Below are 72,089 nucleotides of genomic sequence, written 5' to 3'. Positions count from 1 at the left end.
TTTAACTAGTGGAACATTTTCTATTCACATTGTTTATCTGGTCACAGTGCTGTTATCGAGCTTATTAATAAGTTTCTGAATTTATAGTTTTACAATTATATCCTAAATAAGACTAAAGTTCTACTCAGTCAAGTGTAGTCGTTACATTGTAACACTTTTCCGCGTTTTGCCCTTTAAGATATATGCTTGCATTTGACTTTTATACTGTGGGGATTATTATAATGCGGGATTTTGTTACTTTAAATGTAACGACAGTTACAATATATATTTGTTTGCATAGGGATACCGCTATTCAGTACTTTGATATATTACTCTTTTTAGAATAGGTGTTTTTGTTTTAACAATCCTTTATATGTATATGATTGTCTAGAATGTATCGTCTTTATTGATTATGTAAACTAACTTGTTTGTGATTAGTTGAGACGTAGGTGGAAACTCTGTATGCCGATTGGCTATTCACCTTTGTTACCTGTAATTTAACAGCTGTCTGTAACACCTTTTCCCCAGCTCTGATGAACCGCTTGTAAAGCGGGAAACGCGTCAGCGGGTTTGTTTTGCTGTGCCTTGTATGATATACATGTTTGAGATGTATTAAACACGATTTTACTTGCAAATCTCTCACAGTCCTTCTTTACTCCTTTGCTGCGGAATCTGTTTTTCTTCTGTGACTTTTTACTAATAGGGGTTTGGAGAGCCCTAGCAGCAAAAGCAGTATATGCCTGTGAATCCGGTATCACGCTAATACCTAGGAAGGCCCTGGATTGTAACTCTCTGCACACACGGATGTTCGGTGCTAGAATGTATAAACAGAACTGCTATAAACACAGCAACTGAATATTACAGGATCATTCTACACCGAGAGGGTGCTATCTGGGTGAGTCCTTACCTTATTGTTATCCATACTTGGAAATTCTATTGTATAGGTGATGCCCGCATGAGTGGGACTCGCTGATAGAGTTGATTTCACCTGTATGCACATCACGCATAATTTGCTGTACACATTGCATTAATGCTGAGAAGTCTCACCTTGTGATTTTTACTTGATATAAAGTTCTCCGACAGAGACTATCTACAGTTTATTTTTGCTCAGAACACTTTAATTTTTCCGAGTTAACACTATAATATTATGGCTGCTGTGTCTGATACAGCTAGGAGGGAGAGATTTGCTGAATTATTTAAAGGCACAGCATTATGTGAAAGCAAAGTTGAATTAGGAACCCTATTTGCAAACAAAGAGAAAATACACATCAAAGAATTGAAACTGTGGTGGGATATAGAATTCCTGGAATGCTATCTAGAAGAAAAAAAGATACCACGAGGTTTAAGAATGAAAAAATTTCCAGCATTTCATAAGGAATTCCCTGAGTTTATGCAGGAGTGGAATCAGTCCCTTTCAGAGTGCTCCCTGATCCTTATGGAGAAACTTGTCAAATTTAAAAAAGAACAGAGAGCAACCATCTTAACAGAGATTGAGGATTTGGATAAAGAATTAGTGATCTTTAAAGAGGATGAAAGAATGTTACCTTTCCAAAAACAACTGGATGACACTCTAGAGAAATTAAGTACAGAGTTGTCAGATAACAAATACAAGAAATATGAAAGGGATTCGAAAGATTATGAGTTGGGGATAGTTTACAGCTGGAGTGCAGACAGAAAACAACGGAAAAATAGACATAAGACAAATAAGAATAAAAGTCAACGTAAAGTGACATTTTCTAGCTTTGAAAGTGCAACAGGTCACAGCGACTCCAGTAATGCATCCTCTTCTATGTCAACCACCTCAATACTAACAAGGTCTCTGCCGACAACTTCAACACCAGTGAGAACTCCAATGACCGATAGTAGTGAACTGGGAGCAAGGCCAAAAAACGGACAGTCACTAGACGAGCGCACAAAAAAGGAGAAACACACAACAGCCACCGTGGAGAAAACAGAGACCTCCAAGAGTGTACCCAGGTATCCAAGTCGAAGGACACAATGGAAAAAGAACAACAAGAACACCAAATAATTAATCTATCTTCCAAGAACTTGGGGTCACACGAGAGATCTGTGTTATCAAAGGGATTGGGTTTCTCCCCTGCACGAGACTTTAATCTATTCGATACAATACTGGACGTAAACAAATTCATACGTAAAATAGCTTTGAAAAAGCATTTTAGTGCCAATGTTGAACCTCAGGCTGTGGAAGATGAAATGAGAGACACGATTACCATTAGTGATAGCTGTAACTTTAAAGAACTATGTGATGTTGTGACTCTTTGTGATTTACAGAGTGATGGATCTTGTCCTGGAGTTGTATCGAAACAACAACCAATGTTGAAACCTAAGTCTACCACTTTCTATCCAGTACAGGCACGAAATGATGTAATTGAGTTGTTTCATTCAATTCTAGAACAAGATCTAGTAGAATTGTCTATGAAATTAAATAATGATAACAGCAAGAAAACATCTAAGTATAGCAATTTAAATAAAAAAGAAATAACTGCATTGAATCGATTGAGCACTAATTCTGATTTGATGATAGTCAATTCCGATAAGGGAGGGTCTATTGTTGTGTTAGATAAAGTTGACTACAACAAAGAGGTTTTTCGTCAGCTGGGGGATACTATAACATACAAAAAACTTACTTTTAATCCCACCAATAAATTTCAAAAGGAGCTTAAGCACCTATTGGATCTAGGGACAGAGAATGCTGTTCTTACCAACAAGATAGTGGATTCCATATATGTTGAATACCCAAGGATACCAGTGTTTAAGTATTTACCCAAAATACATAAGTCCTTGGTTAATCCCCCAGGGAGGCCAATTATTTCTGCAATTGGCTCTCTGGGGGAAAGACTGGGTCAATGGGTTGATGCACAGCTCCAGCCAATAGTTCAATCGTTACCAGGGTTCTTGAGAGATACTAAACACTTATTGAGGTCCATTAAAGATTTTGAATGGAAGGAAAGTTTTCTATTTTCCACTATAGATGCAGTTTCCCTCTATTCATGCATACCGCATGAACAGGGACTAAGTGCAACTAGAAGAATGCTCCTTAGGTACTCAGGATATGATGATATTTTAATTGAGTTTCTTATAGAAGCTATATCTTTTTTGCTACATCATAATTATTTCATGTTTAATGACGATTTCTACTTACAACTCAGAGGGACAGCGATGGGGGCAAAATTTGCCCCCTCGTATGCAAATCTATATTTAGCTGATTTTGAAACAAGGAAGATCTTTAATAATGATAACCCTTATAAAAATGAAATCTTATTATACACCAGATATATTGACGATATTTTGATAGTCTGGGGGGGTGCAATAGTAGATCTAGAGAGATTTGTTGACTATATGAATAGTAATGATAATAACCTCAGCTTCACCTATAGTGTCTCGGGGGATAGTGTATCATATCTGGATGTACTCTTAGGACATAATGAGAATTCAATTGTCACTGAAGTTTATAGAAAGGATACCTCTGGGAATACTATCTTGAGAGCTGATTCTCTACATCCTAAACATTTGAAAAAGGGAATCCCAAAAGGCCAGTATATCAGGTTAATGCGTAACTGCAGTACATTAGATGGCTATTGGAAACATGCAAATGAGTTAACTTTACGCCTAGTTGACAGAGGTTATAACCAAGATGAATTAAACAGTATTGCTAAATTGGTCTCTAGTTTTAATAGAGGTAACTTACTTAAAGATAAACCTAGAAACAGGAATGTAGCCCAAGGCAACATTGGTGTTAATTTTATAACTAAATTTAGTAACCAATATGATGCTATTTGTAAAGTCATTAAGAAAAGGCTGCCCTTATTGGAAATGGATGATGATCTCAAAGTATTATCGAGAAACTGTAAATTTATCTCCTATAGATCTGACACTATAGGGGACAAAATTAATAAGAATCGTGGTTCTGGAGCAAACAGTAATACCTCGATGAAGGAAGGCAGAACAGGTAATTGGTTATCGAAAAAAAGTGGTTTCTACAGATGTGGAGTGAGACCGTGCAAGAGCTGTGATTTTGCCCTTGTAGGGGATACGTTCCATTCAACTAATACTAATATTACTTATAATATTAGGGAACGTATCAACTGTAGCTCTACATTTGTGGTTTACCTCATAACCTGTTTACATTGCAATTTTCAATATGTAGGTCTCACCTCTAGGGGTCTTAAAGATAGGATCAGAGAACATCTTCTGTCCCTGGAGGCAGATGTACCAAAAACACCAGTGGCTAAACATTTTTTTGAACATGCTAATAAATTTAGGTATTTTCGATTCCAAGGTATTGAACAAGTGAAAATGAACTCTAGAGGTGGTGATAGATATAAGGCTTTGAGTAAGAGAGAGATCTATTGGATCTACACTTTAAAAACAGGTTCCCCCTTAGGGATCAATAAAATAAGTGATATCAAACTATTCATTGATGCCTAAAATAGTTATTGCTTATTTCATGTTCTATACATTAGTGTAAGTGCACCTTTAAATTTAAATTTAAATTTACCTTTAAATTTAGTTTTTCAATGCTGTTCTGATGATTGGATGATAATGTGAACAATGTGAGGTATCAAATTTAACTAGTGGAACATTTTCTATTCACATTGTTTATCTGGTCACAGTGCTGTTATCGAGCTTATTAATAAGTTTCTGAATTTATAGTTTTACAATTATATCCTAAATAAGACTAAAGTTCTACTCAGTCAAGTGTAGTCGTTACATTGTAACACTTTTCCGCGTTTTGCCCTTTAAGATATATGCTTGCATTTGACTTTTATACTGTGGGGATTATTATAATGCGGGATTTTGTTACTTTAAATGTAACGACAGTTACAATATATATTTGTTTGCATAGGGATACCGCTATTCAGTACTTTGATATATTACTCTTTTTAGAATAGGTGTTTTTGTTTTAACAATCCTTTATATGTATATGATTGTCTAGAATGTATCGTCTTTATTGATTATGTAAACTAACTTGTTTGTGATTAGTTGAGACGTAGGTGGAAACTCTGTATGCCGATTGGCTATTCACCTTTGTTACCTGTAATTTAACAGCTGTCTGTAACACCTTTTCCCCAGCTCTGATGAACCGCTTGTAAAGCGGGAAACGCGTCAGCGGGTTTGTTTTGCTGTGCCTTGTATGATATACATGTTTGAGATGTATTAAACACGATTTTACTTGCAAATCTCTCACAGTCCTTCTTTACTCCTTTGCTGCGGAATCTGTTTTTCTTATTTACATATGCTGCTGTGTAGGATCCCCCTTAGCCCCCAACCTCCCTGCCCCCCCAAACAGCTCTCTAAACTCCCCCTCTACCTTCTTGGCAGCCATCTTGGGTACTGGCAGCTGTCTGCCAGTACCCAGTTTACAATATATAGTATCACTTTTTTTTTTCTGTAGTGTAGCTTCCCCCCCCAAAACCAACCCCCACCCCCTCCCAGATCCCTTAGATTACTTTTTGGGGCATTTCCTTCCCCCCCTTTCTCCCACTTATACTTTATGTTTTCTGTAGTGTAGCGGTTCCCACCCGCTCCCTCCCCATGCACACGCACGCCCGCCGCCCCCCATGCAAGCGCGCAAGCCCGTGTGTGCCCCCCGACTGTCCCGCCCCCGATCCCGCCCCCCTCTCAGGCTCAGAACCCATCAATGGCCGCCCACCCACCTCCCACTGCAGCTCCCACCCATCAACTATCCATCGATGTCCGGTGTAGACAGGGCCACAGAGTGGCTCTCTCTGCACTGGAGGTGTAAAATTGTTATTGCAGGATGCCTCGATATCAAGGCATCCTGCAATAACCGGAAAGCAGCTGGAAGCGATCAGGATCGCTTCCAGCTGCTTTCCAAACTGAGGGCGTACGCCATACGTCCTCAGGCGTTAACTGTATTTTTTCTGAGGACGTATGGCGTACGTCCTCGATCATTAAGGGGTTAAACATATGCCGGTTCTCCTTGTGTATTTCGTCCTCCAAGTCACATGGCAGAGAGCTCTCATTATTTTTATGGGAGACAGCTCGCCACTTGCAGGGACAGTCCATTTTCTTTGATAATTGCACCAAGACTGCAAGTTCTCTGGCTTGTGAGATTCTATAAGAAATCTCTCCAGTACTGTGAAGCACCTGTCCTAACTCTATAATGGCAGTTTTTACATAGAGAACAGTGTGTCTCGCAATGGGGTGTTCCCTGCTTTTAAGTATGTAAAGGTGATGCATACATTACAATAGGGCTCACAAAAATCACAATTTTAAAAATCATATAAAACAAATAAATTAAGTATTGAATTAGAAGTATGCAGTAAAAAATTGTATTTTATGAATACAAATTAAAATTGGTATTCAAATTGTGCAGGAAAGAAACTATTTAAGCAGTCACGTCACTAGGGTTGGTGTCACCCGGTGCAGTAAGTTATGGTGTCATCCCCCCTCCCCCAGAAAGCAGACACACACAAACACAAAAACACAGGCACACACACATACAAATACTCAGACACACTTAAAAACACACTCAGATGCACACACAAACACTCGGAAACACACTCAGACACACACACAAAAACACACACACAAAAACACTCAGGCACACACAAAAACACTCAGGCACACACACAAACACTTAGACACACACACAAAAACACTCAGACACACACAAAAAAACACTCAGGCACACACAAAAAAACACTCAGACACACACAAACAAAAACACTCAGACACACACACACAAAAACACTCTGACACACACAAAAACACTCAGACACAAACACACACACAGAAACACTCAGATACACACACACAAAAACACTCAGACACACACACACACAAAATATGTAAACTGCACTGCATTCATTGTAAAGCTCATGCCTAGAGCTGCTTCCTGGCTCAGCAGTAGTGCTCGTATTACTAGTGGAAAGTAAAAGGTTATCACTTGAGCACTAACCCGACTAATGCAAAAAGCAGAACTTAGAATATCGCAATTGCATTAGCATACTGTCCCATTGACATCAATGAAGAGAGAAAAGTGGAAAAAACTAACCTACATATTCGATTGCTAACCCGAATCGCTATAAGACCCCTACTCTTTTAATCCCTAAACTGCCACCCCCACATCACAAAGTAAACTTCTACTCAACCCCAAAACTGCCACACACCCCACCGCAAAGTAACCCCCTAACCTAAGACCCCTTAAGTTACCCCAAAATAAACTAACCTTACCTTTACAAAAATAAACTAAATACCTTTAAAAAAAAAAACTTACCTGAAAAATTTAAAAAAATCTAACCTTACCATTACAAAAAAACAAAAAACCCTACCATTCTGTTTGATGCTAAATCAAGGGCTAGATTACGAGTGGCATTCTAAAGACTACTTGTGCACAATAAGTGGTATATCACAGTTAAAGTAAATGCGTTAGATTGAACGTATGTTGTGTTAGCACCACTTAAGAGCTCTGGTTAACTGTTACGCAAGACAAAAAAGTGGCACAAAACACATAAAAAATACATTCATATTAACACTGATGAAAAAAAATTAATATAATTTTTATTAGAATTCACAAATATATACAGTAGTACTGTAAAACAAGCTGTCACCAAATAAAGGTAGAACAATAAACAAAAAGATCAATATATAAATGAATATGAAGGACATAATATCATACATTGCATATCACATAAAATTCTTGTCTTAGATTCTTGATTTCTTAGTTTACTTTATATCAAACACAAAAATAGAAAACTATAACATGGATGTACTAACATTGAAATTAATATCCGTTTCTACCTTGTGTTGGATATGACAAATGAGAGTTATTTAGGTTCTGGTTTGTTTGTACTGTCAAATAAACATGCAGGGTCTGCCATTGTTATTAAAAAAATAAAACACAACTAAAGTGAATGCATAAACAAAAGCAAAAATGAACACAGAGGGGAAGGGAAACAAGAAAAGGAACAGATAGTAAGAGAAAAAAAAGTGGGGGGGGGGGGAGGGAATCGGAAAATATGTTGTCTCCAGTGCTTAGGGTAGTCATCAAGTGATATCAATTGGAGAAAAGAGGGAGCTATGCTTTCCTATCCTTCCAAGATTTAAGTATCGTTTGCCTGGCTATTAGATTGCAGTATTGATCAGCGGTTTGTTCTGCACACTGCTTTGTGAGAGTAAGAAGAAAATATGCGTAGGCTCTAAGATTGTTCTGGTCGGTAAAAATCTGTTTAACCAGTACTCTATTTGTTTCCAAAATTTTTGGACTTTTGGGCAGATATATAAAACATGTAATAAATCAGCGGCAGGTAGATTATATTTAGGGCAAACATTGACTCCCCTAGTGTTCCATTTAGCCATTAACTTGGGTGTAAGATATGATCTTTTCAATAGTTTGATATGTGATTCTCTCAAGGCTATAGCAGACGTATATTTCATAACTCTGGAGAAACTTTTTTGAAAAAAATCAAGAATAATACCTGGCACGTCTAAGCTCCATGTTTGGAAAAACTTGTTAACTTTATCTTCTGCGTCTTTAGAAGACAGACATCTGTAGATTGCAGTCATTGAATGTTTGTCTAAGCGAAATCTATCAATAATTAAATCAAGCAGGCCCAGTGACCAGGGATTTCCCTCGGCAAACTTATGACTGCAAATATAGTGTCTGGCTTGCAAATATGCAAAAAATATGTCTTATCTAGATTATATTCCCTGGATATAGAGTCAGATGTTCTGATGTGTAAGTGGGTCTACCAATTGTATAATATAATTAAGGTTTTTTGAAGACTATACTTTGAAGGCAGATGAGAGAAATCCTCTTTTAAAGTCTGGGTTTCCCCAGATAGGGAGGTATTTAGATATTTTATAGTTTATTCCAAGATATTTACATACTTTGTTCCGAACTAAGAGTATATTATAAACCTTATATTTTGGGGTGCAATCTTTAATAAGTTGAGGCTCATTCAAGTGTAAGAAGCTTTAAGAGAGTAAGGCACAATCATAGCTTCTTCTATCTTATAGTTTGTGACATGATCACATTCTGTAAGCCAGTCTAGATCTATTTTTGACAGGCAAGCCCAATTATAGTTTTTGAGATTGGGAATGTCAGTATATGGCCGGGTTATAATACAATTTATTTAATAATTATTCTTTAAAACAAACCCCCCATAAAATGCATATACGAAACAATTAAAATCAATATTCTATTCCTAAATTCTTTATATTAGTTAAAGTTATAAACACATTGAATTATATTTATAGGAACCAGATTATGAATCAAACTATACAAGCTTAAACTGTTACAATATTCTATACAAAGATCATAAAAATATACCTTTACAAATTACCTTATTCACAATAATCTCCCAAATCAGAGTTGCATTAAAATACCACAATGAGATACCAAGGTATGGATGGTTAACTTCCAGACAAATATAATTAAGCTACTTAGCCTACAAATGATTCTATATAACTCTAATTAAACCACCAGAAGTTATATATATTATTAATGCAAACAGCCAATTTATCTGAGCTGAAATAAATTCTTATTTATCTACAATAAGGTAAATCCTAAAATATATCTGTATAGCTGCAAAAAAAACTATAGTCTTAGAATACCTTTGTTTAAAATATTAACAATATAGAACAGGCATACATCACCACATAACCAAATGATTATTCAGTTTCCAGAATTTCTTGTGGGTCATCTATGGCGGGTTTACTCACAATATGCAAAGGTATACACCTCAAGAATTGTTACTCTTTCTTTGTTCAAGAAAGTGTCCCCAAAATGGCAGAGAATATACTTGGCACCAAAGCCTATGTATTTTTCTCTCCAACTGTTAATGCTTCTTTGAGTCTGTCTGTCTCCTTTCTCTTAGATTTTGTATATCTCTTTATCCTTAATCATTCCCACAGAATTTGATAGGCCCTCGGAGCTTGTCTTTCCATTGGCCCTAACGGAGCTTGTCTCTGATTTGCTCTGGAATCTGAAAATCTCATAGGCTATTTGGTTTGGCATATGTTATAAACAGTCAATTTGTTTGGCTGTCATACCAATTTTAATCCCCTAGGGGGCAGCAAACAACCAGAAATGCAGTCTTATCATCAATGCTGCTACAGTTTAATTATCTAATCTATAAAATGTTTATCAAATACACTATTTCTTTATATTAATAAACCTGTCTGGTCATATAGCTGTCTCATCTAATATAACTTAGCATGTATTTATAGAGGCCAAAGATGAACATATTTCCAGTATAATACTAGTAAGCAATTATACTGTAAATTATTTGGCTCTTCACAGAATCATTTCATTCAATATCCTGGCATTATATTGTATATTTCATGTTTCTAATAATTTTTGAGTATATAGATTTATGTTTATGATCAATATTTGTAGGATATCTTGTTGTCTGAAAAATAAAGAAACAGATGTTGTTATTTTAAAATAAACATTTATACATTTATTAGACAGCCATTTATCAAGCTCAGGAAATATTTATCTAATATGTTACTGTTTCAGATCGATTTATACTGTATATATACATACTGTATATATATATATATATATATATATATATATATATATATATAGATGTTTTTAATATGATCTGTGTATTTTATATTATTATGAGGATTTAGACACAATTTCTTTATCTGAAATCTAGTTTCCCATGTCATACAGAGACTTAAAATGTCAGCTTGTCTGGGAGCTTGGCAGGGGATCATTCACACCTATAGGAGATTAGCTACTTCCTTTTTTTTTTAAACTGTTTTTTTTTTCCGGAATATATTTAAGCTTCAAAGGAAAATCCAGTGAGCCATGGTGTTAAATTATCTGTTAGTGAAGGTTGGCATATGCTTCTTCCAGATCAGAATGTATATTGAGAATCTTCAAGGGGTTTCTGAGCATATTTTCCACCAAAACACAGAATATTCGGCTCCATCACCCCAGGAGTTTGTGCTGAACTAATGAGACCAATGCTCTCTTTTGAATCCTTGAGAGGTATAAGGTAGAGAGGGGGGTCTGCTGTAGTTACAGTCTCACAAATAAATGGATCTTTTCCTGCCCAAGACAAATCTATATACATTAAACTATATATATATATATATATATATATATATATATATATATATATATAAAAATAAAAAATCTAATAACACTCACAGATATCCTGACAGGAAGACCAAAACTTTGGGGTGGGTGAGTTTTGTTAGTGATATACGTGGTTTTGATTAAGCCCAAAGAAAACGGCAACAGCTAGCGATACATTTTTGAATATCTGCATTACGGACAAATAAAGGGATATTTTGTAATAAAAGAGAATTTTTGGAAATAACCAGATTTTTATCAAGGCTATTTTTGCAGACAGAGTCAGAGGTATTTTACTCCAACTTTTCAGCTCCAGAGAGCATTTTTGCCAGATGGGGATGTAATTAAGATCATACCATTCTTCTGGATTTTTGGATATAATTATCCCCAGATATTTAATACTTCTGTTTGCAAGTCTGAAAGGGTTTTCCAAAAGACTATTTTTTTAATCACCCATAGGATCTCTTATTTTGTAAGATATTTACAGAATTCAGCGATAATATTTAGGAGTGTTGGTATGTTCTTTTTATAATTCCCTATATAAAATGGAATGTCGTCTGCATACAGCAAAAGAGTGCATTTCTGCAGACCAATATTAATACCCTCAATTTATCTCAACATTTTATTGCTAATGGTTCTAAAGCTATATTAAAAAGTAGCGGGGATAAGGGACAGCCCTGTTTTGTAGCTTTATATAGAGTTATAGCCTGAGAGATAAACTATTTATATTTAAAAAGGATACCGGGTTCTGATATAACAATCTAAAATAGCTTTAAAAAGAAACCGAAGTTATTTAGGGCTGTGAATAAGTGATCCCATAGAATAGAATTAAATGCCTTTTCGGCATCTACCGTTAGTAGGGCAAAATCTTGTTGGTAATTTGATTCTGGTCTATGTGATGACAATAAAAATTAAATCAATGTCATAGCTTTTCTTATAGTCTTCTGAGCTTTTCTACCGTGAAAGAAAATGGTTTGGTCTGGATGGATTATATCTCCTATTACAGTTTTCAGACTATTAGCAATTATGCTAGCTAGGATCTTGTAATCATTGTTCAATAGGGAGATAGGTCTGTAAGAGTACATTGAACTTGGGTCCTTATCCCTTTTGAGTATGGGTGTAATGTTAGAGGCAATAAAAAATTCAGATGGTTTTGCATGCTGTATAAAGTATGCGTTAAACAGGTTAGTGAGTGTGGGGGCAATTGATTCTGTAAGGATTTTATAACATTCAGATTGCAGTTGATCAGGGCCAGGTGCTTTGCCCGAGGCTAGATCATTAATTACTTTAATTGTGTCTTCTAATGTAATCTCTTTGTTTAATAATATTGCTTAGTTGGGTAGGAATTTTGGGAGATAGATATTACCCCAGAAGCAATCTTTAGTATCTTTATTAATATCTAATACACTCTGCAATCTCACATCTCCAGACCAAAAAAAGGATTTTTTTTTTTTTTTAATAAAAATTAAAAAGACTTTATTTAGAAAAAAATTCAAATCCATGAAGCAACATGTAAAAACATGTAATACAAGTTACAGGCATGTAACGGGGTTAGAAAAAACAGCCAATTTCTTTGTTTAATAATAATGCTTGGTCAGGTAGGATTTTTGGGTGACTGAAATTACCCCAGAAGCGATCTTTAGTATCTTTATTAATATCAACATGTGAGTATATTCTTTGAAAGAATTTATGAAACTGGGTTAAGATATCTTTTGGAGCATTGTATTTAGTACCCTCTACTGTAATTGTTCCAATATAATTTATTTTTTTCCTGCTTCTAGAGAGGTTAGCAAGCATTTTGGCAGACTTCGGGGAGAACCTTCCAAATATCGCTTTATTTTTAACCTCCGCTTGCGTCCACTGCTGATCAAGAAAGATCTCTCTCTCTGTTTTTGCACTTTGATAGTTATTCCAATTATTACTATCTGGGCTTTCTATTTACCTAGCATATTTATTTTTAAGTTGGTTAGCCAGCTGAATATCCTTATTTCTGATCTTCCTTTTCCTTTTCACCATATAAGCTTTTATTTCCCCTCTGAGAAATGCTTTTGAAGCCTTCCAAAACATTTCTATCTTAGAGGAATATTCTTTATTGTAAGAGACATAGTCCCTCCATTTTTGTGTCAGCCAATTTCTAAAATTGACATTGGAGGATAAGAAAGTGGGAAATGATTGCGTGATCCGATATAATTATGTTTTAAATATCTGTAAATATGTCTGTATTTAGCAAAGCTTCACTGACTAAGAACATATCAATTCTTGAGAGAGTTTGGTGGGTTTTAGATTCACATGTAAAATATCTTTCATCAGGATGTTGTACTCTCCATATGTCTTTATATTTCAGACTTTGGGAAAAATTAGCTAGTATCTTTGCCTCTTTTTTGTATCTATAGGATCTATTTTTAGCCTGTCCAGATAGGGAACAAATACACTATTGAAATCTCCCCCAATAATCATTTGAGTATTTACCAGGCTAAGTAGCGTGGCAAATAATTTATCCCAGAAATCCGGCTGACATTCATTTGGAGCATATAAGTTACATAACGTAAAAAACGAGCCATTGGTCTCTATTTCTAAAATCTAAAATCTCAACTCTGGATCTTTATCTTGTGATATAATTTGGAAGTCTAAATTTTTGTTAAAAATGCATGCCAACCCCCTCTTTCGATTTATCGCGGCCACAGAGACCACCTCTCCAATCCAGCCCATCCTGAGTTTATCCTTCTCCTGGCAGCTCAAATGTATCTCTTATAAAAAGACAATATCGTGTTTGAATTTTCTGAGGTGATGTATTATTCTTTTTCTCTTGGCCGTTGAGGAGAATCCCCCCACATTCCAAAAGAAAAAAACCCCACATTTTTCATTTATTGATGATCTCCGTGGCCGGACACAACAACTTCAATACATAGAGAAGGGGAAGAAAGAAAAAAAAGGAGGAGGGGAATAGGAGAGAAGAGAGTAAAAATAAAAAAGGGGATACCAAGAGCCTAATTATGTCAGACATATAGTTAATCCTATTCATAGTTCTGCTATAACTTGGTGTTTTCCAAGAACTGCTTAACTTCTTCCATTTTTTCAAGTAGTATTGACTTAGTGTCATGATAAATTTAAATTTTTGCAGGATATATCATGGTAGCTTAGAAACCTGCATTAATCAATTGGGTACACCAGGGAGTAAACTTTCTTCTTTTGTTTAAAGTCTCGGCAGAGAAGTCCTGGAACAAAAGGATATGGTCCTTGTTAATTTCAAAAGGTATGTTAGCACCTTTTGTTTATCCTGAAAGTTTAAAAATGTTGCTATTATTGATCTTTTTTGGTTTATTGTGTTATTCTTCCTCTTATTTGCTCCTAACCTGTGTACCCTCTCAACCAATATAGGGGAGGCTTCTGTTGGTATCTCAAGGGCCTGTGGTAGTGTACATGTGACAAATCTCATAAGGTCAGAATATTCAGGAGTTTACCAGGAGTCCCACAATTTTGAGATTGTTTCTGTGTGTCCTGTCCTCTAGTTTGTCCAAACGTGTTTGGAGTGTCTGTATATTTTTAGTTTGTGTATTAACTATTGTTTGTTGTGATACAAATTAATAAAACAAATATTGCTTTAAAAAGTTATAAGGGCTCAAAGAGATGAGGTCTCAGATGCTAGAAAAAAAGTCTGCAAAGGGCTTTAACATAGAGATACATACATGTCTAAATATGTATATGTATGTATAAACACATTGTATATATATATATTCAGAGAAGCGCACTCACAGGAACAAACAACTAGCTCAATAACATTGTTAGCCTGCTTTTCACAGAGTATAACTTTTTCTCTGTGTGTATTCAGTCTCCCTAAGGGAAAAAGGGGCAACAAGACGTGGACTCCTTGCCCTGTGTGGTTATAGTAATTTGACTACAACTCACTGACAAGGCCCAATGAAGGCTGAAGCGGTCGTCTGGGGTTGCCGTGTTCCTTGCTCAGAGAGTAATGGCCTGATATTTCGGCACTGGACTGACCATAATAGGCGAGATCAGACTGATATACTACAGGAAAGTTCTACTCTATGAAAAGCATCACTGAGCTAAAAAGAAGCTGCACCCAGGTGGTAAATCAGCAGGCTAACCATGTTTTTAAACTAGCTATTTGTTCCTGTGAGTGCGCTTCTCTGTGTGTGTATATACACTCACTGGCCACTTTATTGGGTACACCTTGCTAGTACTGGGTTGGACCCCCTTTTGCCTTCAGAACTGCCTTAATTCTTTGTGGCATAGATTCTACAAGGTGTTGGAAACATTACTCAGAGATTTTGGTCCATATTGACATGATAGCATCACGCATTTGCTGCAGATTTGTTGGCTGCACATCCATGATGCAAATCTCCCTTTCCACCAAATCCTAAATGTGCTCTATTGCATTGAGATCTGGTGACTGTGGAGGCCATCAGGGTACAGTGAACTCATTGTCATGTTCAAGAAACCAGTTTGAGATGATTTGAGAATTGTGACATGGTGCATTATCCTGCTGGAAGTAGCCATCAGAAGATGGGTACACTGTAGTCATATAGGGATGGACATGGTCAGCAACAATACTCAGGTAGGCCATGGCATTTATACAATGCTCAATTGGTACTAAGAGGCCCCAAAGTGTGCCAGGAAAATATCCCCCACACCACCACCACCAGCCTAAACCGTTGCTACAAGGTAGGATGGATCCATGCTTTCATGTTGTTTACGCCAAATTCTGACCCTACCATCTGAATGTTGCAGGCGAAATCGAGACTCACCAGACCAGGCAACGCTTTTCCAATCTTCTATTGTCCAATTTTGGTGAGCCTCTGCGAATTGTAGCCTTGGTTTCCTGTTCTTAGCTGACAGTGTGGTCGTTTGCTGCTGTAGCCCATCTGCTTCAAGGTTTGACGTGTTGTGCATTCAGAGATGGTATTCTGCATACCTTAGTTGTAACGAGTGGTTATTTGAGTTACTGTTGCCTTTTTATCATCTCAAGCCAGTCTGCCCATTCTCCTCTGACCTCTGACATCAACAAGGCATTGTCGTCCACACAACTGCTGCTCACTGGATATTTTCACTTTTTTGGACCATTCTCTGTAAACCCTAGAGATGGTTGTGTGTCAAAATCCAAGTAGATCAGCAGTTTTTGAAATACTCAGACCAGCCCGTCTGGCACCAACAACCATGCCACGTTCAAAGTCACAAAGTTTTCATGTGCGCTAACCACGTTAAAATCTAAGGGCTAGATTACAAATGGAGCACAAGTTTATTGCGTGGCCGAAAACAGGCAAATTTGTGGGCTCACAATAAATAATCAGCCATTCCAAGTAGCTGTTTATTGCTACCGCAAGCACCCTGTGAGGTCATGGAATAACAAAACTTTATTATTATTATATTAAATATAAATCAAATATCAAAGGAGCCTAAATCAAATGGTTCATAGAGAGAGGAACAAGAATTGTAATTCTTTGAGCCATGACTTCCTGACCATGTGGGTTGTTCTATGTTAGCAAGTTAGTATTTTACAGCATTAAGAGTATCACAGAGACAGCAATATTTAACCCTTTTATTGCCAATTATTTAACCACTTGATTGGCCACAATCCCCATGCATGATGCACAGTTGTCAACCCAATGTATAGCAGTTTGTTTTCTGGGTAAAATAACTTTTTATACATTCAACATCATTTCTATCAAAATAAATACATAAATAAATACAAAACATCTGTAATGGAGAGATAATAGAATGAAAGTCTGCTTTTATTTTCTTGTAGTTAAAACTTACAGTACTGATACTCACAGGCAATGTCACAAATGTAGTATGGAGTTGGACCATTCAAATATAATTAAAACCATTATAGTGTTCTGTTACCAAATATGAATATCTAATGTTAGCAGGGAATAAAAGCATCTTGTAGTATATTGAGTTGTTATGCCGTTATTAATTGTCCATTACACCTATGCAGCAGTGATTTTGCTCCTTGGCTGCCCATTTGCACTTAGCCATGCTTTTTATGGTGACATGGTAATATTATGGTGACCCTAGGTTCCTACTACCCCCCCCCCAGCCAGTACTATATGTAGTGTGTGACTGTGAAGTGATACAGTCTGTGAGATGGTTCGGCCCTGATACTCCCCTAAAATGCTCAGCCTCACCGTTGCGGACATTGCGCTACTGACCACCTGACACCTGTCCAGTCCACTACTCCAGTTACTGGTTCAATTTAATCACCCTGGCAGCGTGCCATAATGCCACTCAGCCTCACACTGACTCACCACCACTAGCCGGGTAGCCGTCTCCTTGCTCTGCTGCCTCTGCTCATCACTCGTCTCTCACTCAGTCTGTCACACTGACTGACTACACATGCAGTCACAAGCCGATTTGAGCAGAGTACACATGCAGTCAGGAGTGGAGCCAATGTGCGTGCGGCGCGCCAACCGCCAAAACCCAACACAGTCAGTTAGGCTCATAGTCAGGGATCATGATGGAAGTTAACCTTGTTCCGGGTGGGTAAAACAGAAACACTATCCCCTGTAGTCAGAGACAGAGACACTAGTGAAGCATCACGTTACACTCACATGATATCAGTGCAGGCAGCGGCAGGTCAACATTTTTTATTAAAGAAATTTTTTTTTTGCTGAAGCTGCCCCCCCCCGGGGCCCGGTTGTGACCTCTTCACTCCCCGTAGTTCGCCTCTGATACGTGGTCAGGTTAGGTTATATATACCTAGACTTCTATATATATATACCTAGACTTCTGTGGGAGAAGCGGTTAAAGCGGTCAAAATATTTTTTTGCTCGGGTTGGGTTTATTCTTGTGCACAAACCTTTTACTTACAACTTATAATACGCACAACCCGATTCGAGCAAAAAGCTTCCATCTAGCAGAGTTAACGTGCAAGAGGGAGCGCTAATTTGCATGACAGTCAATATCTAGCCCTCAGTTTGTCATTCAGTAGGCTAGTATATTTTCCGGGATTAGCAAGCAATGGATCTTTATGGTGTCCCACTATTTTAATAATAAGGGTCTACAAAGGCAGAGAATATTCACGGAGAGCATTATTTTTATTTAAAGGGATAGTAAATCCAATTTTTTTTCTTTCATGGTTCAGATACAGCAAGCAAATTTAAGCAATTTTCTAATTTACTCCCATTATCAATTTTTCTTTGTTCCCTTGGTATCTTTAGTTGAAAAAGTAGGAATATAAGTTAAGGAGCCGGCCCATTTTTGTTTAAGCACCCTGGCTAGCACTTGTGATTGGGTGCTACATTTAGCAAACCAATAAGCAAGTGCAACCCGGGTTCTTAACCAATAATGGGCAGGCTCTTAAAGGGATGTTCCGGTCAAAATATAAATGCACATAAATGAATCTTTGAATATAAACATATTTGCAATATACATGTATTAGCAAAAATGCTTCTAGTAAAAGTTATTACTGTTTTAGTGTTAGCATTTTTCTGCGTGCATGTGAAGCATAGATATATATTCTCAGTGCACCAGCATTTTAAAGACAGCAGCTGCTTATATAGCCAGTAATTATGTCAGAAATTAACAAATTGAGTCATGGTACAAGCAACTTATGCTCTCTGAGAAAGTGCTGTCTTTAAAATGCTGGTGCACGGTGCATACTTAAATACACTTTTAAAACAGCTATAGCTTTTATTAGAAGAATTTTTGCTAATACATGTATATTACAAACTTGCTTCTGTTCAATACCGAAATGCACCCATGTGGATTCCAATTTTGTCTGGAATGTCCCTTTAAGCTTACATTCCTGCTTTTCAAATAAAGATACGAGATCGAAGAAAAAATTGATAATAGGAGTAAATTAGAAAGTTGCTTAAAATTCCATGCATCTGAATCTCGAAAGAAAAAAAATTGGGTTTACTATCCCTTTAACTTTTGAGTTTTGTTCAGTTTATCAAAATGTATTTATAAAGATAGTTTTGTAGTTTTCTGTTTTTTTTTGTTTTTTTAATTGGACTATTAAGAAAGACGTGGATTTTACAACTGAATACCAAAAAAAAGAATAAACTGAATCAAATGTTACGCAAATGAGAGTAAAATGTGCTGTTTACAATAAAACAGGGTGACTTACAATGCAAATGAAGCTACACAGATAAGCTAAATTGTCAAACAACTGCTCTGTGATAATTGGAAATGTCAATGAATTTGCAAGAACATTTTTTTCTGTGTTTTATTGCTTAACAGCAATGACAGGCGAGATTACAAATACGGCACAAGTTTAAGCGCGACTGCTGAAACCCGCGACGCCCGTAAATTACACCTCGCACAGCGGGGTATCACATATACAGCGCTGGCAGTTCATAAAGTGCTGTAAGTCGGATAAACTAGCGATGTCCAGAAATGAGCGTAAATACAAATTTTCTGGAGTCGCCAATGACTTACGGCACTTAAGAAACTGCTGACGCCTAAGAAAATAAAACTAAATATCAAATCTACCATAAAAGTCTAACCCGCCTCCCAAAAATATCCGCAATCCCCCCACATCGCAACTAATAATAAATGTATTAACCCCTAAACCGACAACTCCCCAGAAAGCAATATGCCTAATTAAACTTTTAACCCCTAATCCGCCATTCACCCACATAGCGATCTACCTAGTAAAAGTATTAACCCCTAAATCCACTAACCCCAACATCGCAAACTACCTAATAAATGTATTAACCCCTAATATGTCATTAACCCACATCTCAAAGTACCTATTAAAACTATTAACCCCTAATCCGCCATTAACCCACATCACAACAAACCTTATAAATCTATTAATCCCTAATCCGCCAAACCCACACACCGCAATAATCCTAATAAAACTATTAACCCCTAATCCGCCAAACCCCTACAACACAAGTACCCTAATTAACCTATTAATTTAATTACTAAATCCCCTAACCTAACCCACTAAATTAACCCCCAAATAATTAAAATAAAAAAATCCTAACAGTACTTAGAAAAATTAACCTAAGATTAAATTAAAATAAATTAATCTAAATTTACCAAAAATAAAAAAGTCTAACATTACAGAAAATAATAAACAAAATTATCCAAAATAAAAAAATTAAACCTAATCCCTATGAAAATAAAAAAGCCCCCCAAAATAAAAACACCCTCTAATCTAATGCTAAACTACTAATAGCCCTTAAAAGGGATTTTTGTAGGGTATTGCCCTAAATTAAACAGCTCTTTTGCATTTAAAAAAAATTCTAAGTCCCCCCTAACAGTGAAACCCACCACCCACCAAACCCCTCAAAATAAATAAACACTAAACACTAAAAATACCTACACTACCCATTGCCCCTAAAGGGGCATTTGCATGGGCATTGCCCTTAAAAGGGCATTCATCTCTTTTACTGCCCTCAAAAGGGCATTCAGCTCTTTTACAATTGCCCATTAAAACCCTAATCTAAAAATAAATAAATAAATAAAAAATATAAAGGTCCTGTTCCAGGCAGTGAAGCCTTCTTCCAAGCGGCCGACATCTTCTTCCAATCAGGGACCATTTCCTTCTTCATCCAGGACCAAGCCGACGCGGAGCGGAGATGAGCGTGGAGCAGGACCGGCGACCGCAGAGCCATGGAGCATGGAGGATCCTCTTTGTACGATCGTCCCCGTACATGTGAATTCAAAGTACGCGTTTAAATATGGCATTCCTATTGGCTGATTTGATTAATCAGATTCAAATCAGCCGATAGGATGAGAGCTACTGCAAACCTTATAGCTGTTCAAATCAGCCAATAGGATTTCAGTAGCGCTCATCCTATTCGCTGATTTGAATTTAAAGAATCAAATCAGCCAATAGGATAGCAAGGGACACCATATTTAAACGCATATTTTGAATTCACTATTCAGTGTACAGCGGCGATCATACGAAGAGGATCCTCCATGCTTTCATGGCTCCGTGGTCGCCAGTCCTGCTCTGCGCTCATCTCCGCTCCGTGCCGGCTTGGTCCTGGATGAGGAAGGAAATGGCCCGGCTTGGAAGAAGACTTCACCACGTGGAACAGGACCTTCTCCTCTGGACTTCAGGAATGGTGAGTACCTATTTGGGGGGATAGACAGGCTTTTTTTATTTTTTGGGGTTTTGGTTTTTTTTTAGATTAGGGATTTATTGGGCACTCTTAAAAGAGCTGAATGCCCTTTTAAGGACAGTAAAATAGCTGAATGCCCTTTTATGGGCAATGCCCATACAAATGCCCCTTTAGGGGACAATGAGTAGTTTAGGATTTTTTATTGTTAGTTTTTTTTATTTTGGGGGGTTTGGTGGGTGGTGGGTTTTACTGTTAGAGGGGGGACTTAGTATTTTTTAAGTTAAAAGAGCTGCTTAACTTTTAAGGGCTATTGGTAGTTTATTATTAGATTATGGGGTGTTTTTATTTTGGGGGGCTTTTTTATTTTCATAGGGATTAGGTTTATTTTTTTTATTTTTGATAATTTGGTTTATTACTTTATGTAATGTTAGACTTTTTTATTTTTTGTAATCTTAGATTAATTTTTTTTTAATATATATTTTTAAAAATGTTAGCTTTTTTATTTTAATTGTAACTTAGTATTTTTTTATTTAGGTAATTGGGGTTAATTTAGGGGGTGTTAGTTTAGGGAGCTTAGGAATTTAATTAATTATTTGTATTGTGGGGGGTTGGCAGATTAGGGGTTAATAGATTTATTGCGATTATTGCGTTGTGTGGGTTTGACAGATTAGGGTTAATAGTTGTATTAGGTTTATTGCGTTGTGGGTTAATGGCTGATTAGGGGTTAATAGTTTTACTAGGTTTATTGTGTGTGGGTTAATGGCAGATTAGGGGTTAATACATTTTTTACATTTATTGCGATGTGGGTAATGGCGATTTAGGGGTTAATATACTTTATTAGTTATTGCGGTTGGGGTTGGCGGTTGACAGGTAGATAGATATTGCGCATGCCTTAGGTGTTAGTTATTTTCAGAAGGCATATAGATATTGCGCATGCGTTAGGTGTTATTTTCAGGAGGTAGATAGATAATGCGCATGTGTTAGGTGTTAGTTAATATTTTCAGTGGGTTACGGTGCTCACATACTCAGCACAAGTCTTGCTGCGCCTGCCTATGTGTGGTGAGGTGAAAATGGAGTAAAATTTCTCTATTTTCGCAGCGTAAGTCCTTACTATGGTAGCAAAAATTGCGGGCGGCGGGTGAAATATACGTGCTGCATTTATATGCGTCACCGTATATGTGATACCAAAATGGCGTAAAAAACGACTTCGCCTGCTTTTGCGGGCGACACCACATATGTAATCTTGCCCGACATTTTCTTTGTATTTCAGGTACGGAAAACCTGGCTGTACTGCAGAGAACTGTGACTATTTTATGAGTTACCGTAGGATAGGTGCTGATATTGAGTTTGAGATGAGTGCTGACACAGATGGCTGGGTAGCTGTTGGCTTTTCCTCTGACAAAAAAATGGTAAGTTTGTAAATTATTGATTTTTGGGGGTTTTCGTTAAAAAGGTTTACAGTAGTGACATATTAAATTGATAGATATGTTAGCTTTCATAGATTAGTTAGCATTCGCAGGCCTAGATTTGGAGTTTGGCGTTAGCCGTGAAAACCAGTGTTAGAGGCTCCTAACGCTGGTTTTAGGCTACCTCCGGTATTTGGAGTCACTCAAAATAGGGTCTAACGCTCACTTTTCAGCCGTGACTTTTCCATACCGCAGATCCCCTTACGTAAATTGTGTATCCTATCTTTTCAATGTGATTTTTCTAACTCCGGTATTTAGAGTTTTGTCTGAACTGAGTGTTAGACATCTAACGACAAAACTCCAGCCGCAGGAAAAAAGTCAGTATTTAAGAGCTTTCTGGGCTAACGCCGGTTTATAGAGCTCTTAACTACTGTACTCTAAAGTACACTAACACCCATAAACTACCTATGTACCCCTAAACCGAGGTCCCCCCACATCGCCGACACTCGATTAATTTTTTTAACCCCTAATCTGCCGACCGCCACCTACGTTATACTTATGTACCCCTAATCTGCTGCCCCTAACACCGCCGACCCCTATATTATATTTATTAACCCCTAATCTGCCCCCCACAACGTCGCAGCCAGCTACCTACAATAATTAACCCCTAATCTGCCGACCGCAAAGAGCCGCCACCTACGTTATACTTATGTACCCCTAATCTGCTGCCCCTAACACCGCCGACCCCTATATTATATTTATTAACCCCTAATCTGCCCCCCTCAATGTCTCCTCCACCTGCCTACACTTATTAACCCCTAATCTGCTGAGCAGACTGCACCGCTATTATTATAAAGTTATTAACCCCTAATCCGCCTCACTAACCCTATCATAAATAGTATTAACCCCTAATCTGCCCTCCCTAACATCGCCGACACCTAACTTCAAACATTAACCCCTAATCTGCCGACTGGAGCTCACCGCTATTCTAATAAATGTATTAACCCCTAAAGCTAAGTCTAACCCTAACACTAACACCCCCCTAAGTTAAATATAATTTAAATCTAACGAAATAAATTAACTCTTATTAAATAAATTATACCTATTTAAAGCTAAATACTTACCTGTAAAATAAATCCTAATATAGCTACAATATAAATTATAATGATATTATAGCTATTTTAGGATTAATATTTATTTTACAGGTAACTTTGTATTTATTTTAACCAGGTACAATAGCTATTAAATAGTTAAGAACTATTTAATAGCTAAAATAGTTAAAATAATTACAAAATTACCTGTAAAATAAATCCTAACCTAAGTTACAATTAAACCTAACACTACACTATCAATAAATTAATTAAATAAACTACCTACAATTACCTACAATTAACCTAACACTACACTATCAATAAATTAATTAAATACAATTCCTACAAATAAATACAATTAAATAAACTAGCTAAAGTACAAAAAATAAAAAAGAACTAAGTTACAAAAAATACAAAAATATTTACAAACATAAGAAAAAGATTACAACAATTTTAAACTAATTACACCTACTCTAAGCCCCCTAATAAAATAACAAAGCCCCCCAAAATAAAAAAATGCCCTACCCTATTCTAAATTACTAAAGTTCAAAGCTCTTTTACCTTACCAGCCCTGAACAGGGCCCTTTGCGGGGCATGCCCCAAGAAGTTCAGCTCTTTTGCCTGTAAAAAAAAACATACAATACCCAAGCCCCCCAACATTACAACCCACCACCCACATACCCCTAATCTAACCCAAACCCCCCTTAAATAAACCTAACACTAAGCCCCTGAAGATCTTCCTACCTTGTCTTCACCTCACCGGGTTCACCGATCTGTCCAGAAGAGCTCCTCCGATGTCCTGATCCAAGCCCAAGCGGGGGGCTGAAGAGGTCCATGATCCGGCTGAAGTCTTCATCCAAGCGGGGCAGAAGAGGTCTTCCATCCGATTGAAGTCTTCATCCAAGCGGGATCTTCTATGGTCATCCATCCGGAGTGGAGCGGCAGGATCCTGAAGACCTCCGACGCGGAACATCCATCCTGGCCGACGACTGAACGACGAATGACAGTTCCTTTAAATGACGTCATCCAAGATGGCGTCCCTCGAATTCCGATTGGCTGATAGGATTCTATCAGCCAATCGGAATTAAGGTAGGAATATTCTGATTGGCTGATGGAGTCAGCCAATCAGAATCAAGTTCAATCCGATTGGCTGATCCGATCAGCCAATCAGATTGAGCTCGCATTCTATTGGCTGATCGGAACAGCCAATAGAATGCGAGCTTAATCTGATTGGCTGATTGGATCAGCCAATCGGATTGAACTTGATTCTGATTGGCTGATTCCATCAGCCAATCAGAATATTCCTACCTTAATTCCGATTGGCTGGTAGAATCCTATCAGCCAATCGGAATTCGAGGGACGCCATCTTGGATGACGTCATTTAAAGGAACCGTCATTCGTCATTCAGTCGTCGGCCAGGATGGATGTTCCGCGTCGGAGGTCTTCAGGATCCTGCCGCTCCGCTCCGGATGGATGACCATAGAAGATCCCACTTGGATGAAGACTTCAATCGGATGGAAGACCTCTTCTGCCCCACTTGGATGAAGACTTCAGCCGGATCATGGACCTCTTCAGCCCCCCGCTTGGGCTTGGATCAGGACATCGGAGGAGCTCTTCTGGACAGATCGGTGAACCCGGTGAGGTGAAGACAAGGTAGGAAGATCTTCAGGGGCTTAGTGTTAGGTTTATTTAAGGGGGGTTTGGGTTAGATTAGGGGCATGTGGGTGGTGGGTTGTAATGTTGGGGGGCTTGGGTATTGTATGTTTTTTTTTACAGGCAAAAGAGCTGAACTTCTTGGGGCATGCCCAGCAAAGGGCCCTGTTCAGGGCTGGTAAGGTAAAAGAGCTTTGAACTTTAGTAATTTAGAATAGGGTAGGGCATTTTTTTATTTTGGGGGGCTTTGTTATTTTATTAGGGGGCTTAGAGTAGGTGTAATTAGTTTAAAATTGTTGTAATCTTTTTCTTATGTTTGTAAATATTTTTTTATTTTTTGTAACTTAGTTCTTTTTTATTTTTTGTACTTTAGCAAGTTTATTTAATTGTATTTATTTGTAGGAATTGTATTTAATTAATTTATTGATAGTGTAGTGTTAGGTTAATTGTAGGTAATTGTAGGTAGTTTATTTAATTAATTTATTGATAGTGTAGTGTTAGGTTTAATTGTAACTTAGGTTAGGATTTATTTTACAGGTAATTTTGTAATTATTTTAACTATTTTAGCTATTAAATAGTTCTTAACTTTTTAATAGCTATTGTACCTGGTTAAAATAAATACAAAGTTACCTGTAAAATAAATATTAATCCTAAAATAGCTATAATATAATTATAATTTATATTGTAGCTATATTAGGATTTATTTTACAGGTAAGTATTTAGCTTTAAATAGGAATAATTTATTTAATAAGAGTTCATTAATTTCGTTAGATTTAAATTATATTTAACTTAGGGGGGTGTTAGTGTTAGGGTTAGACTTAGCTTTAGGGGTTAATACATTTATTAGAATAGCGGTGAGCTCCAGTCGGCAGATTAGGGGTTAATGTTTGAAGTTAGGTGTCGGCGATGTTAGGGAGGGCAGATTAGGGGTTAATACTATTTATTATAGGGTTAGTGAGGCGGATTAGGGGTTAATAACTTTATAATAATAGCGGTGCGGTCCGGTCGGCAGATTAGGGGTTAATAAGTGTAGGCAGGTGGAGGCGATGTTGTGGGGGCGCAGATTAGGGGTTAATAAATATAATATAGGGGTCGGCGATGTTAGGGCAGCTGATTAGGGGTACATAGTGATAATGTAAGTAGCAGCGGTTTACGGAGCGGCAGATTAGGGGTTAATAATAATATGCAGGGGTCAGCGATAGCGGGGACGGCAGAATAGGGGTTAATAAGTGTAAGGTTAGGGGTGTTTAGACTCGGGTACATGTTAGAGTGTTAGGTGCAGACGTAGGAAGTGTTTCCGCATAGCAAACAATGGGGCTGCGTTAGGAGCTGAAAGCTGCTTTTTTGCAGGTGTTAGGTTTTTTTTCAGCTCAAACAGCTCCATTGTTTCCTATGGGGGAATCGTGCACGAGCACGTTTTTGAGGCTGGCCGCTTGCGTAAGCAACTCTGGTATCGAGAGTTGAAGCTGCGTTAAATATGCTCTACGCTCCTTTTTTGGAGCCTAACGCAGCCTTTATGTGGACTCTCAATACCAGAGTTATTTTTATGGTGCGGCCAGAAAAAAGCCGGCGTTAGCTACGCGGGTCGTTACCGACAAAACTCCAAATCTAGGCCATAGTTTTTGTCTATAGGAGAAAGTTACAGAAACAATGACCAGTCAAAATGTGCATTGTCAATATTTCAGCTGCTTCTGTAATACTTAAAATGTCAAAATGTTATTACAAAAACTTTAAAATTGAAAAAATAGACACAAGAGGGTAGTTATCTGATGCGTTTCACAATATAAAGTATTTTTTCATAGATATTTAAAACATCAGGCACAGCTGATATTTAAAGGGGCATCAACCAATCCAAAATCAACTGTCAAATGACTAAAAATGTTCATTCTTAACTGACATTAATAATGTCAGGACTCCTATACACCAATACAAAATATCAGAGGACTGAAAAAAAACCACTGTCAACCCTAACTGAAACTCCTATTACAACACACCCTAACTGAAACCACTGCCACATCAATGCCTAATAACCTTAGCCACACAACATAGTAAACTGAACTCCATTCCACGAACCCCTAACCCCACTGGCCCCTCTACAATAATTTGCAATCCTAGCATCACTACTAACTCTATCCCTATTATCACTAGCAACCCTAATCTCACTGCTAACTCCAGCATTACTATTGCCAGCAAACCTAAGCTCATTACTAACTCCAGGCCTACTATCACTAGCAACCCTAGCCTCATTACCAGCTTCAGCCTTATTATCACTAGAAACCCCAGTCTTACTACTTACTTCAACATTAATATCACTAGAAACCCTAGCCGTATTACTTACTTCAACAACCTTAATATCACTTGCAGGACTAGCCTCACAACTTACTCCAACCCTATTATCACTAGCAACCCTAACCTTAATACTTACATCAGCCCTATTATCACTAGCAACCCTAGCCTTACTACTTACTTCAGCCCTAATATCACTAGCAACCCTAGCCTTACTACTTGCTTCAGCCCTATTATCACTAGCAACCCTAGCCTTATTACTTACTTCAGCCCTATTATCACTAGCAACCCTAACCTTAATAATAATTCAGCCCTATTATCACTAGCAACACTAGCCTTACTACTTACTTCAGCCCTAATATCACTAGCAACCCTATCCTTACTACTTACTTCAGTCCTAATATCACTAGCAACTCTAGCCTTACTACTTACTTGATCCCTATTATCACTAGCAAACCTAGTCTTACTACTTACTTCAGCCCTGTTATCACTAGCAACTCTAGCCTTATTACTTACTTGAGCCCGGTTATCACTAGCAACTCTAGCCTCACAACTTACTTCAGCCAATTATCACTAGCAACCCTAGCCTTACAACTTACTCCAGCCCTAATATTTCTAGCAACCCTAGTCTTACTACTTACTTCAGCCCTGTTCTTACTAGCAACCCTATCCTTAACACTTACTTCAGCGCAATTATAACTAGCAACCCTAGACTTACTACTTACTCCAGCCCTAATATCTCTAGCAACCCTAGCTTTACTACTTACTTCAGCCCTATTATCACTAGCAACCATAGCCTTAGTACTTATTTCAGCCCTAATATCACTAGCAACCATAGCCTTACTACTTATTTCAGCCCTAATATCTCTAGCAACACTAGTCTTACTACTTACTTCAGCCACAATATTTCTAGCAACCCTAGTCTTACTACTTACTTCAGCCCTATTATCACTAGCAACCCTAACCTTACTACTTACTTTAGCCCTAATATTTCTAGCAACCCTATCCTTACTACTTATTTCAGCCCTATTATCACTAGCAAGCCTACCCTTACTACTTACTTCAGCCCTAATATCTCTAGCAACCCTAGCCTTACTACTTACTTTTGCCCTAAAATCTCTAGCAACCCTAACTTTACTACTTACTTCAGCCCTAATATCTCTAGCAACCCTAGCCTTACTACTAATTTAGCCCTAATATCTCTAACAACCCTAACTTTTCTACTTACTTCAGCCCTAATATCTCTAGCAACCCTAGCCTTACTACTTACTTCAGCCATATTATCACTAGCAATCCTAGTCTTACTACTTACTTCAGCCCTGTTCTTACTAGCAACCCTAGCCTTAATACTTACTTCAGCCCAATTATCACTAGCAACCCTAGTTTTACTACTTAATCTAGCCCTAATATTTCTAGCAACCCTATCCTTACTACTTACTTCAGCCCAATTATCACTAGCAACCCTAGCCTTACTACTTACTCCAGCCCTAAAATCTCTAGCAACCCTATCCTAACTACTTATTTCAGCCCTATTATCACTAGCAACCATGGCCTTACTACTTATTTTAGCCCTATTATAACTAGCAACCATGGCCTTACTACTTACTTCAGCCCTAATATCTCTAGCAACCCTAGTCTTACTACTTACTTCAGCCCTAATATCTCTAGCAACCCTAGTTTTACTACTTACTTCAGCCCTATTATCACTAGTAACCCTAGCCTTACTATTTACTTAAGCCCTAATATTTCTAGCAACCCTATCCTTACTACTTATTTCAGCCCTATTATCACTAGCAACACTAGCCTTACTACTTACTTCAGCCCTAATATCTCTACAAACCCTAGCCTTACTACTTACTTCAGCTCTAATATCTCTAGCAACCCTAGCTTTACTACTTACTTCAGCCCTAATATCTCTAGCAACCCTAGCATTAATACTTCCTTCAGCCCTATTATCACTAGCAACCCTAGCCTTACTACTTACTTCAGTCCTAATATCTCTAGCAACCTTAGCTTTACTACTTACTTCAGCCCTAATATCTCTAGCAAACCTAGCCTTGCTACTTACTTCAGCCCTAATATCTCTAGAAACCTTAGCTTTACTACTTACTTCAGCCCTAATATCTCTAGCAACCCTAGCTTTACTACTTACTTCAGCCCTAATATATCTAGCAACCCTAACTTTACTACTTACTTCAGCCCTAATATCTCTAGCAACCCTAGCTTTACTACTTACTTCATCCCTAATATCTATAGCAACCCTAACTTTACTACTTACTTCAGCCCTAATATCTCTAGTAACCCTAGCCTTGCTACTTACTTCAGCCCTAATATCTCTAGCAACCCTAACTTTACTACTTACTTCAGCCCTAATATCTCTAGCAACCCTAGCCTTACTACTAATTTAGCCCTAATATCTCTAACAACCCTAACTTTTCTACTTACTTCAGCCCTAATATCTCTAGCAACCCTAGCCTTACTACTTACTTCAGCCATATTATCACTAGCAATCCTAGTCTTACTACTTACTTCAGCCCTGTTCTTACTAGCAACCCTAGCCTTAATACTTACTTCAGCCCAATTATCACTAGCAACCCTAGTTTTACTACTTAATCTAGCCCTAATATTTCTAGCAACCCTATCCTTACTACTTACTTCAGCCCAATTATCACTAGCAACCCTAGCCTTACTACTTACTCCAGCCCTAAAATCTCTAGCAACCCTATCCTAACTACTTATTTCAGCCCTATTATCACTAGCAACCATGGCCTTACTACTTATTTTAGCCCTATTATAACTAGCAACCATGGCCTTACTACTTACTTCAGCCCTAATATCTCTAGCAACCCTAGTCTTACTACTTACTTCAGCCCTAATATCTCTAGCAACCCTAGTTTTACTACTTACTTCAGCCCTATTATCACTAGTAACCCTAGCCTTACTATTTACTTAAGCCCTAATATTTCTAGCAACCCTATCCTTACTACTTATTTCAGCCCTATTATCACTAGCAACACTAGCCTTACTACTTACTTCAGCCCTAATATCTCTACAAACCCTAGCCTTACTACTTACTTCAGCTCTAATATCTCTAGCAACCCTAGCTTTACTACTTACTTCAGCCCTAATATCTCTAGCAACCCTAGCATTAATACTTCCTTCAGCCCTATTATCACTAGCAACCCTAGCCTTACTACTTACTTCAGTCCTAATATCTCTAGCAACCTTAGCTTTACTACTTACTTCAGCCCTAATATCTCTAGCAAACCTAGCCTTGCTACTTACTTCAGCCCTAATATCTCTAGAAACCTTAGCTTTACTACTTACTTCAGCCCTAATATCTCTAGCAACCCTAGCTTTACTACTTACTTCAGCCCTAATATATCTAGCAACCCTAACTTTACTACTTACTTCAGCCCTAATATCTCTAGCAACCCTAGCTTTACTACTTACTTCATCCCTAATATCTATAGCAACCCTAGCTTTACTACTTACTTCAGCCCTAATATCTCTAGTAACCCTAGCCTTGCTACTTACTTCAGCCCTAATATCTCTAGAAACCCTAGGTTTACTACTTACTTCAGCCCTAATATCTCTAGCAACCCTAGCTTTACTACTTACTTCAGCCCTTATATCTCTAGCAACCCTAGCCTTACTACTTACTTTAGCCCTATTATGACTAGCAGCCCTAGCCTCACTGCTTAGTAATAATTTAATTTATGAGCATATATTTTACAAGTCTGATTTGAAATGTTGTCCTTGATAAATAGGACCAGAGTAATGTCCCATGAATTAAATAATTTCATTCGAACTTGATGATAATCAACTGCATATTTTGGTTTGTTCTATTAGGGAGGAGATGATGTCATGGCCTGTGTCCATGATGATAATGGTAGGGTTCGCATACAGCATTTCTATAATGTTGGCCAGTGGGCAAAAGAAATTCAAAGGAACCCTGCCAGAGATGAGGAAGGTGTGTTTGAAAACAACCGTGTGACTTGTAGATTCAAACGTCCTGTCTATGTCCCAAGAGATGAGACTATTGTGGATCTACATTTGAGCTGGTACTACTTATTTGCATGGGGCCCAGCAATTCAAGGTAAGAAAAAATATCTTCACACTAAGGATTAAGTATATGTCTCTCTAGAAGGAATTAGAATGACATTAAGTAATTCACAGACACACATTGCAAATGTATGTAGTGTTGAAAAATGTTTTGTTGTAGCAGCTGATAACGTTCCATAAATTATATAAAATTGAAGGCAAATATTAAAGTTTTAAAAAAATAGGCACCTCTTTACTTTATGTGTTTATATGTATGTATTTTATGTGAAACCTTGTAAAAAAAGACATCTGTCCTGAATACTGCATGATTTGAGATCAAAATGCCTCTGTTATAGCAACTTTCTCATTCTGCAACCTTTTTAAAAAAATTGTGTATACTTCCTGTATCTGTCAGCCCATGCCCACATCAGACAACTAGCCTTGCAGCCATTCTGCAAGTGCCTTGCATTAATGGGCCAGACTAAGCACTAGTCTAATCATTAATAAAAACAAATTAACATCATGTTTGCTGCATGTGTTTTTCAATACTCAAACTCATGCACCACTTGCTATATCTATAAGAACCAATCCAGGCTTGAGTGTGCAGACAACAAGGCTAGTCATGGTCATTATGTAAGTAGCCAATTAGGAAACAATATATAGCATGGTTACCTTTGAGAAATCAGAGGAGTGTGTATTTCCAGCTCAGAGAATTAGAAAATCCATATTTTTTACAACATAATTAAATGGAAAGGAGCAAAGCAAATTTTGAAGTATACTGCAAATATTTTATATTTAACATCTCAAAGTCATATAGCTGCAGTGTGCTGCTTTGGATTTACCTTCTGACCAGTGTTGGTGGGAAAGAGTTGAATTGCACTGGGTCTAGCTCTCAGGAAGTAATTTAGTCCCCAGTTTAAGCAATAAATTGTATTTGTACTATATAAATTGACTCTCCTTCGTTTCCTTCAGGGTCTATAACACGGCATGACATCGATTCACCACCGGTATCAGAAAATGTTGTCAGCATTTACCGATATGAGGATAATTTCATGCCTTCGGCACCTTACCAGACCTTCTCATCTCCCTTCTGCCTTCTGCTCATTGTTGCGCTGACCTTCTACTTGTTGATGGGAACACCTTAATTATATGATATATAGATTTTGGATTTGCTAGATTTTGGACAGTATGTGCTTTTGGTACTGGACACGTTATGCTATCTTACTGGAGAGTTATTACTTGCTCCTGAAGTTTGTGTATTTTTCAGAGTACAATATTTGGCTTTCTGTAGATCCAGAAGGTATTGGAGCACAGCATTACATAAAGAAATATTTTTGACTTTTTTCCTGTGGATTACAATACCAGTTTGCTATGTATTTGAATTGAGCTTTTTGCTGTTATAAAAAATGTGCCATAATCAAAAGTAATATTTTTTTATAAAAGAACAATCATTTAATACTAAAACATATCTTGTTTCATTATCTCAGTTAACAAATGGGGCTGTTCTAGTTGTCTTTTTTAGGTTAATGGATTTTTAAATCTATTTTTTCCAGCCCCCAAGGAATATATTAGACTGAATGCAAGACTTGAAGTGTTTCAAACTCATAATATTATCTTTAACAAAAAACATTCAATTTTAGGGGCCATGGCCTGGTGTAGTTAAAATAAAAGGAAGAATAGAGCATTTGAGTAAATATGAATTCTCCATCATGATGTAGAATCTGCTATGATAAAACAGGGTAGGGGGAGGGGCATTATTTTTACCTTTGGTGTAGCAAGCAGCTGAGTGTAGTGACCTTTGCTCATGACAGCTTCTCTTTGATTAGTAATGCAGCTTTACAGTCTATTATTAATTTGTGTGATTAAAACTCTGATGCCAAGTAGAACTATCATAATTCTAATAAAGTTTAGCACTCTTATAAAAAGTTACAGCGCATTCTGCTGGGAGACTGCAGCCCTAGATAACAGTACAAAAACAATCCTGTAGCAGCACAATTATCAAGATCAAATGCAAAAAGTAACAATGTGTGTATCCACACGACATCAAAAATATTGAGGTGATGTTGTAAAATATTTGTTAATTGTGCTGCTGCACGATTGTTATTTTCCAAGTAGAGCTTATGAAGAGAGTGCAACTGGCAGCACTACCACTAGACGGTTACTCCATTTGGCACAAGTGTGAAGTAAATATTTAGACATGATAGAAAAATAGAAAGTAGTTCAATGTGAATCAAAGTAAAAAGCAAAAATCTTTATTACGATAACATTATAAAATCCATCATTAAGTCATATGGACTAACGCGTTTCGGCTTTGCATACTGCCGTAATCATAGACCTTTATAAATACCCTAGTACCTCATTTCTTTTAGCCATAACAATGAAGTCAGGACCTTCACAGTTGTAAAAAGTACTATAGATATCCAGGCAGCAATTGTCATACGCCTGGTTTTTATTTTTAACTGTTAGTTGTATCTTTTTAAGGGACAGTCTTACAAGAATACTCAAAGCATATTAGGTTATTTACTTATGCAGAGCTTTTTGGTTTAAGTTTAATGGTTTTGAAGTTTTGTATTTTGAGTATGTTTCTTGATTCAATAGCAATAAAGTTGTACTTTAATTAATCTTATTTTATTTCATAAAGGGACATGAAACATTTTTTTTCATGATTCAGACAGAACATACACTTTTCAAATGACTTAAATGATCAAATTTGCTTCATTCTCGTTGTTGAAGGAGCAGCAGTGCACTATTGGGAGCTAGCTGAACACACTGAGTGAGCCAATGACAAGAGGCATATTTGTGCTGCCATCTATAACTAGCTAGTTTCCAGTAGTGCATTGCTGCTCCTGAGCCTACCTAAGTATGATTCAACAAAAGATACCAAGAGAACAAAGCAGATTAGATCATTCTAAAATAGTATTAAATTGCAAAGTTGTTTAAAATTGCTTATTTGAATCATAAAAGTTTAATTTTGACTTTACTGTCCCTTTAAAACTATAACACAACTTGATTATGTTTTGACATAAAAAGGTTAGATATAGTTTTGATGCACTTGCTTCTCTATTGCCAGTTTTAATCCAGTGCTAGCAATCAGTGTCAATGTTTTCCATTTTGGCTTTTTAGGGCACCAAAAAAAAAAAACACTGTGCCACTTGTATTGCTAACTGATCTTGCTATACAAGCAGTTTAAGGTTAAGCCATATTCTGGGTGTTTTCTTCATATTTTGTGCCATCTTATAGCCATAAACTGTGCTGTGTGCTATGTAAGCTGTCACTAAGCAAGCACTGATCTCTAAAATTACTTTACTATAACTAATTTATTCTAAGCCAGATTACAAGTGGCGCGCTAATTAACGCTCCCGCTCGAGCGTTAATAATTGCGCTAGAAGTTCGTATTATGAGTTGAAAGTAAACTGTTTTTGCTTGTGCGCTAACCCGACGAGCGCAAAAAGCCGAACTTAGAATATAGCGTGGGCGTAGTATTACCCTATAGAAGTCAATAGAGATAAAAAAAGTGGGGAAAAACAACCCACTCTTGCGCAAACCCGATCGCATATTCTCATGTGTGCTAAACCGACATAAAAATATAAATATTTCACATTCCAATGTTCTTCACATAGAAGAATATGTTCATAAATAAATATTTCTACATATATCGGATGTTTTTTGTACAACATACAGCTATACCTTTAAATATATATACATATACATATTTACAGCATATATACATGATTTTATATGGGTATAGATATATAAAGATATATATAGGAATATATATTTATAAATACATAGAACATATTCTGCTGTGTGCAGAACATTGGAATGTGGAATATTTACAGTAAATTTATTAGATTTGAATATTGCATAAATATGTTTTTTCATGTTTTCATCTACTTAACTGGAAAGAACTCCAATGCACTTCAATATATGTCTATATGTGTGTTCATATGTATTTATGTGTTTTATGTGTATATATCTGTAAATACATACCGTATATGCACATGTAAGTACACATATAAGTACATAAATACATATGTACACATATATAGACATATATATATATATATATATATATATATATATATATATATATATATATATATAAACATATTTAGACATGTATATGTATGTATCTCAATGTTAAAGCCCTTTGCCTGCCTTTTTTTTTTCTAACACCTGAGACCTCCTTTTTTTTGAGCCCTTATAACTTTTGTGTGCAATATTTTTTAAAATCATTTCTATTATATGGTGTTTTTATGAGTTTAACTTTTGTGTTTTGTGCAACTTTTTTTGTTTCACAAAACAGTTAACCAGAGCTTTGAAGTTCAGTAATCATCGATTATGCTCAAGCGATCACATTTACTCTCAACTCGTAATACAAATACATAAGAGCTATTTTTATGCATATCATTATCAGCACGTGCTCTATGAGATGTGCAGTTCTGCTAAGTTGGTGTCTTCAGTATTTTCAGCTGTCGATAATTAGGTAATATATATTTATGGTTTGGTAGGAAAAGAGAAACAATCTATTTGTAAAGACTTCAATTAGTAGTCATTACCAGATGTATTTAGATATCTGGTGCTCACTGCTAATCACAATGCAGAATGTTCACCTATCGAACCTGTAGCAAGTTCATGCCGGGACCACAGAGTTACAGTTTTTTTGGCATAAACTAAAGATATTTTGTGAATACTCATTGTTTTGTTTATTTTACTATGCAGTGTTGATTAAATAAACACTGGCTATAATAATGCTTTCATCCAAAATACTTTGTTTATCTAAAATTTGATTTAAAATTTTAATTTATTGGGTGGTTTACTGGGAGATTACTCTTTTTCATAGGGTTGCCATATTGCCCTTTAAGGGAGGACACTTATGAAAAATACATATGTCAGGGGCTGTTCTAAGAAATATTTTGAATAATGTTCCGTTATAAAAACCCTGACATAAGCATTTTTCATAAGTGTCCTCCCTTAAAGAGGCAATATAACAATCCTACCTATTCAGGACAAGACGCTTTCTCACAAAGCCGATGTAGGGAGGCTGCAGCCTGGATCTATAGTTTATAACTGAGCTGCACCATATACAGTTATAAGCAGGAAAATAAACTAAGTAGCTATTATCAGGCACACTTTTGTAGCAACCTTATAGTTTCACTGGTGAGGTTCATACCTGTGAATAACAAGGTTTATTACTAAGTAGAGACCATGTTAACCAAACTATTACTAGGTTAGGCTATTATATGATCATAGTAACAGTTGCTCATTAAAAGACCATTAAATACAGTAGAATTGCATAATCTACAAGTGCATAATAAAAAGACAATGCAATAGCATTTATTAATATTAAATAAGCAGTATACTGTATATATATTATTATTTTTTTATTATTATTTTTTTAATGAGCAGTAGATTTCTTCTGACAAGTTTCAAAATGTACTTACATTTTCTAGTATCACGTGACAGCCATTAGCCAATCACAGACTCATAAACGTATATACCGTGAACTCTTACACATACTAGGTATACATGTAGGAGTTGGTGCCTCAGAAAGTGTGCATTTAAAAACACAATATGCACAATATGATCATGGAATTAATTGGAAAGTCTCTTAAAACTGGAAGCTATATCTGAATCATGAAAGTGGATTGCCATCTATGTCCCTTAGGGCTCCATTTATCAAGCTACGGTGGACAGGGGCGTACATATTCACCCCTGTCCACCCCAGCTCACCTGTGCCAGCAATTCGGTGCCAGAATTCAGCATTGCACGCGAGCGCTAATTTGAGCTTGAGTGCAACACTGCCCCCTGCACACGCACAGCCAATCACGTGTGGGCAGGAGCTGTCAATCTCCCTGGTCTCGATTAAAATTCCCCACCAAAGAGGTGTAAAAGAAGTTAGGAAGCATCAGTCATCAGACGGCTGCTTGATAAATACTGACTGTAGGTTCTCTTGTGAGAACCTGCAGTCATATGGGGGCAAACAACTTGATAAATCGACCCCTTAGTAGGAGTAAAGAGTTAATCTTGTTAACAGTTTCCTGAGCCATCTGGGAGATCCATGCCAGCTGATTCATTTGTCACTACTGACATCTCTATTCATTTGCTCTCCGTGTAGCTGTAGAATACCGATTCATGCAGTAGTTAAATACATCAGCTGCCTGGTGTATACTCACCATTTCCAAAATGTAAACAAAACATTCATTGAACACAGTGAACAGTTAAACAGACAGACGTTATTTCGATCTGACTGGTATCATTTCCTGGTGTCTCTTATTTTCTCATCGATCCTTGGCTGTGCTTAAAAAAGTTTGTTGGCATTTATAGTGGTTGTTTTCTGGTCCGCTCTCAATGCTGTATAATATTTACTGTAAGCATCCAACACTTCTGAATCTTATTGCAAAAGTAATACTTAGGGCATGAAAGGGACTCCAGCAGATCTGGGCCTCTTATGCCACTGACAGTGATGTATACAGGGTAGCTGATTGGTACATACACACCTTACACACGATTGGCTGTTAGTCAAGCCACAGCATGGTGAGTACATACAAGCCAGTTTCTCCATATGCTTTAACGTTGGTGTCTGTGGAGTGCAAAAGTTATACCATTTTACAAATAGGATCCTGGGGCCAAAAAAATCAATTGAAACTTCTACTTTAATTTTAGAATATCCCTAATAATTAAATTTTTATAGTTGTTATTTTTTTTTTAGTTTACAGTTTTCAGTATTATCGGTGGTGTATTAACAGCAATACTGTGATGAATATTATTGTTGTAAGGTCTGCATTTATTATTACAACAAAGAATGTATCAAATAAAATATGCATTTATTTAACTATATCTACTGTGACAATTTTTCATGTCTTAAAAAAATACAGCAAATTCAAAATGAAAACATTATAGAAGATTATGTTGCAGAATGTGTGTGTTTTAAAATGGTTGTACAAAAAACATTTTTGTTTAAACTTGTAACCTTCATCACAATGAATTGCAACAAACACATACACCTTCTAACATCTTAAAGGAATAGTCTAGTCAAAATTAAGCTTTCATGTTCAATTAGAGCATGCGATTTTAAGCTACTCTGTAATTTACTCCTATTATCAATTTGTCTTTGTTCTCTTGAAAAGCAATAATGTAAGCTTAGAAACCGGCTCATTTTTGTTTCAGAACCTGAGTAGCACTTGCTGATAGGTGGCTACATTTAACCACCAACCAGCAAGCGATAACAAGGTGGTGAACCAAATATGGGCCGGCTTCTAAGCTTACATTCCTGCTTTTCAAGTTAAGATACCAAGAGAACGAAGAAAATTTGATAATAGGAATAAATTAGAAAGTTGCTTAAAAATGCCTGCTCCATCTGAATTATGAATGTTTCATTCTGACTAGACTATCCCTTTAAACAAGATGGGACAGAGAGTTTCAAGTGTAAGGGTAAGGGTCTTGTTTTTATTTAGATATTTGATAAATAAATGTTGGCATAAATAAATGAGGGGTAGACAGAGCTCACAAATTGACACTATCAATGCAGATTATCAGATGATTGGGAACTCTGAATCCACCGCTCCAAAGTTTGTTATCCTAATGAGTCTGTTCACTAAAAGGTGAACACATATTATTTGATTTTGTCAATTATCTCATTGAAAAACACAGTAATCTCATAAAACCAGGAACACTTTTGCTAATGGAAATATATTGCAAAACTTCTTCTATTTCAAATTGAAATGCATCCATGCACATTTCATTTCTCTTGTTAAGTGTATCCAGTCCACGGATCATCCATTACTTATGGGATATTAACTCCTCCCCAACAGGAAGTGCAAGAGGATTCACCCAGCAGAGCTGCTATATAGCTCCTCCCCTAACTGCCATTACCAGTCATTCTCTTGCACCCAACAAATAGATAGGATGTGTGAGAGGACTGTGGTGATTATACTTAGTTTCATACCTTCAATCAAAAGTTTGTTATTTTATAATAGCACCGGAGTGTGTTATTCCTTCTCTGGTAGAATTTGAAGAAGAATCTACCTGAGTTTTTCTATGATTTTAGCCGGAGTAGTTAAGATCATATTGCTGTTTCTCGGCCATCTGAGGAGAGGTAAACTTCAGATCAGGGGACAGCGGGCAGATTAATCTGCAAAGAGGTATGTAGCAGCTTATTATTTTCTGACAATGGAATTGATGAGAAAATTCTGCCATACCGATATAATGTAAACTCAGCCTTAAATGCAGTAGCAGCAACTGGTATCAGGCTGTCATGTATGTATATTTTACACTTCAGTATTCTGGGGAATGGCACTTCACTGGAATTATACTGTATGCATAAAACTTTAGCCTAATTTGCAGGGACTAGCAACAGGCTTTTTAATAACGCTCAATTTATTAATGTTAAACGTTTTTTGCTGGCATGTAAAATCGTTTAATTTTCTGAGGTACTGGGTGAAAAAATGTTTTGGGCACTATTTTTTTCCACTTGGCAGTCGTTTTATTTAATTTATGACAGTTTACTGATCTCTCTCACTGTTATGTGTGAGGGGGAGGGGCCTTTTTTGGTGCTTTTGCTACGCATCAAAAAATTCAGTCAGAAGTTTATTGTCTTCCCTGCATGATCCAGTTCATCTCTACAGAACTCAGGGGTCTTCAAAACTTGTTTTGAGGGAGGTAATCACTCACAGCAGAGCTGTGAGATTGTAGTTGACTGTGATAAAAAAATGTTTATTTCTGTATTTTTTTTCTGCTATCAGGGTTAGTTATCCTTTGCTAATGGGAGCAATCCTTTGCTAAAATTGTGTTTTTTACAAAGATTTGATGCTATAACTTTTCAGTTTATTAATTTTCAACTGTCATAACTTTTTCTGTGCTTCTTATAGGCACAGTACGTTTTCATATTATAGTAAATTACTTGAAAAGTATTTCCAAGTTGCTAGTTTATTTGCTAGTGTGTTAAACATGTCTGATTCAGAGGAAGATATCTGTGCTATATGTGCTAAAGCCAAAGTGGAGCCCAATAGAAATTTATGTACTAACTGTATTGATGCTACTTTAAATAAAAGTCAATCTGTACAAATTGAACATATTTCACCAAACAACGAGGGGAGAGTTATGCCGACTAACTCGCCTCACGTGTCAGTACCTGCATCTCCCGCTCGGGAGGTGCGTGATATTGTAGCGCCGAGTACATCTGGGCGGCCATTACAAATCACATTACAGGATATGGCTACTGTTATGACTGAAGTTTTGGCTAAATTACCAGAACTAAGAGGTAAGCGTGATCACTCTGGGGTGAGAACAGAGTGCGCTGATAATATTAGGGCCATGTCAGACACTGCGTCACAATTTGCAGAAAATGAGGACGGAGAGCTTCATTCTGCGGGTGACGGTTCTGATCCAAACAAACTGGATTCAGATATTTCAAATTTTAAATTTAAGCTGGAAAACCTCTGTGTATTACTAGGGGAGGTGTTAGCGGCTCTGAATGATTGTAACACAGTTGCAATACCAGAGAAAATGTGTAGGTTGGATAAATATTTTGCGGTACCGGCGAGTACTGACGTTTTTCCTATACCTAAGAGACTTACTGAAATTGTTACTAAGGAGTGGGATAGACCCGGTGTGCCGTTCTCACCCCCTCCGATATTTAGAAAGATGTTTCCAATAGACGCCACCACACGGGACTTATGGCAAACGGTCCCTAAGGTGGAGGGAGCAGTTTCTACTTTAGCTAAGCGTACCACTATCCCGGTGGAGGATAGCTGTGCCTTTTCAGATCCAATGGATAAAAAGTTAGAGGGTTACCTTAAGAAAATGTTTGTTCAACAAGGTTTTATATTGCAACCTCTTGCATGCATTGCGCCTGTCACGGCTGCAGCAGCATTTTGGTTTGAGTCTCTGGAAGAGACACTTGAATCAGCTCCATTAGATGAGATTACACACAAGCTTAAAGCCCTTAAGTTAGCTAACTCATTTATTTCAGATGCCGTAGTACATTTAACTAAACTTACGGCTAAGAATTCCGGATTCGCCATTCAGGCACGCAGAGCACTGTGGCTAAAATCCTGGTCAGCTGACGTTACTTCTAAATCTAAATTGCTTAATATACCTTTCAAAGGGCAGACCTTATTCGGGCCCGGGTTGAAAGAAATTATCGCTGACATTACAGAAGGTAAAGGCCATGCCCTGCCTCAAGACAGAGCCAAACCTAAGGCTAGACAGTCTAATTTTCGTTCCTTTCGTAATTTCAAAGCAGGAGCAGCATCAACTTCCTCTGCACCAAAACAGGAAGGAGCTGTTGCTCGCTACAGACAAGGCTGGAGACCTAACCAGTCCTGGAACAAGGGCAAGCAGGCCAGGAAACCTGCTGCTGCCCCTAAGACAGCATGAATCGAGGGCCCCCGATCCGGGAACGGATCTAGTGGGGGGCAGACTTTCTCTCTTCGCCCAGGCTTGGGCAAGAGATGTCCAGGATCCCTGGGCGTTAGAGATCATATCTCAGGGATACCTTCTAGACTTCAAATTCTCTCCCCCAAGAGGGAGATTTCATCTGTCAAGGTTGTCAACAAACCAAATAAAGAAAGAGGCGTTTCTACGCTGCGTACAAGATCTTTTATTAATGGGAGTGATCCATCCGGTTCCGCGGTCGGAACAAGGACAAGGGTTTTACTCAAATCTGTTTGTGGTTCCCAAAAAAGAGGGAACTTTCAGGCCAATCTTGGATTTAAAGATCCTAAACAAATTTTCTAAGAGTTCCATCGTTCAAAATGGAAACTATTCGGACAATTTTACCCATGATCCAAAAGGGTCAGTACATGACCACAGTGGATTTAAAGGATGCTTACCTTCACATACCGATTCACAAAGATCATTACCAGTATCTAAGGTTTGCCTTTCTAGACAGGCATTACCAGTTTGTAGCTCTTCCATTCGGATTGGCTACGGCTCCGAGAATCTTCACAAAGGTTCTGGGTGCTCTTCTGGCGGTACTAAGACCGCGAGGAATTGCGGTAGCTCCGTACCTAGACGACATTCTGATACAAGCTTCAAGCTTTCAAACTGCCAAGTCTCATACAGAGTTAGTACTGGCATTTCTAAGGTCGCATGGATGGAAGGTGAACGAAAAGAAGAGTTCTCTCTTTCCACTCACAAGAGTTCCCTTCTTGGGGACTCTTATAGATTCTGTAGAAATGAAGATTTACCTGACAGAAGACAGGTTAACAAAGCTTCAAAATGCATGACGTGTCCTTCATTCCATTCAACACCCGTCAGTAGCTCAATGCATGGAGGTGATCGGCTTAATGGTAGCAGCAATGGTCATAGTACCCTTTGCACGCCTACATCTCAGACCGCTGCAATTGTGCATGCTAAGTCAGTGGAATGGGGATTACTCAGACTTGTCCCCTACTCTGAATCTGGATCAAGAGACCAGAAATTCTCTTCTATGGTGGCTTTCTCGGCCACATCTGTCCAAGGGGATGCCATTCAGCAGGCCGGACTGGACAATTGTAACAACAGACGCCAGCCTACTAGGTTGGGGCGCTGTCTGGAATTCTCTGAAGGCTCAGGGACAATGGAATCAGGAGGAGAGTCTCCTACCAATAAACATTCTGGAATTGAGAGCAGTTCTCAATGCCCTTCTGGCTTGGCCCCAGTTAACAACTCGGGGGTTCATCAGGTTTCAGTCGGACAACATCACGACTGTAGCTTACATCAACCATCAGGGAGGGACAAGAAGCTCCCTAGCAATGATGGAAGTATCAAAGATAATTCGCTGGGCAGAGTCTCACTCTTGCCACCTGTCAGCAATCCACATCCCGGGAGTGGAGAACTGGGAGGCGGATTTCTTAAGTCGTCAGACTTTTCATCCGGGGGAGTGGGAACTTCATCCGGAGGTCTTTGCCCAAATACTTCGACGTTGGGGCAAACCAGAGATAGATCTCATGGCGTCTCGACAGAACGCCAAGCTTCCTCGTTACGGGTCCAGATCAAGGGATCCGGGAGTGGTTCTGATAGATGCTTTGACAGCACCTTGGACCTTCGGGATGGCTTATGTGTTTCCACCCTTCCCGATGCTTCCTCGATTGATTGCCAGAATCAAACAGGAGAGAGCATCAGTGATTCTAATAGCGCCTGCATGGCCACGCAGGACTTGGTATGCAGATCTAGTGGACATGTCATCCTGTCCACCTTGGTCGCTACCTCTGAAACAGGACCTTCTGATCCAGGGTCCCTTCAAACATCAAAATCTAATTTCTCTGAAGCTGACTGCTTGGAATTTGAACGCTTGATTTTATCAAAACGTGGTTTTTCTGAGTCAGTTATTGATACCTTAATACAGGCTAGGAAGCCTGTTACCAGAAAGATTTACCATAAGATATGGCGCAAATACTTATATTGGTGCGAATCCAAGAGTTACTCATGGAGTAAGGTTAGGATTCCGAGGATATTGTCTTTTCTACAAGAAGGTTTAGAAAAGGGTTTATCCGCTAGTTCCTTAAAGGGACAGATTTCAGCTCTGTCCATTCTTTTACACAAACGTCTGTCAGAAGTTCCGGACGTTCAAGCTTTTTGTCAGGCTTTAGCTAGGATCAAGCCTGTGTTTAAAACTGTTGCTCCACCATGGAGTTTGAACTTAGTTCTTAATGTTTTACAGGGGGTTCCGTTTGAACCCCTTCATTCCATTGATATCAAGTTGTTATCTTGGAAAGTTCTGTTTTTAATGGCGATTTCCTCGGCTCGAAGAGTCTCTGAGTTATCTGCCTTACATTGTGATTCTCCTTATCTGATTTTTCCTTCAGACAAGGTAGTTCTGCGTACTAAACCTGGGTTCCTACCTAAGGTGGTCACTAACAGGAATATCAATCAAGAGATTGTGGTTCCATCTTTGTGTCCTAATCCTTCTTCGAAAAAGGAACGTCTGCTACACAATCTAGATGTAGTCCGTGCCCTGAAATTTTATCTACAGGCAACTAAGGATTTTCGACAAACGTCTTCCCTGTTTGTCGTTTATTCTGGTCAGAGGAGAGGTCAAAAAGCTTCGGCTACCTCTCTCTCCTTTTGGCTTTGTAGCATAATACGGTTAGCCTATGAGACTGCTGGACAGCAGCCTCCTGAAAGAATTACAGCACATTCTACTAGAGCTGTGGCTTCCACTTGGGCCTTTAAGAATGAGGCTTCTGTTGAACAGATTTGCAAGGCTGCAACTTGGTCTTCTCTTCATACTTTTTCCAAATTTTACAAATTTGACACTTTTGCTTCTTCGGAGGCTGTTTTTGGGAGAAAGGTTCTTCAGGCAGTGGTTCCTTCCGTATAAAGAGCCTGCCTGTCCCTCCCGTCATCCGTGTACTTTAGCTTTGGTATTGGTATCCCATAAGTAATGGATGATCCGTGGACTGGATACACTTAACAAGAGAAAACATAATTTATGCTTACCTGATAAATTTATTTCTCTTGTAGTGTATCCAGTCCACGGCCCGCCCTGTCACTTTAAGGCAGGTAATTTTTCCATTAAACTACAGTCACCACTGCACCCTATGGTTTTCCTTTCTCTGCATGTTTTCGGTCGAATGACTGGTAATGGCAGTTAGGGGAGGAGCTATATAGCAGCTCTGCTGGGTGAATCCTCTTGCACTTCGTGTTGGGGAGGAGTTAATATCCCATAAGTAATGGATGATCCGTGGACTGGATACACTACAAGAGAAATAAATTTATCAGGTAAGCATAAATTATGTTTTTTACCATTTCTATCCCTTAAATATTTTAGATAGAATCCCTCAACTGACTGCAACTTGTGCAGCTTTTTGTCTAGAACTTTCGAAGAAACACTATTTTATTATTTTTATAGGGTTCCCATTGATATGAAATTAAACAGGAAAATAGGTATACTGAAATTGTAAATCATATTGCCCAAACAAAACTCATCACAACTAAGAGATACCTCCTATGGTCCCACCATATGTTCATATATATACAGTATCCCACAAAAGTGACTACACCCCTCACATTTTTGTAAATATTTTATTATATCTTTTCATGTAACAACACTGAAGAAATTACATTTTGCTACAATGTAAAGTAGTGAGTGTACAGCCTGTATAACAGTGTACATTTGCTGTCCCCTCAAAATAACTCAACACACAGCCATTAATGTCTAAACCGTTGGCAACAAAAGTGAGTACACCCCTAAGTGGAAATGTCCAAATTGGGCCCAATTAGCCATTTTCCCTCCCCGGTGTCATGTGACTCATTAGTGTTACAAGGTCTCAGGTGTGAATGGGGAGTCACACTCTCTCATACTGGTCACTGGAAGTTCAACATGGCACCTCATGGCAAAGACCTCTCTGAGGATCTGAAAAAAAGAATTGTTGCTCTACATAAAGATGGCCTAGGCTGTAAGAAGATTGCCAAGACCCTGAAACTGAGCTGCATCAAATACAATAGAACTCCATAATCAACAAATGTATGATAAAGCAATTTAACCCCTTAACGACCGAGGACGTATGGGGTACGTCCTGCAAAAAAATACAGTTAACGACCGAGGACATACCCCGTACGTCGTCGGTCTTTGAATGCCGTGGAAGTGATCCTGATCGATTCCAGCCACTTTCCTGTTATTGCAGTGATGCCGCGATATCGAGGCATCCTACAATAACAATACTTGGCCATCTGAAGCAGAGAGAGCCACTCTGTGGCCCTCTCTGCATCGGACATCGATGGCCATGATCATTGGTGGGTGGTAGCCGATGTGGGAGGCAGGTGGGCGGCCATCGATGAGATCTAGCATGAAGAGGGGGGCGGGATCATGGGCGGGGTCGCCGAGGGGAAGCACGCGCGTTCATGGGGGCTGCGGGAAGGCGCATGCATGGGGCGGGAGTGGGTGGGAACCACTACACTATGGAAAATGTTGTTATATTAAGTGGGAGAAAGGGGGGTGGGAATTGGGAATCTAAAAGATCTAAGGAATCTGGGAGGGGTGGGAGTTGGTCTTTAGGGGGGAAGCTACACTACAGAAAAAAGTAAAAAAATATAAAAAAAAAACAATTTTGTTGTAAACTGGGTACTGGCAGACAGCTGCCAGTACCCAAGATGGCTCCCAATAAGGTAGAGGGGGAGGGTTAGAGAGCTGTTTGGGGGGGATCAGGTAGGTTGGGGGCTAAGGGGGGATCCTACACAGCAGAATAATAAAAAATAAAAATTAAACTTTTATTTTAGTACTGGCAGACTTTCTGCCAGTACTTAAGATGGCGGAGACAATTGTGGGGTGGGGGAGGGAAAAGAGCTGTTTGGGAGGGATCAGGGGTGTGATGTGTCAGGTGGGAGGCTGATCTCTACACTAAAGCTAAAATTAACCCTGCACGCTCCCTACAAGCTACCTAATTAACCCCTTCATTGCTAGACATAATACACGTGTGATGCACAGCGGCATTTAGCGGCCTTCTAATTACCAAAAAGCAACGCCAAAGCCTTATATAGCTGCTATTTCTGAACAAAGGGGATCCCAGAGAAGCATTTACAACCATGTGTGCCATAATTGCACAAGCTGTTTGTAAATAATTTCAGTGAGAAACCTAAAATTGTGAAAAATTTAATTTTTTTTAATTTGATCGCATTTGGCGGTGAAATGGTGGCATGAAATATACCAAGATGGGCCTAGATCAATACTTTAACATTGCTCTGATTTTCAGACTCCTAACCAAGCCCCAAAGTTTAATTTGAATACCGTCAGCTACCTTCTCCAGCTTGCTCCTGTTTGTGTAAAGGGTCTTTTCATATGCAAAAGAAGGGGGAGGGGGGAGTGTCTTATTTCCCACTTGCAGTGGGCTTTCCAACTGCCTTTTCAACAGAGCTAAACTGAAAGCTTCTAAGTACGTTTTTAAACCATTTTATACTGTATTTTTCATCAGTATCTGTGCATCCTATTCTTTATAGTAGTGTCTATTACATGCAGTTATATGAAAATGAGTGTATACTAGAACATACTAGTATATTTTTTGTTGTTGCATGGTGTATCTCAATCATAAGTTTAATTTATAGTTTAGAGTCCCTTTAAATTATTTGCCAAATTCAATATTTAATATTAGCACAGCACAAAAAGCAGGTGCTCAACTGATAACAAACAACAATCATTAGACTTTCCTATAGGGTTGTGCTATCTGTGTTGTAGTATTGTTTGGAATAAAAGCATTGGCCAAACTTTGGGGTAGTAGCAAAAAAATGCTTTATTTAATCCAAAATAAATTGGATTTTACACAAAATATTATAATGCATGTTTTGTCTAATAGCACCACTCAATCAAAGAATAAAAATACATAACATTACTTAATTTACTTAAAACTGAGCAGGCAATATTCAAACATATTATTTAAAAATCACCTGAGTACTTTATTTCAGAAACATACAAAAAAATAAAAAAAAGAATGTACAAAAGGAAAAAAGAAACAGTCTTATAAAATATACAGGTATTAATAGCTAGTTGAAATTGTCATCCTCTGAAAGCTTTCCTTATGCTGAAAAAATAATATAGTTTTTATAGGTAAAAAAATAAAAATAAAGCTCTATTTTTGTTAAATTGGAGTGATAACAAAAAGGCTAAAAACTCTCCAGTACTTTGGGCTAATTTTTCTCTTAAATTCTCAGTAGCAAAGGTGTTTAACCTCTATACAATTTGATGTGTCTGTGCTCTTTTTAACACAAACATCATTAAAACAACCAAATTAATAGTGAAGGGTAAGTATCTTATGATAGTGGGGGGCATTATTACATTGAAGGTAACAAATCTGTACTGAAGCCACATAGAAACACCCTGTAGTAATATTGTTCTCGTGAAACAATTGTGTAAGAGCAGGGCGTTTTAATCATCCTGGTCGGATTAGAGACCCTATTCAGGCTGTGAAAACGTTAAAAGCAGCAACAGACAGCTTAACTAGCACTAGAACCTACACTGCTGGGGTTACAAAGCTGCATCCCCAGATTCAATGGAGCCAAATGGGCTTAATCAAAACTGTGAAAATAAATAGTGTTTTCCGTAATCAGGGATGGTCAACTGCACTATATTTTTCAGCCCCTGGGATATAGCAGAACTTGAACGTGTGCAATAGTTTTCGTTGCCCCCAGAAAATATGAGTTTTGGTGATTTTTGGTAGGTGGGTAAACACTCAACTCAAAAAACAAACATAAAGGAAATATTTTAGTTCTGTGTGTAGCCTTACGTGCAGCCTTAAAAGGACAGTATACACCAATTTTCATTTAACTGTATTCAATAGACACTAATATAAAGAATAAGATGCACAGATACTGATATAAAAATCCAGTATAAAACTGTTTAAAAACTTACTCTCAGTTTAGCTCTGTTGAAAAGGTAGCTGGAAAGCCCACTGCAAATGGGAAATAAGAACCTCCCTCTTCTTTTTCATATGAAAAGACCCTTTACACAAACAGGAGCAACCTGGAGAAGGTAGCAGACGGTATTCTCCTAAAACTTTGGGGCTTGGTTAGGAGTCTGAAAATCAGAGCAATGTTATTTAAAAATAAGCAAAACTATAACAAAAAACTTTATGGGCTTTATAAAAAGATCATCTACAAAACATTTATGCAAAGACAAAAATATGTTATAATGTCCCTTTAAGGTTTCTAAAATGAAAATAGTTGGTCCCCATATGATAGGGAGTTGGCCCTCACTGCTCTAGATAATGGCAAAACTATGGCACAACTGCCCAAGTCTGCGCTCATAAAAATGTTGTTGACACTCTGGCACCTCTGCTGGGCAACCTATATATTACATTACTACATTAACTGCATATGATTCCAATATATATATATATATATATATATATATATATATATATATATATATATATATATATATATATATATATATATATATATATATATTAGTAATGTACCTTTCAATTTTTAATTTTTTTATATTTATTATTTATTTATTTTTTAGAAGGGTGTTGCTAGCCTGGGCACACACTTTCAATGGAAAATTGCCACCTCTGCCCGAGATATTTTCAATGGGTGTCTGGAAATACTTGCATGATAAGAAGTAAAATATAATAGTAATGTGTTTTTAGAGAAATTTTAAAAGTATACATATTTCAGATAAAGCATACAATTTTAAACAACTTTCCATTTTACTTCTATAATCTAAATGCTTAGTTCTCTTTGTATTCTTTGTTAAAAAGCATACCTAGGTAGGCCAGGAGCTGGGTGCTAGCTCCTGATTGGTGGCTACACATATATGCCTATTTTCAATGGCTCATCAATGTGTTCACATAACTTCCAGTAATGCATTGCTGCTCCTTCAACAAATGATACCAGTAGAATTAAGCAAAATTAAGAATAAAAGTAATTTGGAAAGTTGTTTAAAAGTGTATGCTCTGTCTGACTCATGAAAGAAACATTTTAGGTTTCATGAACCTTTAAATATTTGTAAAGGACTTGTAATACTAATTTGTCAATGTTGCTTTACTTCATTTTTTAAAATCAGAAATGTACTTTCCCAACATACCTAAAGCTAGTTTGTTACTATATTTTTTAAAAGAGAACAATAAAACCTAAAAATATAGTGTAAACATTACATAAATGAACAATAAAACTGAGAAACTTAGTGATATATTTAATTGAATTGTTAGAACCTCTGTACAATCCTAATAGTTCAACTCCTTAAACAAAAGAAAATATTTTTACTCAAAAAATCTTGAAATAATCTAGTATTATCACTAGAGGGCAGTATGTAGCCAGTGTAAAGTTCTCAAGCAATTTTCATTTTTTTATTAACAAATTAAAGCCAAGATAATCCGTGTACACAAACATACCAGCTTCCAAATTAAAAAAGATTTTCATGATGCAGAAGATATTATTTTCAGGTACAAGTATAATGTCACATATGCCGATATGTACAAATGTCAGATTAACGGGTTTCATTATCAATGGCCAATATAAACTGAAAACATTTTAAATGGTGGAAAAATGTTTGCTAATAAAAATATATGCACTGCAAGGATACCAGTTTTCCTCCACAAACATACACCAAGATTACAAGTTGTGCTCTAAACCCGGTGCATAAATAATACTAACATTTTAGCGGTGCCGCACTTTCCATAGCGCTGCCATTACAAGTTGAACAAAAACCTTCTTTTGTTGTGCGGTATGGTGCATTAATCTCTTTTGGTGCACAAAAGCCAAGGCCTGACTTGACCTGCTTGTGCACGTATTCCCCCATAGACATCAATGGAGAGAAAGTGTTAAAAGAAAACTAACACCTGCGATCGCAAAATGGCAATCACTATAACGCAATCCCCATTAATGTCTATGGGAACAACAAGGTTATGTAAAAACACCCTAACATAAACCCCTAGTCGAAATACCCCTAATCTGCCGCCATAGGACATTGCCGAAACTAAATAAAGTGATTAACCCCTAAACTGCCGCCCCCACATCGCTAACACCTAAATAAAGCAATTAACCGCTAAACCGTCGACCTCCACATTGCAACTTCTAAAATAAACATATTAACCCCTAAACCGTCTGCCCCCCACATCGCAACTACTATAATAAAGCTATTAACCCCTAAACTGCCGCCCCCCACATCGCAAGTACTATAATAAAGCTACTAACCCCTAAACCGCCACCCCCCCTCACATCGTAACTACTAAACCAGGGGCGAAACTACAGGTGGTGCAGAGGTCGCAATTGCAACTGGGCCCCAAGGGTGGGGGCCCAGCTTAAAAAAAAAAAAAAACGTTGACCTATCACTGCCTGCACTGATATGTGAGTGTGACATGATGCTTTACTAGTGTCTCTGACTACAGGGGTTAGTCTTTCTGTTTTACCCATTGGTGTTTATGTGTGTATGTGTGTATGTACTGTATGTATGTGACTGTGTGTGTATTTATGCATTTATGTGTGTGTGTGTGTGTGTGTGTATGTTTGTGGAACTAGCAAATTAAAGGCCTTGTTACTACAGCATGGGGGAGGGGGTAAACAGTGTCACTATACAGTACCACTATATACAGTACTGGGGGGCTGGACTATGTCACAGACTACTGTGGTCATTTTATAAAGTACTGGGGCGGGTAGGGTCAGGCCAGTCATCTCACCAGAAGATTACAGACTGTGTCACTGACTCACTATATACAGTACTGGTTGGTTAAACAGTGTCACTATATAAAGTAATAGGGGGTCAGACCATCTCACAGACTGTGGGCACAGGGTACCTCCTTTTGCAGACATGTAATCTAATTTACATTTTTTTTTCTGTGTTAAATGTTAAAAAAAATTGTATAAAATTCACTTTTTTTAGGGGGGGGGGGGGTCCTTCTTGTACCTGTGTCCGGTGGTTTCTAGTTACGTCTCTGTACTAAACTAATCCTTTTAACCTCTAAACATCGGGACATACTAAATTAAACTAATAACCCCTAAACCTAACTGTTAGGTGTTTCCCCAGGGGGGTAAGTGTCAGGTCAGGCCAAAGCCACGGGGGCCAGTGTACCACCTGAGGCATATGTAGATTATCTGATAAGGGCCCCTTAGAATGACTCAGACCACGCAGCATTATGATCTAAAGCCAATTCTGTTTATTGAACAGTGCAGTGCAAGCATTTCTTATAACAGCATACAGGGTTAAGGGGATGACACGTTAGGAACGCGTCATCTTACACAGTTATACAGAGCAAAGTACAATGTGAAGCTGGAAAATGAGTTTCTCATAACAAGAATTACATAGTCATAATAGGCTAACATCTGCGGAGACAGCAAGGTTTCTGAACCATCTTATTGACATTATCTTCTTCTTGGCATACAGCCAGAGTGCATTGACAAGGCCGAACAGCTAAGGAAACTATCATAACATGCACATAGTTCTCACTACATAATAACCCAGTATAATAAAAGTCTAATCATTACAAAATGGAGGCTAATCATCACAAGATGGCTGTGAGGAACAAGATGGCTGCCGTCAGGTTCATATTACCCCTAACATACCATCCTTTTATTCTAACAGAATAACATAAAAATAGACAGGCATAGAAAATTAGTAAAGCCTTATATTATGGTAACAGAACTCTGTGAGAATACCAAAGAGATACTTTTATAGGCTAATTGTCGCTGTATATAGGTACAGCCCCTCCAATACCTTCCATCTATCCTCCAGCCTTCCCAAAACTACCGGTCTACCGGCACAGAGACCCAACCAGCCCCCCATCTACCCCCAAACAACGCTGCATCTTCTATCTCTCCACCTGCATTGCTAGCACCCCCCCCAATATGTCCAACAGTTCCTTTTCCACAGTAAAGCATGACATAGCAACAGCACAACTGTCTCTAGGTGGCCTCTGATCACTTTAAGAACAGTCTTTGTCCATTTGAGAGCGCTGCACCTTGACACTTTGCTATAATACAGTTCTCCAACAGTTCATTTGCAGTAGGGGTGCTTATCCACGGTTCTTCCGCAGGGAGATACTGGAAATCTGATGGTTTGTTCATGGGGTAGACAAGGCAACCAGTGTATACCCATGGCAAGCAAACACTCAAGTCACAGGGAGTCTAGGAAGCAAACAGAAACAGTACAGGATGAGTACACACCGCAATACAATCACAATTATGTCCAAATAAAACGTCACTTTCATCCTATGTCATTTAAAATCAAACAAAACATTGTTGATATATAATACAAACTAAATACATTGATATTTCTCAGAGAATAATTTACAACTTCTCTATATACTTTTAAATGATACTTCATGAACACTAAGCAAGTGAAAACCTGTCAGACTTCATCAAGGGCCTGAATGGTTATGCTAAAACTTATGCTAAGGCCTACCCTGTAGTAAGAATGGAAAAAAGAAAACAGTCAATAAAAATAAATGAATTTCTTTACAGTGTCACTTTGAACTTCGAAAAAACTGCCGCCCCCCACATCGCAAGTACTATAATAAAGCTACTAACCCCTAAACCGCCACCCCCCCTCACATCGTAACTACTAAACCAGGGGCGAAACTACAGGTGGTGCAGAGGTCGCAATTGCAACTGGGCCCCAAGGGTGGGGGCCCAGCTTAAAAAAAAAAAACGTTGACCTATCACTGCCTGCACTGATATGTGAGTGTGACATGATGCTTCACTAGTGTCTCTGACTACAGGGGTTAATCTTTCTGTTTTACCCATTGGTGTTTATGTGTGTATGTGTGTATGTACTGTATGTATGTGACTGTGTGTGTATTTATGCATTTATGTGTGTGTGTGTGTGTGTGTGTATGTTTGTGGAACTAGCAAATTAAAGGCCTTGTTACTACAGCATGGGGGAGGGGGTAAACAGTGTCACTATACAGTACCACTATATACAGTACTGGGGGGCTGGACTATGTCACAGACTACTGTGGTCATTTTATAAAGTACTGGGGCGTGTAGGGTCAGGCCAGTCATCTCACCAGAAGATTACAGACTGTGTCACTGACTCACTATATACAGTACTGGTTGGTTAAACAGTGTCACTATATAAAGTAATAGGGGGTCAGACCATCTCACAGACTGTGGGCACAGGGTACCTCCTTTTGCAGACATGTAATCTAATTTACATTTTTTTTTCTGTGTTAAATGTTAAAAAAAATTGTATAAAATTCACTTTTTTTTAGGGGGGGGGGTCCTTCTTGTACCTGTGTCCGGTGGTTTCTAGTTACGTCTCTGTACTAAACTAATCCTTTTAACCTCTAAACATCGGGACATACTAAATTAAACTAATAACCCCTAAACCTAACTGTTAGGTGTTTCCCCAGGGGGGTAAGTGTCAGGTCAGGCCAAAGCCACGGGGGCCAGTGTACCACCTGAGGCATATGTAGATTATCTGATAAGGGCCCCTTAGAATGACTCAGACCACGCAGCATTATGATCTAAAGCCAATTCTGTTTATTGAACAGTGCAGTGCAAGCATTTCTTATAACAGCATACAGCACAACTGTCTCTAGGTGGCCTCTGATCACTTTAAGAACAGTCTTTGTCCATTTGAGAGCGCTGCACCTTGACACTTTGCTATAATACAGTTCTCCAACAGTTCATTTGCAGTAGGGGTGCTTATCCACGGTTCTTCCGCAGGGAGATACTGGAAATCTGATGGTTTGTTCATGGGGTAGACAAGGCAACCAGTGTATACCCATGGCAAGCAAACACTCAAGTCACAGGGAGTCTAGGAAGCAAACAGAAACAGTACAGGATGAGTACACACCGCAATACAATCACAATTATGTCCAAATAAAACGTCACTTTCATCCTATGTCATTTAAAATCAAACAAAACATTGTTGATATATAATACAAACTAAATACATTGATATTTCTCAGAGAATAATTTACAACTTCTCTATATACTTTTAAATGATACTTCATGAACACTAAGCAAGTGAAAACCTGTCAGACTTCATCAAGGGCCTGAATGGTTATGCTAAAACTTATGCTAAGGCCTACCCTGTAGTAAGAATGGAAAAAAGAAAACAGTCAATAAAAATAAATGAATTTCTTTACAGTGTCACTTTGAACTTCGAAAAAAATAAAAGAACCTCGTGTTGCTTTATTCTGGATGGCTGCTATCTATAATGTTTATAATTCTCCAACCATGATCCTAATATTCAACAATCTCATCTGATATAAACACTACTAGTTTATTAATTATTTTATGCAACCTAAATTCTCTCACACTCCTGTATGAGGAACTTATACAAACAGAACATCATTTAAAACTCTTTTAAAGGTAAACACAACTTTATGGTAAGAATTACTCTCTTTGACAAACATCAGGAATGACCAAATTCACTTTGCAGATACCATACTAATTAATAAAAGGGAAAAATACATTTGCTTTTCATAAACAATAATTATGCTATTCCCTAAACAAATATTTCTCCGTATTTACTATAAACTTCTAGCTTAGACGTGTCCTCCTTATGTTCTGAAGGGTGAAGGGTCTAAGATATTATGATATATTGCAGCATTTTCCTTAAACATATTTTTATACTCAGTGGGCCATTCAATAGGGTACAATACTGCGAAGTTCACAGTTACATTTATCTAAAGAGTTACTATGTTAAGCACATAAACTACAATGTGCACTAATACCAAATGAAGGATATGATTTCTTATACCAAATATGATCAATAAAAATAAAACAAATACCAGAGAATACAAAACAAGCAATATAAGGAATGGAGTTAAAACAATACTCCCCTAATTGACTTGGTTGACCCTGTAACAGCATAACAGGTCCTCCATATCGAGCGGCAAGGCACAGTTCAGAAAAGAATAGTCTTTATGTCCTGAAGACACACATCTGAGGAAACAGTCATGGATTACCCAGAGTCCAGTTCTGGGGCTGGTACCAGCATGCAAAGCAAAGAATGGATCCAAAGATAGTTCAACAACTTTTACTGCAGTATGGTGGTTAAAACAAGCTTGACAAAAGGTTTTTCATCTTCATCTTTTCTTTCTTTAAAGGTTTACTTGCTTTCAATCTTTAATCTTTTGAAGAGTGCACTTATGGAATTTTGCCTGTACAGATTTTACCTAAATATGGAAACTCAAAAATAATTCAGTTAGTGTCTTTTAATCTCTGGATAAGCCTTCATGATCTCATCCTGCAAATACAAGTATAGTGTTAAGAACCAAATAGAAAAAGAAAACATTTTAGGCCTCTGAAATATGAGAGCAAAATAAAACACAGAAAGACAATAAAAAGATCTAATCCACCAGGGAGGGAAAAAAAAGGAGTGGGTTGTGTGTATACAGGCTACGACCGGGGTGGCCATCAAGGTAGATGCTGTCCATGGCCAGATTCCCAATGAAGGAAAGTTCTAGACAATCCTAGGGACGTAGTGCATCCTGCATAGGGGTAAGACAAGGAAATTTAGGGCACAGCTGGTGGTTAGACAATAACATTGTAAGAGGAGATTCAAAACATTTTAGGTTCACCTCCTAAAAACAATCACCCCATTACATAAAGATATTCATCAATACTCATCAATACTTCCCCCTTGTTTGCGTGAAACATCTCATGTGACACGCAAACACCACATAACAAGAAACTAAATGACAAATCATGCACTCCACTCATGCAGAGACAATTCTCAATAGCAAGCAAAATCAAATACACTTCACAATTCAATATGCTGTCCATACAGCACACTTCCACACGTAGTCACAAAAGAGAAAAACAAAAAAAATTGTTCTTGTCTTTCACAAAACAAAACATTAGCTGCCAACACAAATTTCAAACAACCACAATTAACTTAAAATTCAACACATATTCTGACAGTCACTGAAATGCAACACTCGCAAAACACTACAAACAATTAAAAACATCCACTCTGTACAATCACGGCAGATGCACAAGAAACTTCAGTTGCAGATTATACAAATAAAATTGCGCTTATTTGGGAACGATCAGATAACCACTGTAGCCACTGTTAAAGGGACATTGTAGGATAAATGAAAATTTCATTATTCAGATAGGACTTTTAATTCTAACCAACCGTCATAGATTAAACCAAACATAGGTAGGCTCAAATGCTAATTTTTAAGCCTTTGAGGGCTGCCTCTTATCACAGGCTGTATAAATCTCATTACAACACCAAGAGACAAAATACACGTAAGCCATATAAATAAAACTAAAACTGTGTGCTGGAAGAAGGCTCCCAGACACACAGCATGTCAAAACTATAATCAGATAAATTAACAAGTTATGTAAATGCAGTAGAATCAGATAAATTGTGCATCATTTGTTTGCCATCCCCGATTGCCTTAATATAGGCATGTTTATTGTAGACACATTATAGACCACGGCTTAGCTGGTAAGCAGCAATCAAACTTAATACAGTTATAGTTGTTAACTGGTTAGTAGCCAAATAACTATATATATTTTAAAGTGTCACTTAAATCACTTCATTAAATAATATTTCATTTATTTATTGAACGCAGTGGGGTTATTTTAATAATAAAGAGTTCTGTAATATCTTTGACAGCAGACGGGCACAGAAATAAAATGATCAGTTTTACGCTATATTCTGTGACAAAATGTAATATAAATACTGATTTCTTTGTAGTGAGCAATTTATATGTACTGCCTCTTTAAATGTAAAGTACAAATCTTTCTCTCTGCGACGAAGCCAAACACAAGAGAGAACTTTTTTTTTTTTTTTAAAGAAAAGCAAAACATGCACAGTGTTATCATTCTTCTCAAGGATAGTGAGGCAAGCTCAAAGTTTCATTTTTACTTAAAGGAGAAACACTGTTTACTGCTTAAAAATATAAAATTCACACTAAAACTTGATAAATGCTAATTAGTTTAACCACCACAAAATTATTGGATTTAACGTTGTGTATAAATTGATATTCACCATTCTGCAGTTGTCCAGCGAAATATAACAACCGTATATAACACAAAAATTAAGCTTGCTACAAAAGAATAATAATACAATTTCCCCTTTAAATTATTCCCAATGATCCTTATAATAAAAAATTTATACTGACGTTCATGAAATAGCCTAAGCAAGCATAAGCAGCATAAGAACGCACTCACAGCGGGATGCAGGCTAGTTAAAGGGACATTTTACCCAAACTCAAAAATAATCTTTAATTGAAACTGCTAACACAGTGAAATATACTAGTGTTAGGCTTACAGTAAACCTCATTGTCTTTTATGTAAATATTCCCTTAAATTCTCAGATGTTATATCAGTTTGACTGTATCCCTTTAAATATTTTCACTCCTCTATTTTGTCTCGTTTTTTTCGCTAGTCTCACAGATCGCTACACTAAAATTGTAGACAACTTATCACTTCAGTTTGCATTACAGAGAGAATTAAGTTATACTGCAAAAAGAAATATCTGCTATCTAAACGGCAGATTTAAAATAAATATATACAAAGAAAGGTCTCTTAAAATATATTTTGCAAACTACTAATACAATGTTATTGCACTGGTCCTTTAAATAATAAAATGACAATTTTCTATTGCTCCGTCTACGCACTGAGCTCTGATTTTACAGACAAATATAAGATAATGAGATATTATTATTATCTAAAATTCAACCCATTGCAATCAACTGTGTTTTGAAAGCCTGAAACCAGCTACTTCATATATATACAAATAAACTTGCAAATGCAATTTCTCCTGTATTTTATACTATGCAGCTTGTATAACAAGTCATGGACAATACATTAATAGCAACACCTTGTTACAGTGGACTGTCCCTTTAAGGACTAACCATTCATCACGTAAATTACATATGTATATCCCAACCATAATTTAGGCTGCTTGTATGATTTACCACACAAATTTCACCTCTGTACTGTAGTATGACCTGCAGGTTAATTTACTTGCAACAAAAACGGACGCACTTTTAGATAAACTTGCAATTACAGCCTATAAATATATTTCATTGTGTGCACAGCTCCGTGCACAGACCTTACAAATACAACATACGTTAACCCATTAATCATACCAGAAACAGTTTCATATTTACCAGAGCGTGACAAAAAATCACACACACCATCGCACTTTCAAAGCCACTTTCAAAGCCGTCACTTCACTTGCAAAAACAATATCATATATTTACATGCCGAAAAACAATTATCACTTAAAACTAAAACTGCATATGAATACCATATACTTAAAACATGCTGGTGACTTTAAAATACAGGTATATAAAATAACATTACAAGATATCTTCTTAAAACGTCTGATTTCCCAGCAGGGAAATAGAAAGAAACAGTTTTACATTTTTACAGCGATACAGACAAGCTCATTTCATCTCGCATACCAGAGATTCACTCCCTTTTTTCTTTCTCAGAAAAACATCTAATTCATAGCGCACGACATACATATATATTAAAAAAAACACAAGATTAACCTGTCACCAAGTCCAAAATGTATTTTATTCCGAAACCCTGCAAAATGGCCACTTTTGCACGGCTTGGGACAATCATTTTCAAATAATACATTCTGTTTTTGGTTTAAAGTAAATCTGTTACACTCATACCTCAGTGAGAACCTACAGACCATCACATATTATGCATCTCAATATACAAAATTTCCTAAATTTCCTTTTCATTACTGCAAGCAAACAAAAAGTCTTACAAACGGAGCTGCTGTAACAGTTTCTTTTCTCTTTTTTTTTTTTTTCCTTCTGATCTATGTGTGCGCTCAGTGGTGGCCCCCCTTCTTTGCCTGCTACATTTTTTTAACACAGAGATTTCTCTATTTACCACACAGCAGTACTCACTGACAGTGTTTTAAAAATATTTCTGTCTTTTGCAGAAACTATTAACTCTTTTTTTTTTTTCGACCTTACACATGTAATTTTCTCTGTGCATTCTTATCTATAAGCAGTTCCCATTTCTCAATACAATAATAGCCACAATAATAACATGCATAGCCACTTAATATTTTCTACGCACAGCATAAAAAACACAAACAAAATAAAGCAAAGCAAGCATCAGATATCAACATGAGCTTCAGGTGGGTAACAAAACTCTATTATGGGAATGAATATGGGAAACTTTAACATACGTGAGACTCACTCACTGCCACCTTGCCCGGGGGAGCTTATCTTAAATATTCTTCCGTCAACTGGCATTCATATATTTCTTGCGCGCTTATCACAGACAGGACTCACAATACCTGTCGTATCCCAGCACAGGACTGATTACCTGTCTGGAGGGGTATCACAACTGCCAGCAGGACTATAACCTCCGCAAACCTGTGCTTCAACCACAGGAACCCCTTTAACCCTTTATCATATATTATCAACACCTATTACCAGACTAAATTTAGGTTCAGATTCACAGAAGGAAAACATGGTAAAAGCACTCATACTTACCCACGGCGAATCCCACTTCTGACACCAAAATTGTTAGGTGTTTCCCCAGGGGGGTAAGTGTCAGGTCAGGCCGAAGCCACGGGGGCCAGTGTACCACCTGAGGCATATGTAGATTATCTGATAAGGGCCCCTTAGAATGACTCAGACCATGCAGCATTATGATCTAAAGCCAATTCTGTTTATTGAACAGTGCAAGCATTTCTTATAACAGCATACAGGGTTAAGGGGATGACACATTAGGACCGCGTCATCTTACACAGTTATACAGATTAAAGTTCAATGTGAAGCTGGAAAACGAGTTTCTCATAACTAGAATTACATAGTCATAATAGGCTAACATCTGCGGAGACAGCAAGGTTTCTGAACCATCTTATTGACATTATCTTCTTCTTGGCGTACAGCCAGAGTACATTGACAAGGCCGAACAGCTAAGGAAACTATCATAACATGCACATAGTTCTCACTACATAATAACCCAGTATAATAAAAGTCTAATCATTACAAAATGGAGGCTAATCATCACAAGATGGCTGCGAGGAACAAGATGGCTGCCGTCAGGTTCATATTACCCCTAACACTAACACCCCTCTAACTTTAAATTAAAGTTGCAATATAACTATCTTAAAATAAAAACCTACCTGTGAAATAAAAAAAAACTAAGCTTAAACTATAAATAAACCTAACATAACTGTTTAAAAAAATAAAATAAACGAAAAATAAAAAAACTAAGTTATAAAACTAAAAAATCCTAACACTATGAAAATATTTAAAAAAAACTAACGTTACAATTAGTGATGTTGCAAAGGCGAATAGTTCCCAGTGAACATAGCATGTTCGTGTTCGCCGCGGCGGGCGAACATATGCGATGTTCGATCTGCCCCCTATTCGTCATCATTGAGTAAACTTTGACCCTGTACCTCACAGTCAGCAGACACATTACAGCCAATCAGCAGCAGACCCTCCCTCCCAGACCCTCCCACCTCCTGGACAGCATCCATTTTAGATTCATTTGGAAGCTTCATTCTTAGTGAGAGGAGGGACAGTGTAGCTGCTGCTGATTTAATAGGGAAATCGATAGCTAGGCTAGTGTATTTAGTGTCCACTACAGTCTTGAAGGACTCATCTTTGTAAGGACAGCACCCCAAAAAGCCCTTTTTAGGGTTAGAACATCAGTCTGCTTTTTTTTTTCCTGTGTAATCTAATTGCAGTTGCCTGCCTCCCAGCGTGTGTGTCAGGCTCACAGCGTATACTGTGCCCACTTGCCCAGTGCCACCACTCATATCTGGTGTAACAGTAGTGTACATTTAAAAAAACAACACTTTTTGGACTGTGAAATATTTGCAGACAGCTGCCAGTACCCAAGATGGCCGCCAATAAGGCAGATGGGGAGCGTTAGAGAGCTGTTTTTGGGGGGGATCAGGAAGGTTTGGGGCTAAGAGGGGAGGCTACACCACAGCATATGTAAATATACTAAAAAAAAAACAAAAAAAACAAACCTTTTATTTTAGTACTGGCAGACTTTCTGCCAGTACTTAAGATGGCAGAGACAATTGTGGGGTGGGGGAGGGAAGGGAGCTGTTTGGGAGGGATCAGGGGGTCTGATGTGTCAGGTGGGAGGCTGATCTCTACACTAAAGCTAAAAATAACCCTGCAAGCTCCCTACAAACTACCTAATTAACCCCTTCACTGCTAGCCATAATACACGTGTGATGCGCAGCAGCATTTAGCGGCCTTCTAATTACCAGAAAGCAATGCCAAAGTCATATATGTCTGCTATTTCTGAACAAAGGGGATCCCAGAGAAGCATTTACAACCATTTTTGCCATAATTGCACAAGCTGTTTGTAAATAATTTCAGTGAGAAACCTAAAATTGCGAAAAAAAAAATTTTTTTAAATTTGATCGCATTTGGCGGTGAAATGGTGGCATGAAATATACCAAAATGGGCCTAGATCAATACTTTGGGTTGTCTACTACACTACACTTAAGCTAAAATTAACTCTACAAGCTGCCTACATGCTCCCTAATTAACCCCTTCACTGCTGGGCATAAAACACGTGTGGTGCGCAGTGGCATTTAGCAGCCTTCTAATTACCAAAAAGCAACGCCAAAGCCAATTAAGTCTGCTATTTCTGAACAAAGGGGATCCCAGAGAAGCATTTACAACCATTTATGCCATAATTGCATAAGTTGTTTGTAAATAATTTCTGTGAGAAACCTAAAGTTTGTGAAAAAGTGAACAATTTTTTTTTTATTTGATCGCATTTGGCAGTGAAATGGTGGCATGAAATATACCAAAATGGGCCTAGATCAATACTTTGGGTTGTCTACTACACTACACTTAAGCTAAAATTAACTCTAAAAGCTGCCTACATACTCCCTAATTAACCCCTTCACTGCTGGGCATAAAACACGTGTGGTGCGCAGTGGCATTTAGCAGCCTTCTAATTACCAAAAAGCAACGCCAAAGCCATATAAGTCTGCTATAATGGCATGTCTGGCACACAGTGTTGGGGCAAGGGTCCATCTGACCACTTATACCTGGTCTGCAAAGCATGGTCAGGGCAGGTATATCACCTACACTGCGCACTGTGAAGCGGGCGTAACCCTTACACTACCTGATCGATACAACATCATACCTGATGTTTTAAAGCACAATATTCCAAACAATTTAGGAATGTTAGGTGATTTATGCCCTTTATGGATTAAAACCAGACTCTGCATTAACTATGTAATTTTCCATGGGAGTTTTGCCATGGATCCCCCTCCGGCATGCCACAGTCCAGGTGTTAGTCCCCTTGAAACAACTTTTCCATCACTATTGTGGCCAGAAAGAGTCCCTGTGGGTTTTAAAATTCGCCTGCCTATTGATGTCTATGGCGGTTCGCCCGGTTCGCCCGTTCGCAAACTTTTGCGGAAGTTCGCATTCGGCGTTCGCGAACCCAAATTTTTAGGTTCGCGACATCACTAATTACAATAAAAACAAAACACTACAATTACGAAAAATAAAAAAAAGTCTAAGATTACAAAAAATAATAAATTAAATTATCCAAAATAATAAAAATTAAACCTAATCTAATACCCCTATAAAAAGAAGCCAACCCAAAATAAAAACACCCCCTAATCTAACAATAAACTACCAATAGCCCTTAAAAAGGCCTTTTGTAGGGCATTGCCCTGAAGCAACCAGCTCTTTTACCTAAAAAAAATGACAAAGTACCCCCTAATAATAAAACCCCCCACCCAACCAACCCCCCAAAATAAAAAAACCTAAGCTACCCATTGCCCCTAAAGGGGCATTTGTATGGAAATTGCCCTTAAAAGGGCAATCAGCTCTTTAGTGCCCATTAAAAAAATAAAAAAGCCCTAGTCTAAAAAAAGAACACCCCAAAAAACTAATAAAGATTCCTAACACTAACCCCCAAAAATGTACTCACAGTTCCTGAAGTCCGGATATCCATCTTCATCCAGGCAGCGACAAGTCTTCATCCAGGTGGCAACATCTTCATCCATCACGAAGACATCTTCTATCTTCATCCTGGTGGCGCGGAGCTGTGGCAGCGTGGAGCTGAGAAGAACCGGCGGCGACGATGACATCCGGTGCAGAGCCTCCTCTTCATGCGCACACTGAAGATTGAATGCAAGGTACCCCTTTTATATTTGGAGTACCTTGCATTCCTATTGGCTGAAATATTCAATTCAGCCAATAGGATGAGAGCTGCTTAAATCCTATTGGTTGATTTGCTGATTTGACTTCGCTGCCTGGATGAAAACTTGTCGCTGTCTGGATGAAGATGGATGTCCGGACTTCAGGAACTGTGAGTACATTTTTTTGGGTTAGTGTTAGTTTTTTTTTTTTCTACAATTTTTTGGGGTGGTTTTTTTTTAATGGGCACTAAAAAGCTAATTGTCCTTTTAAGGGCAATGCCCATACAAATGCCCCTTTATGGGCAATGGGTAGCTAAGGTTTTTTTGAGTTAGGTTTTTTTATTTTGGAGGTTAGTTGGGTGGGTGGGGTTTACTGTTTATTTAGTTATTTTTAGATAAAAGAGCTGATTGCTTCAGGGCAATGCCCTACAAAAGGCCCTTTTAAGGGCTATTGGTAGTTTATTGTTAGATTAGGGGTTGTTTTTATTTTGGGGTGCCTTTTTTACTTTTATAGGAGTATTAGATTAGGTTTAATTTTTATTATTTTGGATAATTTTTCGTAATTTTAGTGGGGGTTTATTGTAATGTTATTTTTTTTTTCACGGTGTTAGGATTTTTTAATTTTGTAACTTAGTTTTTTTTTCATTTTTTTTTTTTTAAATAGTTATGTTAGGTTTATTTATAGTTTAAGATTAGGTTTTTTTATTTTATTTCACAGTTAACTTTAATTTAAAGTTAGGGGGTGTTAGGTTTAGGGGTTAATAGTTAAATTTAGTGTGTCCCAATGTGGGGGGCCAGCGATTTAGGGGTTAATAGGTTTAGTTTAGTAGTTTGATGTGGGGGTCGGCGGTTTAGGGGTTAATAGATTTATTTAGTGTTGGTGACGTGGGGGGGGTCGGCGGTTTAGGGGTTAATACTTTATTTTAGTGTTTGCTAAGTAGGTGGGTGGCGGATTAGTGGCTAATAAGTTTAATAAAGTATTTGCGATGTGGGGGGATGGTGGTTTAGGGGTTAATAGGTAGTTTATGGTTGTTAGTGTACTTTGTAACATTTTTGTCATGAGTTTTATGAAACATTTTTGTTTTGCAAAATCTATAACTACTAGTCTCTGATCGTGGAATGGATCACGGCGGTATAAGCTATAACAACAGCGTTATAGCCGGACCGCACAACCTGTAATAAAGGTGCAATGAAAATTCCACATTCAAAAGCCATTTTTTGAGTGAAGAATAGAGAGTTGCAGTATAGGCTAAAATGCTTGCGGTATAGCTGTACCGCCGCGACTTGTAATACGGGAGACCTGCCATTTTCGTGCAAAGGACAATTTTTCAGTGGTATAGCCGTACCTCAAAACTTGTAATTTGGCCCATAGTGAATAACAGAAAAAACATAATTTATGTAAGAACTTACCTGATAAATTAATTTCTTTCATATTGGCAAGAGTCCATGAGCTAGTGATGTATGGGATATACAATCCTACCAGGAGGGGCAAAGTTTCCCAAACCTCAAAATGCCTATAAATACAACCCTCACCACACCCACAATTCAGTTTAACGAATAGCTAAGTAGTGGGGTGATAAAGAAAGGAGTAAAAAGCATCGACAAAGGAATTTAGAAATAATTGTGCTTTATACAAAAAAATCATAACCACCATAAAAAGGGTGGACCTCATTGCCAATATGAATTAATTTATCAGGTAAGTTCTTACATAAATTATGTTTTCTTTCATGTAATTGGCAAGAGTCCATGAGCTAGTGACGTATGGGATAGCAATACCCAAGATGTGGAACTCCACGCAAGAGTCACTAAAGAGGAGGGATAAAAATAAAAACAGCCATTTTCCGCAGAAAAAAATAATCCACAACCCAAAATATAAGATTATTCTCATAAATGAAAGGAAAAAACTTAAATCATAAGCAGAAGAATCAAACTGAAACAGCTGGCTGAAGAACTTTTCTACTAAAAACTGCTTCCAAAGAAGCAAATACATCAAAACGGTAGAATCTAGTAAATGTATGCAAAGTAGATCAAGTTGCAGCTTTGCAAATCTGATCAACTGAAGCTTCATTCTTAAAAGCCCACAAAGTAGAGACTGATCTAGTAGAATGAGCTGTAATTCTTTGAGGCGGGGCTTGACCCGACTCCAAATAGGCTTGATGAATCAAAACCTTTAACCACGAAGCCAAGGAAACAGCAGAAGCCTTCTGACCTTTCCTAGAACCAGAAAATATAACAAATAGACTAGAAGTCTTCCAGAAATCTTTAGTAGATTCAACATAATATTTCAAAGCTTTTACCACATCCAAAGAATGTAAGGATCTCTCCAAAGAATTCTTAGGATTAGGACACAAGGAAGGTACAACAATTTCTCTATTAATGTTGTTAGAATTACCAATCTTAGGTAAGAATTTAAATGAAGTCCACAAAACCGCCTTATCCTGATGAAAAATCAGAAAAGGAGATTCACAAGAGAGAGCGGATAATTCAGAAACTCTTCTAACAGAAGAGATGGCCAAAAGAAACAACACTTTCCAAGAAAGTAGTTTAATGTCCAAAGATTGCATAGGCTCAAACGGAGGAGCCTGTAAAGCATTCAAAACTAAATTAAGACTCCAAGGAGGAGAGATTGATTTAATGAAAGTCTTGATATGAACCAAAGCCTGCACAAAACAATGAATATCAGGAAGTTTAGCAATTTTTATGTGAAATAAAAAACAGAAAGAGCAGAGATTTGTCCTTTCAAGGAACTTGCAGACAAACCTTTATCCAAACCATCCTGAAGAAACTGTAAAATTCTAGGAATTCTAAAAGAATGCCAAGAGAATTTATGAAAAGAACACCATGAAATGTAAGTCTTCCAAACTCGATAATAAATATTTTTAGAAACCGATTTACAAGCCTGCAACATAGTATTAATCACTGAGTCAGAGAAACCTCTATGACTATGAACTAAGCGTTCAATCTCCATACCTTCAAATTTAATGATTTGAGATCCTGATGGAAAATGGTCCTTGAGATAGAAGGTCTGGCCTTAGTGGAAGTGGCCAAGGTTGGCAACTGGACATCCGAACAAGATCCGCATACCAAAACCTATGAGGCCATGCTGGAGCTACCAGCAGCACAAACGATTGCTCCATGATGATCTTGGAGATCACTCTTGGAAGAAGAACTAGAGGCCGGAAAATATAAGCCAGTTGATAACACAAAGGAAGTGTCAATGCATCCACTGCTTCCGCCTGAGGATCCCTGGACCTGGACAGATACCTGGGAAGTTTTTTGTTTAGATGAGATGCCATCAGATCTATTTCTGGAAGCCCCCACATCTGAACAATTTGAGAAAACACATCTGAGTGGAGAGACCATTCTCCCGGATGTAAAGTCTGACGACTGAGGTAATCCGCTTCCCAATTGTCTATACCTGGGATATGAATCGCAGAAATTAGACAGGAGCTGGATTCCGCCCAAACAAGTATCCGAGATACTTCTTTCATAGCTTGAGAACTGTGAGTCCCACCCTGATGATTGACATATGCCACAGTTGTGACATTGTCTGTCTGAAAAAAAATTAATGGTTCTCTCTTCGACAGAGGCCAAAATTGAAGAGCCCTGAGAATCGCACAGAGTTCCAAAATATTGATTGGTAATCTCGCCTCTTGAGATTTCCAAACTCCTTGTGCTGTCAGAGATCCCCAAACAGCTCCCCAACCTGAAAGACTCCCATCTGTTGTGATCACAGTCCAGGTTGGATGGACAAAAGAGGCCCCTAAAATTATACGATGGTGATCTAACCACCAAGTCAGAGAAAGTCGAACATTGGGATTTAAGGATATTAATTGTGATATCCTTATATAATCCCTATATTGATGGAAAAATGTGTAAATGCGCATAAACAGCACGGGGATGATTATAAATGTATTAACATACTATGTATGGAAAAAAGCCTTCCTAAATAGCTGTGAATTATATCTCCAAAAAAACGTACTATGTGCGAATATAATGATTTAGGCAAACCGGATTGGTTTAAATATATTTTTTCTATGTTGGATATAAAGCTGAATTTCGCTATAGTGATCAATACAGACTGAGCATACTATGTATGAATATACTAGTAGCAAACACTTTTATAAAAATAAAAATAAAGATAAAAATAAAAATAGGAATAGCGTACTTTGTATGCAAAAAGGTTTTTTCAAGCCTTAAATGGGTAGTTAAAACTACAAAGTCCTGCGTATCTATGATTTGAGTTCAGGCTGGATTCTAAATGGTGATACGTTATAACATAAGAAATAGCATGCACTATATAATTGTTGGCTGGGTTAAATATGAAACAAAGTATAGCTACTTACTCTGTAAGAATAAACTATTGCGCTGTTCTGATTGAAATATATACTTTAAAATTATAAAAAGGTGGAAAATAAACACAATATTAAGCAGCTATATTAATACAATTTATTGCACATATACTCTGATGACATATAAATAAAACACTATGGTGACCGGTCACTTAATAAAAATATGTGTAGTTAAAAAATCTTAAAAATTCTTAGAAAAAATCAGAGAAAAAATCTTAGAAAAAATTCCTTCTGGACCTATATGACTGATTTCTATAAATGTTCCAATAAGAGAAGTTCTTGGGTTCTGCAGGAAGTGAACTTTCGTTCCTGTTTGATAAAGTTATTGTAGCACTTTGATGAGACTTTTTTCTTTCTATATGTGCCCAGTTCTTTAAATATTGTGATGAGCGTTAGATTTCTTGAAATTATTTAAAAGTCTGATTTTCAGACCGTGTTAGTCTAACCACACTGCCGGGCTGATACACTCTGAAGTGCTTACCTGTTCTTTGATTGTAACTTACTGTGGTAGCACTAGTGTCTCTACAGCTTGCGGCTAGTTGGTGACATCAAACGCTACGTCTGAGGTTAGATGAAGTAGATCCGTCCGATATCCTTGCTTCTTGCTTCTTAACTCTGCGCAGAGTGCTCAGCTTGTGGAAGTAGTCCCACTTGTATCCTGTATTCTTTCTTTTGTATCACCATCAACGCGTTTCGCCACTCTTGGTGGCTTTATCAAGATAAAGCCACCAAGAGTGGCGAAACGCATTGATGGTGATACAAAAGAAAGAATAACAGATATTCCCAATAACAGATATTCCATATACCAACGGGTATGGAGGATTGCGAAGGATACAAGTGGGACTACTTCCACAAGCTGAGCACTCTGCGCAGAGTTAAGAAGCAAGAAGCAAGGATATCGGACGGATCTACTTCATCTAACCTCAGACGTAGCGTGTGATGTCACCAACTAGCTGTAAGCTGTAGAGACACTAGTGCTACCACAGTAAGTTACAATCAAAGAACAGGTAAGCACTTCAGAGTGTATCAGCCCGGCAGTGTGGTTAGACTAACACGGTCTGAAAATCAGACTTTTAAATCATTTCAAGAAATCTAACGCTCATCACGATATTTAAAGAACTGGGCACATATAGAAAGAAAAAAGTCTCATCAAAGTCCTACGATAACTTTATCAAACAGGAACGAAAGTTTACTTCCTGCAGAACCCAAGCACTTCTCTTATTGGAACATTTATAGAAATCAGTCATATAGGTCCAGAAGGAATTTTTTCTAAGATTTTTTCTCTGATTTTTTTTTTTCTAAGAATTTTTAAGATTTTTTAACTACACATATTTTTATTAAGTGACCGGTCACCATAGTGTTTTATTTATATGTCATCAGAGTATATGTGCAATAAATTGTATTAATATAGCTGCTTAATATTGTGTTTATTTTCCACCTTTTTATAATTTTAAAGTATATATTTCAATTAGAACAGCACAATAGTTTATTCTTACAGAGTAAATCTACAGATTATGATAAGTATACATCAATTGATATAGCTATACTTTGTTTCATATTTAACCCAGCCAACAATTATATAGTGCATGCTATTTCTTATGTTATAACGTATCACCATTTAGAATCCAGCCTGAACTCAAATCATAGATACGCAGGACTTTGTAGTTTTAACTACCCATTTAAGGCTTGAAAAAACCTTTTTGCATACAAAGTACGCTATTCCTATTTTTATTTTTATCTTTATTTTTATTTTTATAAAAGTGTTTGCTACTAGTATATTCATACATAGTATGCTCAGTCTGTATTGATCACTATAGCGAAATTCAGCTTTATATCCAACATAGAAAAAATATATTTAAACCAATCCGGTTTGCCTAAATCATTATATTCGCACATAGTACATTTTTTTGGAGATATAATTCACAGCTATTTAGGAAGGCTTTTTTCCATACATAGTATGTTAATACATTTATAATCATCCCCGTGCTGTTTATGCGCATTTACACATTTTTCCATCAATATATCCTTTCTACACTGTATTTTTTGGGAACAGAGTAGTGTTTATGCAGGGGTAAGATTTGCGCACCAAAACCTTTTCTCACAATTAAGCTTGTATAATCCCTGCACCATTGGTTTAGCATACAAAGCTGGAGAGGTCTCATATGAAAACGAGCAAAGGGGATCGCATCCAATGCTTCAGTCATGAGACCTAAAATTTCCATGCACATAGCTATTGAAGGGAATGACTGAGACTGAAGCTTCCGACAGGCTGCAACCAATTTCAAATGTCTCTTGTTTGTTAGAGAAAAAGTCATGGACACTGTATCTATCTGGAAACATAAAAAGGTTACCCTTGTCTGAGGAATCAAAGAACTTTTTGGTAAATTGATCCTCCAACCATGTCTTCAAAGAAACAACACTAGTTGATTTGTGTGAGAGTATGCAGAACGTAAAGACTGAGCGAGTACCAAGATATCGTCCAAATAAGGAAATACCACAATACCCCGCTCTCTGATTACAGAGAGTAGGTGTTATAAGCTTGTATAATGTGGCTATTCCCAGAGAACCTTAAGTAAAACAGGCTTATACAAAAGGTTATTACCAAGGGAGATAGCTGGTTTACTTAGTACAAGTTCTTTTTATAACACTTTACAAAATCAAAATAAAGTGAATAAAACAGATGAAATGAAGCCTTTGTATATTTTACACACTTGTAAAGAGTTGTGTTCTTTAAAGATAGAAGGCAGCAAACAAGCAGCTTATTGGTACTTGTCTGAGAAAAGCAGAATTTTATAGCAAAGTCTCTTTTTAGTTAAGTTAAGAAATGAGAAACTGATTTGCAGTCTGCAATGTCCATATATCAAGAGGTATCAGGTTACAGCAGGCAGAGTGTGTGATACAGAGACAAGGAGAGAGCCAGATTTAACCAGTTGTGTGCACTTTAACAGTTTGTATGTCAGCAGATCTTTGGATAAGAATATATACAGCTAGAGACAATTGTATATAAAATTAATGATACTTGCGAGTGAGTTTAGAACTGCAGAGAGCGAAGTTGGCACTGAGTCAAAATGGATCACCGCAGCGAAGCTGTTCTTATTTCCTGGTAGAGGTAAACACTCAGTAACGGAGCTGGCTGGAAAATCAGACTGCAGAGTTAACACAGACTTGCAAGAGTTGCTGCCAATGTCTGTTTCCTGAAATGTAAAGCGGCAGGAAATGCTTCTTAGGTTTAGAAGCTGGAGAAATGACAACAAGGATTTCCTTTAACAGGTACAAAAGCAGGATCTGTAGATTTTAGCTTTAGAGCTTGAAGCAGAGTGGGAACTACAAACTTCAATTATCAAGCAAAGCACAGGTGTACTGATCACACCTTTAAAGGGAGGTGAAGGAGTGGGTTGGTCTTAGTTCTTAAAGCTACAGGAATATGACAGTAGGGCACCTAGAACCTTTGAAAAGATTCTTGGAGCTGTTGCTAGGCCAAAAGGAAGAGCAACAAATTGGTAATGCTTGTCTAGAAAAGAGAATCTCAGGAACTGATAGTGATCTGGATGAATCAGAATATGAAGATATGCAACCTGTAAGTCTATTGTGGACATATAATGCCCTTGCTGAACAAAAGGCAGAATAGTCCTTATAGTCACCATTTTGAAAGTTGGTA

This window comes from Bombina bombina, chromosome 5 (assembly GCF_027579735.1).
Source record: "Bombina bombina isolate aBomBom1 chromosome 5, aBomBom1.pri, whole genome shotgun sequence".
NCBI lineage: Eukaryota > Metazoa > Chordata > Amphibia > Anura > Bombinatoridae > Bombina > Bombina bombina.
This window is presented reverse-complemented; position numbering follows the sequence as displayed.